Source organism: Garra rufa, chromosome 6, assembly GCF_049309525.1.
Source record: "Garra rufa chromosome 6, GarRuf1.0, whole genome shotgun sequence".
Taxonomy (NCBI): Eukaryota; Metazoa; Chordata; class Actinopteri; order Cypriniformes; family Cyprinidae; genus Garra; species Garra rufa.
The window spans coordinates 53,239,113-53,311,201 of record NC_133366.1 but is presented as its reverse complement, the minus strand read 5'-3'; the positions used below and the strand labels follow the sequence as shown (position 1 = coordinate 53,311,201).

Sequence of the window (72,089 nt, the reverse complement as noted above, 5' to 3'; positions counted from 1 at the left end):
TAACATATAATTAAATAAATATAAAGAAAAAAAAACATAAGTGCATTTAAAAAATAGTTAAAAATAGATAAAAGACTCTATTTTAGACATTGCCCTAAAATACTATTTTGCATGTCCTCACCGACTCTAAACCTTGAGTTTTTCTGATGTTTGTGACAGTAAGGCTTTTCTCTTTGGCATCTTCATCAGGAGCGTTCAGATGTCTGATGAGATCTCTTCATCAGCAGCGTTTGTGTGTCTGAATATCTGCCCGGTGAGGAAATGATAGAGCCAATCAGAGTCAATGTCAGCTTACAGCACTTGAACAAAGTTTGTTTCTGAACTAACAGCAGGAGATCAGGTGATATAAAAGGCTCTTACAGTGTATCTGAGACATACATGGAGTACAACCACAGTTAGCTGTTTGCTAAGGGAAGCAAAACTATTATTATTGCTCATATTTTAATGCTTTTGATATGATCAAAGCCCTAAAACAAAGTATTAAACTTCACTTAAACGTATTGAAAGAGAGTTCTGAGTCATATCTAGACCAAGAAGCACTTGGCAATACCTTAGCAACTGCATAGCAACACCAGCCCATAATATTTAGCTATTCTGACTTTGGCCAGTAAGCACCTAAAAACTTAGAAACATTCTAGGAACTGCTCAAAACACAATAGCAACTGAATATCAATGCTTAGAAAAACCCTATTACCACTTAGAACACCTTAACAACTGCTTAGCAAAGCCACTCTTGGCCACTTGGGGTAGTAAGCAGGTAAAACTTAGTAACACCCTAGCAACCACTCAAAACAAATGAGCAATTTCATAGCAATGCTTAGAAACACCCTAGTTACCATTCAGCAACTGCATAATACATTAGCAACATCATAGCAATGCCATCCCATAATATCATAGATATTTTTATTTTGATAAGTGAGTACCTATTTAAAAAATACACTTAGTAACACCCTAGCCACCACTCGGGACACCTCAGCAACTGCATAACAACACCATCCCATAATATTGTAGCTATTTTGATCTGGACCAGTAAGCACCTATTTAAAAAAAACATATAGTAGCACCCTAGCAACAACTCAGAACACCTTAGCAACAGCATAGAAACGCCACTCCAGAATTATTAGAACAAGAAGACTCAAAACACATTAGAAACTCCATAGCAATGCTTAGAAACACCCTAGTTACCACTCAGCAACTGCATAGCACATTAGCAACTGCATAGCAACGCCATCCCATAATACCATAGCAAATTTGACTTTGGTCAGTAAGCACCTATTTAAAAACACCTGGTAACACCCTAGCAACCACTCAAAACACATTAGAAACTCCATAGCAATGCTTAGAAACACCCTATTTACCACTCAGAGTACCTTAGCAACTGCATAGCAACGCCACCCCAGAATATCATAGCTATTTTGACATGGCCCATGAAAGCACATTTTTTAAAATACTTAGTAACTTTCTGCCAACCACTCAAAACACATTAGAAACTTCATAGCAATGCTTAGAAACACCCTAGTTACCACTCAGTACACCTTAGCAACGGCACAGCAATGGCACCCTAGAATTTCATAGCTAATTTGAGTTGGGTCAGTAAGCACCTATTTAAAAATACTTAGTAACACCCTAGCAACCACTTAAAACACATTAGAAATGCCATAGCAATGCTTAGAATCACCCTAGTTACCGCTCAGAGCACCTTAGCAACTGCATAGCAATGTCACCCGAGAATTTCATAGCTATTTTGGCTTGGGCTAGTAAGCAGCTACTTAAAAAAAAACATTTAGTAACACCCTAGCAACAACTAAAACAAATTAGAAATTTCATAGCAATGCTTAGAAACACTCTAGTTACCACTTAAAACACCTTAGCAACGGCACAGCAACACCACCCCAGAATATCATAGCTAATTTGAGTTGGGTCAGTAAGCACCTATTTAAAAATACTTAATAACACCCTAGCAACCACTCAAAACACATTAGAAACTCCATAGCAATGCTTAGTTACCACTCAGAATGCAACGCAACCCCAGAATTTCATAGCTAATTTGACTTGGGTCAGTAAGAACCTATTTAAAAATACTTAGCAACACCCTAGCAATCACTCAAAACATTAGAAATCCATAGCAATGCATAGGAACTCCCTAGTTACCACTCAGAACATCTTAGCAACTGCACAGCAATGCCACCCCAGAATATCATAGCTAATTTGAGTTAGGTCAGTAAGCACCTATTTAAAAATACTTAGTAACACCCTAGCAACCACTCAAAACACATTAGAAACTCCATAGCAATGCTAAGTTACCACTCAGAATGCAATGCCACCCCAGAATTTCATAGCTAATTTGACTTGGGTCAGTAAACACCTATTTAAAAATACTTAGTAACACCATAGCAACCACTCAAAACACATTAGAAATGCCATAGCAATGCTTAGAAACACCCTAGTTACCACTCAGAACATCTTAGCAACTGCATAGCAACGCCACCCCAGAAAACCATAGCTAATTTGACTTGGGCCAGTAGGCACCTGTTTAAAAATACTTAGTAACACCCTAGCAACCACTTAAAACATATTAGAAAATGCTTTGAAACACTCTAGTTACCACTCAGAACACCTAAGGCTGCCCACCTTTTTTAGGGGCAGCCGTGGCCTAATGGTTAGAGAGTCGGACTTGTAACCCAAAGGTTGCGGGTTCGAGTCTCAGGTCCGGCGGAGATTGTCGGTGGGGAAGGTGAATAACCAGCACTCTCTCCACCCTCAATACCACGACTGAGGTGAGTCCCTTGAGCAAGGCACCGTACCCCCAACTGCTCCCCGGGCGCCACAGCAATGGCTGCTCACTGCTCCGGGTGTGTGTTCACGGTGTGTGTGTGTTCACTACTGTGTGTGTGCACTTGGATGGGTTAAATGCAGAGCACAAAACTTTCCTAAGTAAATTCACAGAATATCGTATCTAATTTGATATGCACCTACTTAAAAAACACCCAAGCAACCACATAGTATCAGTGTGGTTGGTTTTGCATTTGCACACATTTTGTTTTCTAGTTTAATCTAGTTTGTCTATCTTGTGCATACAGGTCATGACTGCTGCGGAGAAATGGAAGCCGTTTCTATGCTCGCTGCCTTTTATCTCGTGCCACTCTTGTAATACGTGCGAGTCAGTGTTCACCTGATAGGCTCATCTGTCTCACTTGAAAAGCATCTTTGTGTGGGACCCGCCGCAGTTCATGTCGTCCTGACCCAGCACTCAAAGCGAGCTGCCGTCTGACGGCCGACTTTCATGTTCACATGGCGCGCTGTGGCCTTTGGTCGGGCAGAGGAGGAACAAAGCCGCTGTTATTGAGGACGCCGCTAATACTTTCCTCTCGTCTATTGTTTTTTTGCAGAGCCTCACGCAGACGGGCCTCTAAAAATGTCATCTTCTAAAGACTGACGTGGATTGGAGCAGGTCACCGTCACCGCTGACTGGAACGACTGGAAGCTCAGTCTCAGACAGATCGGAGGGCGTTTTAGCTGCTCCTCACTCTCTATATTTTTAATTCTCAATAATGCTTCAGATAGTGATTGTACAATAGGTTTGCATTAGGTTTAAATTCTGGGTGTTTTATAAAGTCTAATTGACCCTAAATGGATTCAATACAATTGACCAAAAATCCCACAGTGAAAACCAAAAGCTATTAGCATCTTTTCACACTGAAGACAACTGAAGGAATCAAATGCAACTATTACAGAGGTTTCAAATGCTCACTGATACTTCAGAAGGAAAAACAATGCATTAAGAGCCTGGGGGTGAAAATGTTTGAATTTGAAGATCAGGGTAATTTTAACTTATTTTGTCTTTTGAAAATGTAAGTATCTTCTGTAGCCTCTAAAAGGCAGTAGTGCATGAAAAATATGATATTTAGGCAAAATAAGAAAAAATCTCCATTCTGTGCAAAAGTTTTCACCCCCAGCTCTTAATGCATGATTTTTCCTTCTGGAGCATCACTAAGCGTAATTTTTTTTTTTTTTTCTCAAACTTATGAATATTTTGAATTTAAACCGAATTATAGCTACTGTCCTTTTATATTTTAAACAAAACAAGTATGGAAAAGTACTTATTCAGTGTGGTTTTATAATCATAATCATAATATAAATTTGTTGTATAATAATGCATAATGAGATAAACACATCAGAGGCATGACCTTAAATGAGAAAAAGTCACAGAACTTTAAAAAAAGATCAAAGTTTAACCAGCATTTGCAACAACTCAATAAGGGAGTTTTTGTTTATTTATGTATCTGCTTTCCACTTAAACTCCATTTAAGAAAAGTCGTATCTTAATTTTGCTTTACTTTGTTTTAAAGGTGCTCAGATATTTTTCTTAAATAAAGGTGCTTTATCCTAACTTTTGATTTTCTTAGCAGAGATATGAAGGTAATCCCATAATGCATTGCAACAAGCTGTGAAAATCTAAGATGACAGACAAGGTAAGAGAAGTGTTTACTACAAACTTGTCAATCAATACTGACGACTATCGATTTATATATTCCAGTGCAATTAAAAAAGGACTGTTTTTAGAATACGTTTACTATTTTTAACATACTCTATCCCCAGTTTCACAGATAAGACTTAAGCCTGGTCCTAGACTAAAAGGTAAGTCTGTGCTGTTTCAACTGAATTGAAATTGCACTGATTGGTTTTAAAATATATCAGTGGCTCTGTTTTGTCTCAAGATGCACACCAGTAATGTTTTTTTCTAAGCATGTTTTTAAAAATGACTTAAAAGTCTTAATTGAACTATGGCCTAATCCTGGCTTAGTCTAAGCCCTGTCTGTGAAGCCAGGCCTATGTGTTTTAATTATCTCAGGTCATTAACTTAGCTATATGCAAATCTAGTATTTCTATCCTGAGCACCATTTGTATGTAACCTACTTATATGAGGTTTAATGGCAGTCAGGATGAAAACTTTTGGAGTTGATGTGAATGTAAAACTGTGTGTTAAGTTGGTTGGAGATCATAAATACTCTAAAGTAGATGTTTTTAAATTGTGGTCTAGGGACTAATGTATAAATAAATATATAATAATGAAATTAAAATAAATTAATAATAATAATAATTAAATATAAACTGATAAAAATAAATGTCAAGATTAAAACAAACTATAGGTTGGCTTGAGAAAGCCTAGTTTTAAAGTTTAAAGCAGTTGTAAAAGCTTAAAGTTTTGAACTTTATATAGATAGATTAGATGATTAGCATGTTGCTAACAGGATTAGAATGTAGTTAGCATGATTCTGATTTTTCTAGCATGATTAAAAATATAAAATGATAAAAAGCTTAAGTAGCAGATCAGTAGGTTAGCTTTCTCAAGCCAACCTAATAAATAAATATATATTTTTAACTATTTATATAAATAAATAATACATTTATGATGATATTTGAAAATCTAGAATCTGAGGGTGCCAAAAAATAAAAATAAAAAATCGCCTTTAAAGTTGTCCAAATAATGTTTTTAGCAATGCATATGACTAATCAAAAATTAAGTTTTGATATATTTACAGTAGGAAATGTACAAAATTCACAAAACATGATCTTTACTTAATTATCCTACACTGTAAAAAAAAAAAGTTGATTCAACTTGAAATGTTAAGTTGTACTGCATGAAAATGTGGATATTTGAGTTGAGTTAACTTAACATTTTAAGGCAGCACAAACACTTTTGTTAAGTTGAAACAACTTCCTTTTTTATACAATATCTCACATTATATGTATAGAAAACAAATGTTAAGAAAGTCATAATTATTAATTTAGATATTAAAAACAGTATAATGAAAAATCAGATGAATGCACCATTATGTCTGCAGATCATCTGATTCTGCAAAGGAAATATTGTGTAAAGGCATAAAGGAGTTTTTTTACAACCTTGTTTGATAATTCTATCAAAAGAACAGTGTAAGTCTTTGTGAATTCAGTTACGATCTTTCAAAGTCATTACTGTAACCTTGAGCTGTCGGAGTGTCATGTTCACTTACTGTCGCGCTGTAATGGAAACCGATCTTCAGGAGAGGAAGAGAAAACCTTCTTTCATGGCTTTTTGCGAACATCCGATACAAAGAATTCTGCTTTTAAACTCCATTCTGAGAGCAGATTCATAGATATGCACAGAGAAACAGACGCAAGACAGAAGTTACGGTCGCTGTTCAAGGTCACAAGAGCAAAGTACAGCAGGATCACATCCATCTAGAATCTGAAATTCAGTCTCTGACTCTTATATGACCCTCTACAACTCGCACTTCTCATGAGCTGTGACCTGAAAATGGGTCACAGACACAGAGAAAAAACGAAATAAAATAAATATTACATGAAATAAAATATATAAAAAATTAACTAAAAACTATATAGACATTCAACAGAAATAAAATAATAATGAGAAGAAAGAAACTAATAAAAACGAATAAAAAATTAGTAAAACTTTAACTAAATTTGCTTTGAAACCGTGTAGAAAAATACAATATAAATTAAAAAAATATTACACAAAAGCTAAAATTGCTAAAATAAATCTAGTGTAAATTGTACAATTTAATTTGCTTTATTTATTTTTATACAATACAATCTCATTGTGTAAATAATACAATTTAACTAATTGTGCAAAGTAATTATTGGAGATATTAAACAAAAATAAAATAATAAAAATGATGAAACCACTCAACAAAATTAGTAAAACTTTAACTAAATTTACATTGAAATCATATAGAAAAAATAAACATAATTAAAAAAAATTACACAAAAGCTAAAATGACTAAAATGACTCTAGTGTAAATTATACAATTTTATTTGATTTTATTTTTTTAAATACAATATAATCTCATTGTGTAAATAATAAAATTCAACTAATTAATTCAAAGTTATTATTGGAGACATTAAACAAAACTAAAATAATAATAAAGAAAAGAAAGAAACTAATAAAAATGATGACGCCTCTCAACAAAATTACTAAAACTTTAACTACATTTACATCGAAACCATATAGAAAAATACAATATAATAAAAAAAAAAAACATTACACAAAAGCAAAAAATAACTTGAGTGTAAATTCTAAAATTATATTTGCTTTATTTACTTATTTTTATACAATACAGTGTCATTGTGTAAATAATACAATTCAACTAACTGTGCAAAGTAATTATTGGAGACATTAAACAAAAATAAAATAATAATTGAAAAAAATTAAACCACTCAACAAAATTAGTAAAACGTTAACTAAATTTAGATTGAAACCATATAGAAAAATAAAATATAATTAAAAAAATATTACACAAAAGCTAAAATTACTCAAAAAACTCTAGTGTAAATGATATTTTTTTTTGCTTATTTTTTTTATTTTTTAATACAATAATCATATTGTGTAGATAATAAAATTCAACTAATTTTGCACAGTAATTATTGGCTGCTTAGATATAAATCAGTTGACATATATAAATCATAGAAAACATAAAACATTATTATTATTATTATTATTATTATTAATAATAATAATAATATTTTTTTTATTTTAAGTCATTTTTTTATATAACAAACCATATCACAGTGTTGATCACCACCTTTTGTGAATGTAAAAGCTGAAGCTGAAGTGTTTGAGATTCACTCTTCTGTTGTGTTTTTAGTGCCCTCTATAGACAGCATGCAGAATCCTGACACTGCTTGGCTATTTCAAGGCTGTTTTTACAATTCTAATGCAATTTGCCTCATATTCACATATTTGTGATAGTATAATCAAATGTCAAAATGACAGGTTTAGAGAGATTTCTCTTTTAGTCTTCAAAAGATTTAGACTGAATTTTCACTGCATCTCAAAACATGAAAAATCTCCATCTAAGAACCGAACATCTTAGAAACCAGATAGCAACACCCTGGCAACCACACTCTTGCGTGTGTGAGAAAATCTTTGTGATACAGGTCTGTATATAAAGCCAAACCTGCTGCTCTCACCTCTGCCAACCTCTATTTGAAGTGAAAAACCTGCACGAGCATAAAAATATGAATCCATCTCCCACAGACAGACTAAATGTGATTCTGAAGAGTCTTCAGGACTGACTGAAGTCACTAACACACACACACACACACACACACACACACACACACACACACACACAGAGAGAGGGGGAAAAACTCATTCTATTCCTGCAGCTTCATATTTATATATTCATTATATATAAGCATTTATTATATTTTTTGATGCTGTGCATATATGCACTGAATATCTGAATGACCTGCTACATTTGCCAAAATATGTATTTAACTTTTCAAGAATGTCAGGTCATGTTTCAAACCAAATTTTAAAAGACAGAAATAAGAAATAATATTTTGCATAAAAAAAAATTAAATATTTGTAAAATAAAATATTTTATGCTTTTGATTTAAATAAAAAAATAAAGAGGAAATGCAAAATGAAAAATCATACATCCATATATGCATTGAATATCTGAATGACCTGCTACATTTGCCAAAATATGTATTTAACTTTTCAAGAACATCGGGTCATGTTTCAAACCAAATTTTAGAAGACAGAAATAAGAAATAATATTTTGCATAAAGAAAATATTAAATATTTATAAAATGAAATAGTTTATGCTTTTGATTGAAATAAAAAAATAAAGAGGAAATGCAAAATGAAAAATTGTATATGCATATATGCATTGAATATCTGAATGACCTGCTTCATTTGCCAAAATATGTATTTGACTTTTCAAGAGCTTATCAAGAACTTTTCAAGAACGTCAGGTCATGTTTCAACCCAAATTTTAGAAGACAGAAATACGAAATCATACTTTGCATAAAGAAAATGCTTTTGATTTAAATAAAAAAAATATAAGGAGGAAATGCAAAATGAAAAATCATACATCCATATATGCATTGAATATCTGAATGATCTGCTACATTTGCCAAAATATGTATTTAACTTTTCAAGAACATCAGGTCATGTTTCAAACCAAATTTTAGAAGACAGAAATAAGAAATAATATTTTGCATAAAAAATATAATTTTTTTATAAAATGAAATAGTTTAAGCTTTTGACTGAAATAAAAAATAAAGAGGAAATGCAAAACGAAAAATGGTATATGCATATATGCATTGAATATCTGAATGACCTGCTTCGTTTGCCAAAATATGTATTTAACTTTTCAAGAACCTTTCAAGAACATCAGGTCATGTTTAAACCCAAATTTTAAAAGACAGAAATAAGAAATAACATTTTGCATAAAAAAATATTCAATATTTATAAAATAAAATAGTTATGCTTTTGATTTAACTTAAAAAAAAGAGAAAATGCAAAATAAAAAATCGTAAATCTGATAACCAGTGCAATGCTTCTTAAATATGGCTTCATTTTTTTAGGCAAAATAAAGAATTGTTATTTTTGGGGTGAAATGTGAATCATAGCCTAAATTGTTTAAATTGTACCTTCATTCTGAACACATCCGAGATGTTAGTTTTAGGGAAACTATAAAACTAGCAGCAGAGAAAGTGAATGAAGAGGAACGCTGTAACAACGAGCAGTCAGGAATTTATCAGCCATAGATAACGAGCAATTCATTTCTCTCTTAATGGCATAAATTCACAGTCTTTCTCTCCGTCATGAATACACAAACATACACACACTTCAGCTTCTGCTGAGTTTAATGTGCGCAGATGGCGTGGCAGAGCCTCAAGTAACTAACACACAAAGTGATGTACTTGTCTCGTCCAATGAGAGCGCTCGTTTAGAACTGTCATCCGCTGACAGATGATTTATAGCCTGCTTCTGTGGCTCCACACGGACTCCAGCGCGCCACTGCGCACGTGCAAGAGTAACACAATAATGACAATGACACTAAACACACACCAGTTACCCCTCATTTTATCAGTCAGTACAGTTATGATGGCTATCCCAGCACTGGGCTTTGTGTAGTGTACTAATAACTGCATTTTCCCAAAATGACTTGTTTTACACAAGTAAGCGAAAACAAACTTGCAAGCACAGTCCCATTGTACAAACTTAACATGCTTTAAAGTGGCAGCTGAGTAGGCTATAATGAAATAAGTTCAAAGGATTGTTCAACTTGCCATATTACACAAATATTTGTGTCAAATTGTGAACAGAATTTGTAAACCAATATAGCAATATTTCTTTTAGAAAGCAACACACAGTAGTAATGTTTTATCGCTGAATGAACCAATGTGTAAGAACAAATCGGTTGACTGAATGATTCGATGACTCACATGTGAGTTGTTCCTGAATGAACCCCAGTTTTAAACAAATCGGTTCAATTGTGTTTCAATGTCTCACTCATGAGTTGTTCCTGAATGAACCACAGTTTTGAACGAATCGGTTGAATTAATGATTCTGGGACTCACACATGATTTGTTCCTGAATGGACCACTGTTTTGAATGAATAAGTTGAATGAATGATTCAACGACTCACCTGTGAGTTGTTCCTTAATGAACCACTGTTTTGAACAAATTGGATGAAATAATGATTCAATGACTCACTTATGAGTTGTTTGTGAATGAACCACTGTTTTGAACAAATCAGTTGATTTAATGATTCAATGACTCACTTATGAGTTGTTCCTGAATGAACCACTGTTTTGAACAAATCAGTTGATTTAATGATTCAATGACTCACTTATGAGTTGTTTGTGAATGAACCACTGTTTTGAAAAAATCAGTTGATTTAATGATTCAATGACTCACTTATGAGTTGTTCCTAAGTGAACCTCTGTTTTGAACAAATAGATTAAATGAATGATTCAACGACTCACCTGTGAGTTGTTCCTTAATGAACCACTGTTTTGAACGAATTGGATGAAATAATGATTCAGTGACTCACTTATGAGTTGTTCCTGAATGAACCACTGTTTTGAACAAATTGGTTGAATTAATGACTTAGTGACTTACTCATGAGTTGTTCCTAAGCGAACCTCTGTTTTGAACAAATCGATTAAATTAATGATTCAATGACTCACTTGTGAGTTGTTCCTTAATGAACCACTGTTTTGAACGAATTGGATGAAATAAAGATTCAGTGACTCACTTATGAGTTGTTCCTGAATGAACCACTGTTTTGAACAAATTGGTTGAATTAATGACTTAGTGACTTACTCATGAGTTGTTCCTAAGCGAACCTCTGTTTTGAACAAATCGATTAAATGAATGATTCAATGACTCACTTGTGAGTTGTTCTTGAATGAACCACAGTTTTGAACAAATCGGTTGAATTAATGGTTCAGTGACTCCTTCATGAGTTGTTCCTGAATTAATCAGTGTTTTGGAGGAATTGGTTCAATGAATGATTCATTGACTCTCTCATAAAGGGTCACTTATTGCCACCTACTGGAGTTAGGTATCATCGCACAGCCACTGACATTTGAGTGTAACTGTTGTAAAATATCTGATTATTTAATTTAAAACGTATTGCCACCTCATGTTGTTAGTAGCCACAGTGTCTAGTAGCTTGTTCAGCTACTGTTTCACAGTATTTTCCCCAACACTAGAGTTCATTATTGTGGAAAAAACAAGTGTTTAGTGGTGAAAGGTGTTCCTAGAATGAGGGGGCTCTAGTGTTTCAGCTTGTGAAGAATTACTTTCACCCTCATTTCCTCTCAAGAGCCAATGTGTTTCTTCACATCCTCTTCAGATCGGCAGCCACGCACATCAGATTTCCATGCCGTGAGAGTGTGAGATTGACACCGAGCATGCAAGCGATCTTCACTAATCAATGCTTCTGAGCAGAAGAACGTGAGCGAAAGAGAAGCCTGTCAAGTCTCATCAAGAATCAAACACCAGCCTGTGAGAGCGGCCACAGGAAGGAAGGCTTTGGAGTGTGGAGTGCGATCGATGCTGCCTGAGCGACAGCCAAAATATGGTTTAAAGTAGGTTTTGATTGATGGTATTTAAGGCTTATCTGGACACGGGGCAGGAGCTCCATCATAATCTCTGGAAGCAACAGTCACACTGACCGCAGACAAGAATGCTGACACCTTTCATCTGTTTATGCAGCACACTGACCCTAAACTCTATCCTGATGGTACCATGTGCATCATATGAATGTTTACATTTACTTTTCACGTATATTCTGCATGATCAGGGGAACCTAATGGTAATAGCAAATAGTAGAGATAGGATGGATGAATGGACAGACAGACAGGTAGTCAGATAGACAGACAGATAAATAGAATGATTTTACACAGATGGACGGACAGACAGACAAAGAGACAGATGGATGGGTGGATGGATAGATAGATAGATAGATAGATAGATAGATAGATAGATAGATAGATGATAGATGATAGATAGATAGATAGATAGATAGATAGATAGATAGATAGATAGATAGATAGATAGATAGATAGATAGATAGATAGATAGATAGATGGACGGATAGACGGACGGATAGACGGGTGGACAGAGAGATAGATAGATAGATAGATAGATAGATGGACGGATAGACGGACGGATAGACGGGTGGACAGAGAGATAGATGGACGTTAGACAGAAAGACAGACAGACGGATGGACAGACAGATGGATAGATGGACAAACAGTCAGATGGATGGGACAAATAGACAGAGACAGAGAGTTGGACAGGTAGGGTGACAGACAGATGGATGGATGGACAGACAGACAGATGGACGGATGAACAGATAGACAGATGAATGGACGGATGGATAAATGGACGGATGGATAGAGAGATAGATGGATGGATGATAGATCGAAAGATGGATAGACAGACAGACAGATGGACATACTTACAGGCATACGGTTGGACAGATAGACAGATAGATGGAAAGACAGACAGATGGACAGACAGACAGACACACACACACACACACACACACACACACACATATGGATGGACAGATAGACAGATGAATGGACGGATGGATGGATGGAAAGACAGATGGTCGGACAGATAGACAGATAAATGGACGGATGGATGGATGGATGGATGGATGGATAGATGGACAAACAGACAGACAGATGGACAGATAGACAGCCAGACAGACGGATGCATGGGTGGATGGACAGATAGATAGACATATGTACAAACAGACAGACGGATGGATAGATAGACACAGACAGACAGACATATGTACAAACAGACAGACGGATGGATAGATAGACACAGACAGACAAATGGATGGACACACAGGTGGACAGATAGCTAGAGAGACAGATGGATAGACAGACAGATGGAAGGAAGGATAGACGGACAGACAGAAAGAAACAACAATTAATGTTTTTCAAACATAATGGTCTCTAAATGTATTTTCTAACAGCCGTATTTAAAGTTAATTTACTGCCTCTGTCCTTTCTAACAAGAACTTTGATCCCTTTGAAGAAACGCTGCACTGGAGAGATCAGTGATTTTTGCTAGCCTACAATATTTATTCATACTTTGAGTCATTTATTTTTAATCTCTCCATTTAAACAGTTCTGACTTCCAAACCCTGTAAATGCACCGCATGCAGTGATTATAGAGTACAACAGACTACTCTGATTGAGAAAGCCAATAAATAGCTATTAGTTTGTAAAAGACTGAGATCAGCTGTGCATGTGTTAAAAACCTCTAGTATGTCTAGTACGATGATGAAGCCACACATTATATATTTATATATACTGTATATATAAACAATAAAACCCACTCATGCTTTGGACATCTGTGATTTGATCAGAGCTGCTAACCTCAACAGCTCAGCACACTTCTCAATCTCATGCATCAGATAATCACACACACACACAGCAGCAGTAGCTCCCTCATGTTTGGTGTGGGATGTCATGTAGAGCAGACGTCTCACTGGTGATAATGATTAAAATCACAGCGGCAAAAGAGCTGCTGGACTGCAAAAAAAAAAAAAAACAGTTTGTACTCCTAACATTGTATTGCCTTTGCATGCAGTAATGAACACTTGTCCTTTTATTTAATTAATATCAATATCATGTGAATACAGAGTGTTGTGAATTTGACTCATTTGTTGTTGTGTTTTTTTTCTTATTTTTCCCTTACTTTTATTTGTACTACATTACCCACAATTCCTAGTAAACTACGATTAGGATGAACCCATATCTGGTGCACTACATTACCCATAATCCCCCTGGTTGAGGTCTATAAATAGACCTCACTTCCTTCCTTTGTCCCTTTTTTGCCTTGGTGAGGTGTGGGTGTTTGAATGGGCACCCAACCATGTCCTTTGAGTCCTTTCCTTAGGATGTGTTAAGTAAGTTTGTTTGCTCATTGTATAGTTTGAATTTGTTTATTTGAATTGTTTGGATATTCAATCCTTGTTTGAATTGAGTACAATATTGATGTTTATTGATGAGTTGTTTGTATGAGTTTGATTCTCTTTTTATATTGTTTGTAGTGACTTAAAACCATCCTGTTGTGTATCCTGTGCATCCTGTCATCATGTCCATCATGGTAGTCCTGCTCCATGTGAACTACGTGTCATGTTAATTGTTAAAGATCTATGATTCTTCACTTCAGTGGAATAAAAGAGAGCAAAGGACTGGTATCTTTCAGTGTTTTAATCAGACACACCACCAAGTTTCTACAGTTTTAAAGAACTTTGGATATTATAACAACACATATTCAACATATGGTCCTTCGAGCCGGAGGTAGAAATTTGGTGGGATGAATTATACAAGACCTGCAGCCCGGCGTAGTGTAAGAATGAGAAGACCTCCTGCCCGTTTTCCAGACTGTATGGTACGAGAACATGCTTATCCTCCACCTCCTTCCTCACCAACATTAGTTGTAGGTGACAGTCAACAAACAGACAATGAAAATTCATGTTCTTTGGGACCTGCCACTTGCTCATCTGCTCAAGATGAACAGTATCAGCCTGACTTGCTCGATATGGATGTTAAACAAGAAATACTTGGACTTAAGAGTATGCTTGGAGAGATTATGTCTAGAATGTCACGGTTAGTAGTTTCTTCCAAACATTCTGATTTATCTGAGTCGTTTGATGATGATGACAATGCTTCTGATGATGATAATGCTGTTGATAAACCACCTATTGTTCAAGAATTGTGTGCATGTATTAAGAAAGCTGAACAGAAATCTACATGTAAGCAAGGTAATTCATCGGCTGCTCCATCACCACTTCCATTGTGTAGGCCTAGTTCTCTGCCCCTTCCACCTTCTTCATTGTTACGTAGTCCACCTCAACATATACATACATCTGACACATTACAACTACAAGCAGGTATTATGACCCAATCTCCTGTAGTTCCAGTAGTTGCTGACCCTGTTAATTCCCCTCAAATCCAAGCACCGCAAGTGTTTGTACAACCAGCTGGTTTAACACAGGCAGGCGGTTATTTACCAAGTAATTCCTTCTCCTCTTTGGTTAATACTCAGTTGCCTTCACAGATCAGACCAGAACAGTTACCCTCTCAGCCTCAACCGACTCCTCATGTATCCTCAGCTAATGTAGGTTACTATACGCAGCCACATTCTGTAGGTTACTCAGGGAATCTTGTTGTACAACAACATCCTCCATTTGTCCAACCGATTGTTTCCACTACCCAGGCATCTGGAATTCCATATTTTCATTCTCATCCATACTCCCAGCCATATGCTTCACAACAAGCCATTTCCTATCCTATTTCTCGTGTGCAGGGACCTTCCTTTCCTTTTCTGGTGAATGATGATCCTCAAGAATTTGCAATGTTGCAGTTAGCTCTGACAAACCTGTTGTCACCTTATGAGTCAGAACATTACAAATACCATATCTTGTTGGATCATTTAAAATTTCCTCTTGCTCGCAATTTAGCTCTAGCTTATGCTAATGATCCTAGACCATACAGTATGGCTCTTTTTGCACTTCAACAGAAATATGGGCAACCCCATCAGCTAGTTTTGAGAGAAATCAAAGCCATTCTAGCTCTTCCTAAGGTGAGACCAGGTGACAGCAGAGCGTTTAGTAGTTTCGCACTGAAGGTTCGAGCTTTGGTTGGCATGCTCCAATCTTTGGGCCAAGATCAAGCTAAATCGGAACTAACCTGTGCCTCTCATGTACAACAACTGCTTAGTAAATTGCCTACAGAATATGTGACCAACTTTGCCCGTTATGCTCGTGCTAGCGTAAATGGTCAAAATTACAACTTGGTTAACTTTTCTGTCTGGCTCCAAGAAGAAGCTGAATGTCAAGCAATGGCTGATCAAGTTAGTGACTTCCCAAAACCATTCCTAAATAAACCTCAAGCAAAGACTCACTCGAACACTCGGACAGTCTTGTATGGAGCTAATGGTAATTATGTTGCATCAAGATCCAGTAATAAGCAACCCCAGAACCCGAGAAATCCAGAGCAGTGTTCCAAGTATTCATGTGCATATTGTTCCAGTAGACAGCATTTCATTGGCCTGTGTCCTTCCTTTAGATCTCTAGAAGACAACAAAAAGGGTGATTGGATTAGAGAAAACAAAAAATGTTGGAGATGTGGGCTCAACCATCTAGCTGTTGACTGTGACTTGAAAAAACCCTGTCCAGAGTGCAATGGCCGACATCTTGGTATCCTTCATGGAGTTAATAGTCGTGATCAGGATAATGGTACGTTCTATCTTAGTCGACTTGGAGGTTCCGGAAAGGTGCTCCTGAAAGTTGTTGAAGTACTTCTCCATCATGAAGGTCGATTCCTCCAAACGTATGCCATCCTTGATGATGGATCAGAACGTACCATGTTGCTATCTCAAGCGTCTGATTATTTAGGCCTCAAGGGGAAAGCAGAGTCCCTAATTGTTAGGACTGTACGCCAAGATACTATTGCACTTGAAGGCTCCTCTGTAACCTTTGAAATATCCTCAACTGCCAAACCAGAAAGGAAGTATACCATTTCCAATGCCTTTTCTGCTGCCAGATTGGGATTGGCAGAACAGACATATCCTGTTGAGACTTTAAAGAGACGTTTCAGACATCTTCAAGATTTACCACTTCCAGAATTCTCTAAAGTTCAACCACTTATCCTTATTGGGGCAGACTATCCACACCTGATAAATCCAATTGACCAGGTGTATTTCGGACCTCCTAAATCTCCAGCTGCAATCCAGACCCAGTTGGGTTGGGTACTGCAAGGCCCAACTCCAATTCCCAACACTAATGAGATGCAATGTCTTTTCACCAGCCTCAATCCACTTGAGGATCTTCGTCATGATGTAGAGAAACTATGGCAACTGGATATCCTTCCGTTCAGGAATGAAAAGGTCATTACTAGATCCAAGCAGGACCAAGAAGCTTTGGATTTGTTAGCCTCTAAGACCAAAAGAGTGGACATTGATGGTGTGCAAAGATATGCCACTCCTTTGTTGCATGCTGCTTCTGCTGTTCAGTTACGAGCCTCACCAAATTCAGTTATGTCCTCCCTCAGAAGTATTGAGCGCCGCCTACAAAGAAATCCTGAATCTGCTGCTGTCTATGATCAAGAAATTGCCAAGTTGGAGAAGTCTGGTTATATTTCCAAGGTAGAACTTCCTCATGACTCATCAAAAGAATCATGGTATATCCCTCATCATCTTGTAGAGCATAATGGGAAACCACGAATAGTTTTCAATTGTTCCTATCAATGTAAAGGTACGTCACTGAACAACCAACTTCTGCCTGGTCCACAATTAGGCCCCTCCTTGCTTGGTGTATTACTTCGATTCCGCCAGTATCCCGTAGCCATTAGTGGAGACATAAAATCTATGTTTCACCAAATTAGGCTACTACCAGAAGATCGTCCCCTCTTACGTTTCTTGTGGCGCAACATGCAGAGATCAAACTCACCTGATATCTACGAATGGCAAGTTTTGCCATTCGGCACAGTATGTAGTCCATGTTGCGCAACCTATGCCTTACAGAGGCATGTATGTGACCACCAAGAAGGATATGAAGATGTAGTGAATTCTGTACTTCAATCGTTCTATGTAGATAACTGTTTGGAGAGTTTCCCACATGCACAAGTCGCAAAGAAGCACCTTGACCGCACACGTTCCTTACTGATGAGTGGGGGATTTGAAATTAGACAGTGGGCAAGTAACCAGCCTGATGTTGTGAGACATCTTCCTCCTGAAGCCAGGTCTGAGAGTGCTGAACTTTGGATCAGTCAAGATCATTTGGATCCAAAGGAAGGAGCTTTGGGTCTGAGTTGGCACTGTCCCTCCGATTCATTGGGGTATCGATCTCGAACTGTGGAGTACAATGTAACAACAATGCGCAATATCTATAAAGTTCTCGCTAGTCAATATGACCCCTTGGGTTATATTACCCCCTTTACAACGCGAGCTAAGGTCATTGTACAGCAATGCTGGATGAAGTCACGGGGTTGGGACGACCCCCTTGTGCCAAGTCCTATCCAACAGGCCTGGAAGGCTTGGGAAACTGAGCTACCTGACTTGCCATTGATGCAGCTTCCCCGCTGTTACTTAAATTTACCTCCCGAGCAAATTCTGTCTAGAGAGTTGCATATTTTTTGCGACGCTTCGGAGAACGCATATGGGTCAGTAGCCTATCTGCGTATGGAAACTGACAAGGGCATGGTACATACTTCCTTCATCATGGCAAGATCTCGAGTTGCCCCAAAAAGGCAAATTTCCATCCCTCGCCTCGAACTTTGCGCTGCTTTAACAGGTGCACAGCTTTCAAAACTTTTGCAAAAGGAACTGACTCTTTCCTTGACAAATACAGTCTTATGGTCAGATTCAACAACTGTTTTGTCTTGGCTGCATTCCTCTTCCTGCCGTTACAAAGTTTTCGTAGCCAATCGAGTTACCGAAATCTTGGAACTCACTGATCTCTCTTTTTGGAGATATATTCCTTCTGCACAGAATCCAGCAGATGACATCACTAGAGGCAAAACGCTTGTTGAGCTGGCCAAACCTGATCATAGATGGCGACAAGGTCCATCATTTTTAAAATTTCCTTCACATCAGTGGCCTCAAAATCTAGTGTCCCGATCTGCTAATCCTGACCCTGAGCTCCGAAAACCACTTTTTTGTGGATTAACACTATTAGATGATTTTGTACTTCCAGACCCTTCCTGTTTCCAGTCATGGTCAGAGTTAAAGTCTGCCACAACTGAGTTAATGCGACAACATAGTCCTGATTCTTGTGAACCCTCAGTTGTTCAAACCCTTCTTTTAAGACAAGCCCAGCAACAAAGTTTCCCTTCTGAGTACCAGTCTCTAAAGAGAGGAAAGTCCATTGAATCTCAAAGTCGTCTCCTTACACTTTCCCCTGAATTCAGAGAAGAAACGGGACTTATTGTAGTGGGTGGCAGGCTCAGACAAGTAGAGGATATGGAACCTGGAATGGTTCATCCAGTCATTCTTGACTCTAAACATCCACTATCTAGTTTAATCATCAAAGACTGTGACGAGAAACTTTTCCATCCTGGTCCAGAGAGAGTTTTCTCAGAACTTCGACGTAATTATTGGATAATTAGAGGAAGACAAGCGATAAAAAAACATCAGTTGGCTTGCTTGGAATGTAGAAAGTGGAAAGCTAAGCCATCAATCCCTAAAATGTCAGATCTTCCACTCTCTAAGCTCCGGTTGTTCAAACCTCCTTTTTGGTCAACCGGGATGGACTGTTTTGGCCCTTTCCATGTCAAGACTGGTCGTAGAACAGAAAAGAGATGGGGCATTCTGTTTAAGTGCCAGACTACTCGATGTCTGCATCTCGATTTGTTAACCAGTTTAGACGTGGACCGCTTTCTAATGGCCCTGCGCCGTTTTATATCCAGGAGAGGTCAGCCATATGAGATTCTTTGTGACCAAGGAAGTAATTTCCGTGGAGCTGCGAGAGAATTGAAAGAAGCTTTCCAGAACCTTACCACTGAGTTACAAGTTAAATTGGAAAATCAGCAGATCAAATTCAAATTTAATCCACCCCAAGCACCTCATTTCGGAGGCTCATGGGAACGAGAGGTTCGTTCCGTTAAAACAGCTCTACGTGTGGTACTTGGCAGCCAAAGAGTATCAGAAGAAATCCTACGGACAGTTCTGACAGAAGTTGAAGGAGTGTTAAATTCGAAGCCACTTGGTTACGCCTCCTCCAATATTGCAGATCTCGATCCCATCACCCCAAATCTCCTCCTAATGGGGCGGCGGGATTCTTCTCTACCCCAGGTTATTTATGCCAACACTGAGCTCCTTGGCCGCAGATCTTGGCGCCATAGCCAGGTCCTTGTTGACCAGTTTTGGACGGCCTTTATTCGTCATTATTTACCAGATCAGCAGCTCCGTCAAAAATGGAATAGAGAAAATCCTAATCTAAATGATTCTGCTGTTGTGTTAGTTATTGATTCCCAGCTTCCAAGAGCATCATGGCCCATTGGTAGGGTAGTGCGTCTTTTACCTAGTCAGGATAGACGGGTCAGAGTAGCCGAGATTTCTATTAATGGGAAAACTTACGTACGTCCGGTTGCTAAATTGATTCTGTTACCTCAAATTGATGAATAGCAAATACATGACTGTATTTGGGGGCGGCTGTTGTGAATTTGACTCATTTGTTGTTGTGTTTTTTTTCTTATTTTTCCCTTACTTTTATTTGTACTACATTACCCACAATTCCTAGTAAACTACGATTAGGATGAACCCATATCTGGTGCACTACATTACCCATAATCCCCCTGGTTGAGGTCTATAAATAGACCTCACTTCCTTCCTTTGTCCCTTTTTTGCCTTGGTGAGGTGTGGGTGTTTGAATGGGCACCCAACCATGTCCTTTGAGTCCTTTCCTTAGGATGTGTTAAGTAAGTTTGTTTGCTCATTGTATAGTTTGAATTTGTTTATTTGAATTGTTTGGATATTCAATCCTTGTTTGAATTGAGTACAATATTGATGTTTATTGATGAGTTGTTTGTATGAGTTTGATTCTCTTTTTATATTGTTTGTAGTGACTTAAAACCATCCTGTTGTGTATCCTGTGCATCCTGTCATCATGTCCATCATGGTAGTCCTGCTCCATGTGAACTACGTGTCATGTTAATTGTTAAAGATCTATGATTCTTCACTTCAGTGGAATAAAAGAGAGCAAAGGACTGGTATCTTTCAGTGTTTTAATCAGACACACCACCAAGTTTCTACAGTTTTAAAGAACTTTGGATATTATAACAACACATATTCAACACAGAGACAATTAGTCAGCACAAGAGGCTAAATTGTTTCTTATTGGCCCAAATAAAAGAAACTCAGTCCTCTATGAATCTCCATAATACTGCTATGCAGTTGCTAGGGTGTTTTGAGTGGCTGCTAGTGTGTTGGGATCATTTTGGGTGGTTTCTATACAGGTGCTAGGGTTTTTTGTGGGTGTTTTGGGCCATTACTATGGGTTTATTGCATGCTTGCTAGGGTATTGCTAAGCAGTCACTATGATGTTTTGCATGGTTGCTAGGGCGTTGCTATGCATTAGGGTGTTTTGGATGGTTGCTATGATATTGCTATGTCATCGCTGGAGTGTTTTGGGCAGTTGCTATGCAGTTGCAAGTTTATTTTGAATGCTTTTAAGGGTATTGCTATCCAGTCACTATGACGTTTTGAGTGGTTGCTAGGGCATTGATAAGTATTTGTTAGGGTGTTTTGGGTGTTTGCTAGGCCATTGTTGGACCATTTTAAGCCATCCCTATGCAGTTGCAAGGTTTTTGTTGTAGTTTTGCTATTTGTTAAGTAGTCACTATGATGTTTTGAGTGGTTGCTAGGGTGTTGCTATGCATTTGTTAGGCTGTTTTGGATGGTTGCTAGGATATTGCTAGGTCCTCGCTGGAGTGTTTTGGGCAGTTGCAAGTTTTTTAAAGGTGCTTGCTAGTGCATTGTTAAGCAGTCACTATAACATTTTTAGTGGTTGCTAGGGCATTGCTATGCATTTGCTAGGGTGTTTTGAATTGTTGCTAGGATTTTGCTAAGCCATTTCTGGAGTGTTTTGGGCCATTGCTATGCAGTTGCTAGTTTTTTTTTTTGTTTTTTGTTTTTTTGTTTTTTTTGGCCTGCTTGCTAGGGCATTGCAAAGCAGTTACTATGATGTTTTTAAAGGTTGCTATGGCGTTGCTATGCATTTGTTAGGGTGTTTTGGATGGTTGCATATTTCTATGCAATAGCTGGAGTGTTTTGGGCCATTGCTATGCAGTTGTTAGGGTGTGTGTGTGTGTGTGTGTGTGTGTGTGTGTGTGTGTGTGTGTGTGTGTGTGTGTGTGTGTGTGTGTGTGTGTGTGTGTGTTTGCTAGGGTATTGCTAAACAGTCACTATGATGTTTGAGTGGTTGCTGGGGTGTTGCTATGCATTTTTAAGGATGCTTTGGATGGTCGTTAAGATACTGCAATGCCATAGCTGGAGTGCTTTGGGTCAGTGCTATGCAGTTGCTACTGTTTTTTTGCATGCTTGCTAGAGGATTGCTAAGCAGTCACTGAGATTTTTTTGTGGTAGCTAGGGTGTTGCTATGCCATTGCTGGAGTGCTTTGGATGGGTGGTTTTAGTGATTGCTAGGGCGTTGCTATGTTGTTGCTGTACTTTTTTTTGTTGACATGTTTGTACCTCATTTTCAATTTGTATTCAATGACTATGTGCCTGTTCTTTTGTTCAATTAATTCAATATTGTGCACACAAACCCACAAACCACCAACAGTCTGCTCACTGGCCATCTATTAGCTTAATTCACTAGATCCAATCTGATTGGTTGGCACAAACCAACTTCCAAGTCGGCAGTTCTCATCTGCAATCTGGACCAGGCTTATGGTGATAGCCAGTCTGGCTACATGACATTTGGGGCCCCTTATTTTGGCTTAAATATTTGCTATATTTTTATCTCTCCAAAGCAACCTAAAAAGTATAAAAGCTGAGTATAAAACTCTACAGAAGTGCATTCACACTCATGTGGAGGTGGCGTTCTGATGGCTCTCCTGAGGGAAGCCGTGGTGAACCTGTTGTGAAAGCCGCACAGGTGTTGATTTATGGAGTGAGCCAGCCAGTGTTAATTACAGCTAGAGGGGGAAAAGAGCAAATATCCAGCCAGCCTACCTTTCCTTCTGTCGCCCGCTCTGTCTCTGGCTTCCCCTCCATCTCAATTACTTCCCTTTACAGTGTTTTTGAACGTTCTTGGCCTTCATACCACTCCATTGCCAGAAAGTCATCTATACATTTGCTTCACAGCGAAAAAGTCTTCATTTCTTTCTTCTTCTCTTTTTTGATTCATCTCTCTCACTCTCTCTCCTCGGGCCCTGGAGTCGTACCCATGGGCCATTAATTTCATTTCCACAATGCTCCGAAGGAGAGGAGGGTCACCAATCTCAAATTTAAATGTAATTTTCCTCTGGGTCCTTGAAGGTGAGATACCAATCTTGCTCTCTTTCTCTTCAGAGCTGAAGCCAATGTCACCGCTTCACAGAGAGACGCGGCACTCACTGATTCACATCTGAAGGGTGCGGCGAGTCCGAGCCCAGAGACTGAAAACTGACTGACATTTCACTAACCTCTGAATAGACTTATTCCCACGTTAAACATCCAGAGACTGACACCAAAAAAAGAGCTCTGACTGGTCAAGAAGCTTCTTGTTCCACAGAGTACAAATCTACAGGGAACTAAGCTGCTGAAGCCAGAAAAACGGGTGGTTGATATGCAGCTTCGAGGGTGTTTTGGATGGTTGCTAAGGCATTACTCTGCAGTTGCTATGGTGTTTCAGGTGGTTGCTATGGCTTTGGTATGCAGTCGCTAGGGTGTTTTTCTTGGTTGCTAGGTGGCTGGGATGTTAATCTACAGTTGCTATAATGTTTTGGGTGGTTGTTAGGATGTTGCTATGCAGTTGTTAGAGTGTTCTGGGTGGTTGCTAAGGCATTGCTTAACAGTTGCTAGTGTGTTTTGGATTTGCTGTGTAGTTACTAGGGTGTTTTAGCTTGTTGCTGGGGCATTACTGTGCATTTTTTGAATGGTTGCTAGGCTGTTGCTATACAGTTTAGCAGGTGTTAAGACCGTTTGAGTGGATGCTAGGGCAAACTAGGTCTTTGCTATGCATTTGTTAGGGTGTTTTGGGTGGTTGTTAGGATGTTGCTATGCAGTTGTTAAACTGTTTTTAGGGATGGCCAAGGAGTTGTTTAATGGTTGCTAGTATGTTTGCAGTGGCATTGCTGTGTAGTTGCTAGGGTGTCACTAGGGTGTTTTGTGTGGTTGGTAGGATGTTGCTATGCAACCGCTAGAGTTGTCTGGGTGGTTACTTGTGTTGATTTTTTTCAAACCTTTTGAGTGCTCACTAGTGCATACTAGATCATTGCTATGCAGTTGCGAGGGTGTTTTGGGTGGTTGCTAAGGTGTTACTATGCAGTTTCTAGGGTGTTTTGGTCTTTTGTTAGGGCATTGCTATGTAGTTGCTAGGGTATTTTGGTATTGGGGTGTTTTGGTTGCTGAGGTGTTACTATGCAGTTCTTTTGTTTGTTTGTTTTTTGTTAGGGCATTGCTATGCATTTGCTAGGGTGGTTGGGTGGTTGCTAGAGCATTGCTATGGTTGCTAGGATATTAATCTACAAGTTCTAGAATGTTTTGGGTGGTTGTTATGGCATTGCTATGCAGTTGTTAAAGTGTTCTGGGTGGTTGCTAAGGTGTTTCTGAATAGTTCCTAGGGGGTTTCTTTTTGTTAGGGCATTGCTATGCAGTTGCTAGGATGTTTAAGTGGTTGTTATGATGTTGCTATGTATTTTCTGTGGTGTTTTTGGTGGTTGCTAGTGTGTTGCTATGCAATTTTGCAGGTGCTAAGACATTTTAAGTGCCCATTAGGGCACACTAGGTTATTGCTATGCAGTTGCTAGGGCATTTTAGGTGGTTGCCAGGGCATTGCTGTGCAGTTAGTAGGCTGCTTTGAATAGTTGCTAAGTTAATCTACAGTGTCTAGAATGTTTTGGGTGGTTGTTAGGGTGTTGTTAAATGGACAAATTAGGTCCCTAAGAAGGGAATGTAGAAGATGTGAACGGAAATGGAAGAAAGATAAGCTGCAAATCTCTTATGAAATGTTGAAAGATTCGTTGTCTAAATTTTCAACGGGCTGTGAAATCTGCTAGGACGAGCTTTTTCGCAAATGTTATTGAGAAAAATCGCCAAAATCCGAGAGTTCTTTTTTTCAACAATTGATTCTGTTTTGAATCCCAAATTAGAGGCACCTGCTGTTTTATCTATTGATTTATGTGAAAGTTTTTTACACTTCTTTGTCGATCGCATATCAGAGGTTCGGAATAATATACAGCAGTGTACATATGTGCCTTTGAATGCACTAGAAATCACTGCTAATTTATCGCAACTTGAGCCTATCTCTATTTCCACTTTTAACGACATTGTCTTTAAGCTGAGGTCTACATCTGCTCCTCAAGACATTGTCCCGACACCTCTGTTAAAGCAAATCATTGAATCAGTTGGCCCATATATGATTTCTATAATAAATAAAAGCTTACTTTCAGGGATTGTAAACATGCTGTAGTTCAGCCCTTGTTGAAAAAAGAAAATCTGGATAAGAGCGTTCTTTGCAATTATAGACCAATCTCAAAACTTCCATTTCTGGCAAAGATCTTAGAGAAATATGTTCTGATTCAACTGGAGTCATTTATTGATGGAAATTATATCGGTGAAGTACTTCAGTCGGGTTTTAAGAAGTACCATAGCACAGAAACAGTGTTATTGAAGGTTTTTAATAGTGGTGGGCCGTTATCGGCGTTAACGTGCTGCGTTAACGTGAGACTCTTATCGGGCGATAAAAAAAATATCGCCGTTAATCTATTTTCAAAGTTGGGTTGGGAGCTGGGTCTAAACTACGCAAGCTATGATGACTTTTACCTTGATATTTTAGCGCGGATGACGTATACCTAGTCGAATTGCACTGTAGGGGGCGAGAACGAGTCTTCAACTTCTTTGAAATTACCACATCAAATGAAACGTGCAGACATGGATGCAGCTATGAAGCCGCTTCAGGGCAGGTGCGTTGCTAGACCCTTTTTACTGGGGCACGTGAGTTATCATTAACTTTGATAATCCCGAAATAAAGACATTAAACTATATGCAACAACTGAATTGACGCTTCTAAAAGCAACGCAGTTTAATCGAAGACTATGCACGCATATAGGCTATCCATGCCCGTGCGCGTCTGTGTATTTACCGGCAACGCGCACGTCGTGCAGCCTTTTGCGCAGAAGTACTTGGTTACACAAGTTTGTATAGGTAATTATGTTGTAAATGCAATTGTCAAGCAGTTTGTGATGCATTTTGGAAACAGGAGTTGAGCGCCTGATCTAATGCGCCACCTGGCCCGTTCTCGAAGACTTACTTTTAGTCATTATTTGGGTAGCACACATATTCTGAATGCCTTCAGCAGAATTCAAATTAGCCATTTTAATCTAGATTAATCTAGATTAATTCCAAGATTTAATCTAGATTAATCTAGATTAAAAAAATTAATCTATGCCCACCCCTACTGTAGTTTTTAATGACATCTTTTTGGCAACTGATCAAGGGAATGTGACTGTTCTTTTGCTGTTGGATCTCACAGCAGCGTTCGACACGGTTGACCACCATATTCTTATTTCACGGCTTGAAACATGTGTAGGCATCTCTGGAAATGCCTTAAATTGGTTTAAGTCCTATCTCTTAAATAGACGTTTCTCTGTATGGGTGAGTGCACATCAGTTTCATCACCTTTATCATGTGGCATTCCACAAGGGTCCGTTTTAGCACCACTTCTCTTTTCTTTTTATATGCTCCCTTTGGGTTCAAATACAGTGTGTCATTTCACTGCTACGCAGATGATACACAGCTGTATATACCACTTAAGTCAAATGACTCCACTGCCATAGAAAGATTGTTGGCATGTCTTAATGAAGTTAAGGCATGGATGTCTGTAAATTTTTTGAGCCTTAATGAATCGAAAACAGAATTGATTCTTTTTGGTCCCTCCGAACTTGACAACACAGTTGAAACTAAGCTGGGTCCCCTGAGCCACTTTATAAAACATCATGTAAAAAATCTGGGGATGATTTGTGATAGTGCACTTAAATTTGACACGCAGATAAATGAAATCATTAGAACGAGCTTTTTTAAATTGAGGATGATTTCTAAAATTAAGCCTTTTTTTATCCCAGAAAGATCTGGAAAAATTAATTCATGCATTTATCATTTCGAGATTAGACTATTGCAACTTGTTATATTATGGTGCTCAAATTAAAGTTTTAGATAGACTGCAGATGGTCCAGAATGCGGCTGCGAGATTGCTTACAAGCACTTGCAAATTCGATCATATTACTCCGTTGTTAAAATCATTGCATTGGTTGCCTGTTACTTTTAGGATTCATTTTAAAATTTAATTATTTGTATTTAAATCCCTACATGGTTTAGCCCCATCTTATATTGCTGATCTAATCCAGGAACAAAAGTCAATGAGATCATTACGATCTCAATCACAGAAACTTTCTTGTTGTTCCTCGGTCTAAGATGAAGTCTAGAGGGGATCGCGCTTTTGCGGTCGCCGCCCCTAAATTATGGAACAGTTCACCTTTATATATTAGGGACCTTCCTACGCTTGGCCAGTTTAAAAGCCATTTGAAAACATATTTTTTTATGATAGCGTTCGATCAAGATAAGTGCGAAGGGTGCTAGTGTCATTTATTTCTTTTTTATGAAAGATGTTTTTATTATTTTTATATTACTTATTTAGATATATGAGTATGCATTTTCTTTTACTTGTTTTCTCTGCTCTTTGTGTTACTGCTTGTACAGCACTATGGTCAACATTGTTGTTTTATTCAGTGCTTTAGAAATAAATTTGAATTTGAACATTTGAACTTTGCTATGCAGTTGTGAGTTGAGTGTCATGGGTGGGCATTGCTATGCTGTTGCTATGGTGTTTTGGGTGGTTGTTAAGGTGTTGCTATACAGGTGCTAAAATACTTTGTGTGGTTGCTGGGGCATACTAGATCACTGCTAAGCAGTTGTTAGGGTGTTTTTGGAGGTGGCTAGGGCATTGATATGCAATTGTCTTGGGTGTTCTGCCCAGTTTATAGGGTGTTACTATGCAATTTCTAGGGTGTCTTGGTTGGTTGCTGAGGCATTGCTTTAGAGCAGCACACCTCAGAAACGCACATGATTGGAGGAATCGCTCATGTCTGGAACATGTTGACATACACATTGAATGTTAATACTCAAACCAGAAATACACTTCACAGAAGTATGCAAACATGTGCACAAATGCTTCACCAATTTCACAGTCAACAGATTATTAAAATTTCCATTCGGTGATATCCTCATGTTTTTTTTTACACATTTTACCGCATGGAAAAATAACAGTGAAATTGGCAGAGCATGAAACGATGTGCCATTTTCCAGGTTTCCCACAGATGATGGTCACAGCATGCAGCCAGTGCCACTTTCCTGGCAGCGGTGAGGAAACCGGCTGCCATGCTAGTGCATGCTTATCTCTGATCTGAGGACAGTTTTAAAGTTTCTGCTATAATGGCTTAGAGAAAACTTTGAGATGGGAGAGCAGGTCCTAAATCAGGAGGAGCTGGTACATTACACTCACCGTTGACAAACTCCATGTACTGAGCACAGTGTTCGGCTCATTAGTTTCAGCACTGAGAGGATGTGGTGAGCGGCCGAGTGACAAACTGAGTGAGTCTGATGGGGTGCGAGGAGTCTTGGAGGGTGGCTGGACTCAGATGACAAAAAATTCATGAGGCCTAGTGACCAAGAATCATTCGGAGCACAACTCAAAAAATATATTGGTCAACACTAGAAACATTTGCAGGCACTGGAGAGTGAGGGCAGCTATAGTATGCACACTACACTGTGAAATATGTCAAATAATCTAAAAAAAAAAAAGAAGAAAGAAATACATCTAAGTATGATGATTTAATATGATCAAAGCAATGCAAATACAGTACTGTTAAAAAGCTGGATTATTAGCATCATTATTCCAGTCTTCAGTGTCACATGATCCTTCAGAAATTATTCTAATATGCTCACTTGCTGCTCAAGAAACATTTCTGATTATTATCAATGTTGAACACAGTTGTGCTGCCCAATATTTCTGTGGAAACCGTGATACATTTTAATTTTTTAAAAAGATTTTTTAATAAATAGAAAGTTCAAAAGAGCATTTTCATTTGAAATAGGAGTATTTCCCAACATCATAAATGTCTTTATTTACATTTTTGATCAATTTAAATGAATTTAATGCATCCTTGCTGAATGAAAGTACTACTTTCTTTCCAAATTGTGCTTGATATATATTTACACTGCTGCTCCAAAGTTCAGTAGTGATCAAGTAAGATTTTTAATGTTTTTTCTTATGCTCATCAAGGCTGCATTTATTTGATAATAAATACAGACAAAAACTGCAATATTGTGAAATATTATTTCAATTTAAGCTAACAGTTTTCTATGTGAATATATTTTAAAATGTAATTTATTCCTGTGATACAAAGCTTACATTTTCAGCATCTAATATTGAAAACACCCTTGTTGAAATCTGAATTTTTTTTTCACCCCCAGAATTCTTCAATGAATAAAAAGTTAAAAAGAACAGCATTTATTTAAAATAGAAATATTTTGTAACAATATAGCCTAAACTACCATCTAAAATAAGTTTGGGGTCAGTACATTTTTATTCTTTCTTTTTTTGTTTTTGATAGAAATGAATACTTTTATTTATCAAGGATGTGTTAAACTGATAAAAAGTGATAGCAAAGACTGTTAGAAAAGATTTATATTGTGACAAATGCTGATCTTTTTAACCTTTTACTCATCAATAATCCTGACAAAAAGAATCACAGGTTCAAAAAAATATTGAGCAACTGAAGTAATGTCTGATAAAAATTCAGTTTTGCATCACAGGAATAAATTATACATTAAAATGTATTAATATAGAACACCATTATTTTAAACAGTAATAATATTTCACAATATTACTTTTTTTCTGTATTTTTAATTAAATAAATGCAGCCTTTATAAATAAAAATCTTAACATTAAAAGTCGGCAGTGTGTATGTGTGGCTTATACAGAAGTGGCAGGAATAAAAAATCTCTTTGTTGAAAAACTCTTTGCTCGAAGGATGTGAGAGACTCAACAATACAGATGAAGATTTTACAGTCAAATCCGATTAAAACGTGAATAATGTCCTCAATAATTAGTGCTACATCCAATATAAACGTAACTGAAGCATGATAGTGATCGAGATGTGGATTTGCTCCTCTATAGGACAAAAGAACTCATCAAAAGATTGGAAATGTGCAGCTAAAGTACAAAAAGATCCAGGAATATGAGATTCAGTCCTCAAGAACATTCAGTTCAGCTTCAAACAAACCCATGACGTAAAACACACCACAAAGGTGTGGGCAGAATCCCTAAATTAACTCGGTAAGCGCCAAATGCGAGTAAAAACTGCTGTGATGAGTAAATAAAACCAGCAGGAGGAAAACATTTTTAGAAACGTAATAAATGCTCACCAACGTCTGACGTAAGTGAATCAAATCAAAAAGATGCAAATGGTGCACAAAAAAAAAATGAAGTTGTTATGATAGCGGTTTCACAGACACAGTTGGCCGCAATTATGCATCAGGATAAGCAACTAAATCAAAACATATTGATTTTTAAATGAAAATAATGCAAAATACTAGTTTCTAGGTGAGTAATAAATATGTATGGCTATATTTCTGCCACCGGCTGTTCATTCTGGACCCCGAGTCTGTAAAAAAAAAGCAAATGTTGAATATGGTAAATTGAGTTAGTCAAAGCCTAAACCTAATCCACTCGAGCAGCTGCGGAATGACAGATATTACTATTCATAATGGAGCTTGATGAAGCTTCGGCAGTTTTGCCTGCGAGCAGAACAAAAACTCCACTTTCAAATGCATTAACTCTGGAGGTAAATGTCACTTTGCTTTTGACTTCACAGAATATTTGCTGTTGATGGGAAGCAAAAACGCTCAATTAAATACATTACGCTTCTACATGGCAATGAAATATGAAAAAGGGGTCGCATGCTTTCTCTGGCACCGCCCGCAGAGAATAAATCATCCTGCTGGCTTTGCGTTCGCTTATACATTTCCAGCACTATTTGTACCTCTGAGGTCAAATACGCTAATAAATAATGTGTGAAATGTTGCGGTTAATTAGTATTCTGCAGACATTTTTAGCCAAAGCCGCTTATAGTTGGCTAATGAGAGGAACAGACTCTCTCCGATGTCTCGGGGTGAAACGTCGGTCATAAGGCCACGATGGTGACAGTTACTACACAATTAATGCATCTGAGCTATTTACCACTGCCCTTACATGAAATACCATGGTAACTGCTGTTTGCATGTTATGTAAAATCATTAGATATTAATGTGGTGGATCTGAGAAAGCAGCTTGTTTAAATACAAAGGTACAGCAGTTTTGCTGCAGCAAGTTTAGCGACTATTGCGTTTTGGCTGTAACTATTTTTACTATAGTAAAGGTACGTAAGGGTGTTATTAAAAGTTATTAAAAGGTGCTTTTGTTAATTGTAATTATGGAGGACGAAAAATGACTGAATAAATACATAAATGCAGAAATAAATAAATGTAGAAATACATAAATAAATAAATGAATGAATGAATAAATAAATGTTGAAATTCATAAATAAATACATAAATGAATAAATAAATAAATGTGGAAATACATAAATAAAGTAATGAATAAATGCATGAAGAAATATAAATAAATAAATGCTGAAATAAATAAATAAATGCAGATATGCATAAATTAATGAATTCTGTCAAAAGTGTAATTTTTATTTTTAGTATTCCAATTTTTATATTTTACCTGAGCCTAATTTCAGTTACCAAAGTTTATAGTATAGTTTAATTTTGATGATTTTAGTGATTATATTTGTCAAAACAACTTGTCTAATTTTCATTTTACATCAAGTTTTTGTTGTAGTTAGTTTAAGGGCTTTTAATTTAATATTTATATTACGTTTTAGCTTTATTTCATATGGAGGACAAAAAATGACTTGAGTATAAATAAGTAAATATAGAAATACAAAAGTAAATAAATGAATAAATACATAAATGCATAAATAAATAAATAAATAAATAAATAAATAAATAAATAAATGTGGAAATACATACAGTGCACAGCATAAATGAGTACACCCCCTCTTAATATATATATATAAAAGATGTATTTTCTTAATGATCACTAATATAATTTGTGGAAAGATGGCAATATTTAAATGTATTAAACATATACTTAATAAAAACAACAAAATATATGCCAATATTTCGTGTAATATAAGTAAATTAGCCAATTTTGTTTAAATAATGGATTGCAGAAATGAGTACACCCTATATGTAAATCAGCAAATGTATAATATTCTAGTACTTAATATGTCCTCCAGAACATTAAGTATACTGGTCTGACCCTTCTTGGCACTGAGTGCACAAGTCCATGGCAAATTTTCACATCTGTCCTGTTTAACTCCTGGAGGACGACCTCTTTAAATGCCCTGGTCTTTAATGGGGAGTTTTGCTCAGCTCGTCTCTACAGAATCCCCCACATCTGCTCAAGAGTGTTAATACTGAGTGAAATACATGTCCACTGAAGGATTTTTACCTATAAATATATAGAATAAATATCCTCATTGCCATGCTGAAAAAATGCCCAATAATGCAGGGAATGAGGGGAGGGTAGCATCTGCAGTATCAGTTTTTTGTATTACATCACACAGTAGTGTGTGAATTGATGACAGCACTGATAAAGCACAGCTCCCTCACACCTTCAGCACTCATACATCTCTGTAGAAGAGCTTTACTAGCACTGAACGTCTCTGTACACTGTAAACAATACCTGTAGAAATTACAGTATTACTGGCAGCTGGTTGCCAGTAACTTACTGTAGATTTAAATTTATGCTATTTACTGGAAACAGTTTGTTCAAAGTTAATTGAACATTAAACATTAACAAGTCTTTATCTTTACAGAATAAAACTAAAATAACAGCCTCATGCAAAGCATTCTGGGAACCAAAATCTGAAGGAAAAAAACAGAAAAAGGTTGATGAAGGTTTCTGGTTCCCAGAATGCTTTGCAGTAGGTTGTTACTTTATAGTTTTATTCTGTAAAGACTTCTAGTTTTAAGCTGATTGAACTTAAAAACTTAAGGCAGCTGCTGAACTTAGGTTTTTAAGTTGAATCTGGTGGAAACTTTTTACAGTGTAGTATTTCTCCGCCTCATTTTGTAGCAAAAATTCACTCATCATTAAATGAAAACTTAAAGTGAAGAAAAGTGGTTATTTCAGGAGCCTTGTCACAAGTCCATTGTTTTTGAATGTCAGTGCTACTTCTGCTATATTTTCACACTTAAAACAATAATTTGGTATTCCTCTTGTACCACTGTCCTCTTTTCTGCTAAGAAATAAGTCACCTGGCAGTTCTCTCCTAAGTGGTTTCATTGTTGACAGCATTAAGTCTGTGTATGATTCAGTAGGCTATAAAACGCCTTTAACTGTCAGGAAATTACTTGTCTTTAAAAGTTTTGGTTCAGTATACTTACCGGTTGATCAAAAAAAGCTTTAAACCTACACTTTTGTTTTCTTTTTTTTAGTTTTATTTAGTAACTTTCAGGAGGGAGTGCTCATTTTTGCAACACAACATTTTATCACTTTGATAGGAAAATCTTAATTTGCTAAACAATTTTGACATTCTTCTTTGGTAATTGATCAAGCAGGCCTGTTGGAACATTATATCTCCAAAGAATCCTAATATGTCTTTCAAGTGAAGAGTAATTGCTCAATTTGTTAAGTTTTAGAGGGGGTGTATACTCATTTATGCTGTGCACTGTAAATAAATGAACGAATAAATAAATGTAGAAATACATAAATAAATGAATGAATAAAAACATGAATAAATAAATAAATAAATGTGGAAATACATCAATAAAAACAAATGAATAAATAAATGTAGAAATACATAAATGAATAAGAACATAAATGCATGAATAAATAAATAAATAAATGTGGAAATACAGTGGTATTTTTTAATCTTTAAAAGTAATATCCCCTTTTTAAGAGGATTCTCAGCTTCTTGTGGGTGTGGCGACACATAGAGGCCCCTCCCACGATAGTTGATTGACATGAGTGCCTTACTTTAGACCCGCCCTCACCGAGCTGAAACAGTCCGACTCTGATCGCCATAGTGCAGAGGAAGACAAGGATATCTCTGATTGAGCGATTGAGGTGTTCTGTTGTTGGATGTAATATTGTACATAGCAGTCGTCATTTACTCCTGACATCTGAGCCGCTGAAGACACAGAGGATAACGTTACTTTCGGTTTTAAAAAGGAAAGCGCCGATCCGATCTACATATGCGTCTAGGTTTGTGTGAATCATTCCTGATGCAGCTTCACCCACAGCAGAAGAGAGTATATAAGTTTTTTAATGCATCTTTGCAAACGGCCTTTCTTAACAATGTCCTTGTTGGCAAGTTTAGCTAAATGTGGGTAGATGTGGCTAAAGTAAACATTACGTCTCATAATCCCACAGCAGAGAGGGGCGGGGCGAGCAGAGCTCATTTGCATTTAAAAGAACATGCAATAAAATGAGCTGTTTTTTGCGGAGCTGATTTTAACAAGGTAAAAGAGTGTTTTTTTTACACTACTACTGAGAATTTTTAACCAAAGTATATTATAGACTTTTCATTAAGACCAGTGTTGTTTTTGACAACCATCTTAGATTTAGTCTTAGTCTTAGTCTTTTGGACTAAAATGCTTCTTAGTTTTAGTCCAATTTTAGTCACTTCTATATGTGATAGTTTTAGTCCAATTTTAGTCGACGAAAAGTCAAAAAGGTTTTACTCTAGTTTTAGTCGACGAAAAGTCAAAAAGGTTTTAGTCTAGTTTTAGTCAAAAAAAAGGGAAAAAAGTAGTCTTTTAACAAATTAATGTAGGTCAGTAAGTATTTTGCTGTTGGGTAGTGTCACTTATAAGTTCTGAAAATAGCAGATCTATAGTTCAACACAATGTGAGCTTCCGGATCGACTATTTTCACCAATAATTACAATAATGAAGGAATGTTTTAGAACATAAAAGACAAACAAGGATGGAATGCTAAAACGGCTTGCCATACTAGTATAGCAAAGAGTATTTAATGCTAAAACGGCTTGCCATAGCGGCAGATACTTTTTAAGTTTTAATTGGCATGCACAATAAGCGGAAATGTCATGCATTTTAAACGTCTGATGGACCACCCACTAACATTTTCGTCTATTCTCGTCTCGTCAACAAAAACTCACACACGTCTCGTTATGTTTTAGTCATCAACGAGCCATTTCTATCTCGTCATCGTCTCGTTATCGTCATGAAAAAAAGTGGCGTCAACGAAATGATTTCGTCATCGTCATCGTTGACGAAAACAACACTGATTAAGACCCTAAAGAATCACATGCATAAGTGGAAATTGCGCATCCGATGACCATTTACTCTCATTGCTTTTTTATGAGAAATATGATATCTAAAGACCGTTTTTGTAGGGGCCCAGTTTATCAACATGGAAAGTTGAAGGCATGTAAAGGGTAAATCTATTTTCAGTGTTGAAGTGAGATAACAGACATTTGACCTTCCTTACACTCTCCCAACATTCCCCACGAGACGCACACAAACGCCGACCTACAATTCATTCAATCATTTCTATTATCTCTATGTGGTGCCGGTCGGGTCATATCAGTCTGCGAGGCGGCGGCTTCGGGGAAAACGAGAGGAGAGGTTTGCCCGTCTAACGGGAATACGGTCGGCGGGCTCAGTTAGCTCAGACTCTCTCGAAATTGAACCTGCAAGGCCTCGGTTCAGATCGTATCCCGGGCCGTGATGATAAAGGTCGTATAGGTCTTTGAAAGCGGCCCGCTGTGAGACAGCAGGTCCTCAAAACACAGATGGATGAATTGAGGATCGCCTCGTTGGCATCGGCGTGAGCAGGGATGTTTCCCGCCTCAGGGAAATGGAGGAAGTGTCTGCGTGTGTTGGAAATGCACTTCTGTTACTTTGGGTCGATTCACAAGCGCTTCAATATGAGATACAGCGCTGAGAGAAAAGAGATGCACTGAGCATCTCAAAAGAGACCAGTGACCACAAATGGAGTCAAATAAGTCAAAACCGAGGAAAAAGAGAAGCATTAAATGAGAAAAATGGTTTGCTTGATTCACTAAAATCAGCCTAAATACATGAAATCAAAATTGATGGTCTTATTCTGAACACTTTTGTATTAATCTCTCTTCGAAAAGAAACTGACACCATAAAACCTTCTTATTTCATATAGAGACAATATTCATCATGGATAAAATAAACAAACAAATAAATAAATAAAAGCCCTTTATTTTTTTTTCTTGAATATCCTTTTATAATCTAAAAAAAAAATATGAAAGTGAAATGGTTTGTGAATGCTTCATATTAACTTAAACAGAATGTACACTTGAACATATCACATTTAGAAATATTCATATTTACAGAATTCAACTTGGAAGTTAAATGGTTCAGATGTCATTTTGTGTCTCTTTGCTGTGTTTATTATATTTTGTTTAGATCTGTATATATATATTAATATCAGTCAACATAAACTAAAGATTCTTAAAGCAATTCTTATTATGAACAATTCTTCAAAATCTCTCTTTAAAATGAAATAAAATCCAGTTTTCATTTTATGCTGAAGTCCAGCTCTACATTTTTTTCATTGAATGTCCTATTTTAATTAGAAAAACAAGGAACGGAAAATGGTTTGTGAACACCATATACAATATAAATATTATTACATTCATTGACTTTAAGTTGTTTAAATATCATTTTTTTTCTTTGCTGTTTAATATATTCAGTTTAAATTTTTATATATGAATTAAACTTAATTTAAAGTCAACATGAAGTATTTTTTCTGCTTTTATTGTCAATGGTTCTTCATAATCTCTCTTAAAAAATTAAATAAATAAATAAATAAAATCCGGTTAGCAAAGCGATTTTCATTTTCCATTTAATTCACCATGGAAAAAGTATTATTCATATTTACATACTTAGACTTAGAAGTTTAAGTGGTTCAAATGTAACTCCATGTCTCACCAGATTCAACTTAGGTTTTTAAGTTCAGCAGCTGCCTTAAGTTTTTAAGTTAAATCAGCTTAAAACTACAAGTCATTTTAACTTATTACAATAAAAATGAGTTGATTTAACTTAAGATTTTAAGCCAGATGTTAAACTTAAGTTTTTAAGTAGAAACTGGTGAAAACTTTTTACAGTGTATGTTTGTTATAGTTTGTTTAGATTTGTATACATTAACATCAGTCTAAAAACAGGACTTATTTTGAACAATTCTTTCAAATATTTCTTTAAAATGAAATAAAATCCAGTTACTGAACAAGACAACAACACAAAAACAACTAGAAATACACTAGCTGACTAGGAGATCTCAAGCTGAAGAGCTGAAGATCATCGCAGATCAGTGTATATTTATCTGCATTTACCTAATTGGTGTGTTTCTATTTCTAAATGTTATTTTATAGCACTTAAGCTGTCCATCATGCATTAACAGCAGTGCATAATTACAGTAATTATTACATGTTTTCCAGACTGTTCTCTTGACCTTGACCCGGGTCTGTCTCTCGACAGATATTGGCAGATGTTATCGGCAGACACAGCGCTGCTGGATTTCATCTGTAAAGCTTTATTTCATGCCTCTGTTACTATGGCACCGACACATGCACAATACTTCTAAACAGATTTAAGCACACCTGAGATGATGAAGAAAATATGAGCATGTGCAAAACTCAATATCACCATGCAACAGTGTTTTGGGTGGTTGGACGTTCATAGGTGAATTATTGTAGTCTAATTATTAGGCATTGCTAAAAGAGTTGATGAAAGTCTGAAGACATCATTATAAGAGCTGTGAGAACAAAAGACGTAAGTGGTTTGAGCAGCGTCTACTGTCTGGTTTACATTCTGAACACGCTCAGGGTCGAGCCGCCGCTGCATTGATCTCAGTTTGTTTCTTATTCTATATGACAGCACAAAACACACACAACTCCAGCTCATTTCCATTATTACTGACATCCGTCATTGACTCCACTGAGCAAACCTCATTATTAACATTTTGGGAATGTGTTTGAAAGATTGTGAATTCTGGCTATAAACTCCTCCATCTGTGCAGTGAGCTGGCAAATGCACTTTCTTTCTTTCTTTCTTTTTCTTTACTTTTCTTTCTTTACTTTTGAAGAAAACATAAGTGGTACTTGCAAAATGCAAATATCACTTTGGGAAAGTGTTGGAGCTTGTAAGGTGTTCTTCATCTGTTTTATGGTCCAGCAGGTGAAAATGGTGCTTCTGATCATTTCAGTGAACCTATTATTTACATACTTTCGCAGTATTTATTGATACTTTAAATTTTATTTTATTTTCTGTTTTCATTTTAATTCCAGTTTAAGTTTTAGTATGTTTGCTATGTGCTTTTGCCAGTTTTATTACTTCTCATTATATATATATATATATATATATATATATATATATATATATATATATGTATGTATGTATAATATAATGACATTTATTTTAAATTATATTTTAGGATTTTATTACATTTTTTATTTTCATTATATATTTTATTTTATTTTCATTTTAGTTATTTTAGCACTTCAGCTTATTAATTAAATCAATCAAATTTGCTTTAATCATGTTTATGATTTTATGGTATTAATACTTTTATAGTATTTATTAATACTTTAAATTTATTGTTTTATTTATTAACACTTTTATAGTATTTATTAATACTTTAAATGTATTATTTTTAGGGCCGGGACTTTAACGCGTTAATTTAGATTAATTAATTACACAAAAATAACGCGTTAAATTTTTTTAACGCATTTTAATCGCACTAAGTTTTGCACCGCGGAACGTTTCTCACTTGATGAGATTCGGCGGACCGATTATACTGGAGCACCAACTAGAGTTCAGACAAGTTGCGTCCGTCCCAGTCTATGGTCCGTCCTAAATAGTATTGTACAGTATGTCCCAAATCGTAGTATGTTTAAAAAAGTATTCCAAAGATTCCCGGATGGTCTACTACTTAACGATCAATGCACACTCTTAACGGCTAATATTGCCCGCAACACACTGCGCCGTGAACGAGGATTCGATTAGAACTACAAACACGCATAAAAAGTGTTAAAAAACTACAAACATGGAGGATATGCGCGACCAACGGACAGGTAGAGAAAGGAGTTTGAGTGATAAATAATCAGTGTGTAACCTGATAAAAAAATATTTTTTAAATGTTATCCGTGTTATATTCCATGTGCAGCAACATTTATAATGATAGGTTTGGTCATTAACGTTTAAATGCATAATTAAGCAAACACAAGAGCAGAGTTCTCGGCATGAAAGACTCGTTAAAGAACGTGCCTCTTGCTACACTTAATGGCAATATTGCACTGGTCTGTTGGACTTGGTTGAACAAAAATAAACAATATTTTGTTGCTTAAGCTTATGTATTCAGTCATTATTCAATGGTATACTAAAAATCCATTTAAAAAATCTTATTTCTCACTGTTCTCAGGTCAAATATTTATATGCGATTAAAATGCGATTAATTTCGATTAATTAATTACAAAGCCTCTAATTAATTAGATTAAATTTTTTAATCGAGTCCCGGCCCTAATTATTTTATTTATTAATACTTTTATAGTATTTATTAAAACTTTAAATTAGATTTTATTTTCTGTTTTCATTTCAATTCCAGTTTAAGTTTTAGTAAGTTTGCTATGTGCTTTTGCCAGTTTTATTACTTTTCATTTTATACATATGTATAATATAAATATATTTATTTTTTAAATTATTTTATTTTCATTATATTTATTTTCATTTTCATTTTAATTATTTTAGTACTTCAGCTCATTAATTAAATTAATCTAATTTGCTAAAATCATGTTTATGATTTTATATGGTATTAATACTATAATGTCACTTATGAGCTCCAAGTGTTTTGAGTAGTTTTACATAGGGATGGGGCCGATCCGATCCAGTATCGGTATCGGGTTCCGATACCAGCTTAATTAATGGATCGGAAATTTCCGATCCAACCTAGAGAAATTTCCGATCCAGAGTTATGTCTACGTACAGTGCTGTCTGCTGAAATGACTTCACAAGTGATCCCGGGCTAGGTGACGTGTCTGTGCTCCAATGAGACACTGAGAGAGATGAGATGCCTCCTTTCAGGAAATCTTCAGTTTGCAGGTAGCAGTTTAGCATTGAGCGTCATACATGTCCGCTGTGTGGAAATACTTTACGGTCGGAAACGCCGCAAAGACAGCAACGTGCAATGTTTGCAAAGCCGTTGTTCCGAGAGGTGGCACCTCGTGGATTTATTTAGTAGATTAACTGTTAAATATTACCCATCATAGAGTAAAAGTTTATAATTTGTAGACTTCGTGCGTGTTATTTTCTGTTTTTAACGTTGCCGCACACACCTGAAGCGAGCACGCGCACAGAGAGAGAGAGAGAGAGAGAGAGAGAGAGAGAGAGAGAGAGAGAGAGAGACGTGATTCAAACTGCGCGATTCACAGACTGATTACTCTTTAACGTCTCTTGAACAGAAACATTCATACAAAGTTATGTTTAAATACCCGTTGTTTTATTCTGGTAACACCGTCGGTTATGTCTTCAGTGAACCGAAACAGCTGAGAAGGAGATGCGTGCCAGTATTACGTGCGTTAGGCTTTAAAGAGACAGCATCCTATAAATACCTGCAGTGAGAAGCACTAGTTATTTATCAATGAATTATTAAATTTCTGCACCTGAATACTAGTATTATTGATTTTATTAGTAACTTTATGTTGTATTCATCTACACTTGTAATTTGTGTTAGTGTTCTTGTTTTGTTACTTATTATATTAGTTCAGCTAGTTTTTGCTGTGGATTAGAAGTACTTAAAGTAAGCATTCAGTAATTAATAAACAACAAACTTTTTTTGTTTTGTTTGTTTTTTGCTGATCCGAAAAGTGCACTTATTGCACTTTTATTCAAAATGTTTAACATTTGAAAACCTTATTTTGTTGCTGCTACACAAGCAAGAATTTACTGAATTTATGTTGATCAGATGCACATTGTTCTATTTATAGTGTGAATATTTATTTTTTATTTCAAATATTTGAAAACCTTTATGTTTTATGCAACAAGAGTGTATATTGCACTAGTATCTAGTAACCCTGTCTTGAAATTTAAATAAATATCAATTTAAACCCTTAAAGTTGCATATTTGTTTTCAGGATGGGATTTCTGCCATTTTCTAACCTCATACTTACCTCAAGTTGCTTTTTGGGAGATACTTAGACTTGCTTGTAGAGAAGTTTGTTACAGCCTCATAAAATCAACAATAATGATAATAGTCATAGTGATATAAAAGCAAATAGAGCTCTGGTATCGGAATAGTATCGGTATCGGCAGATATCCAAATTCAGGTATCGGAATCGGATCGGAAGTGAAAAAATGTGGATCGGTGCATCCCTAGTTTTACATAGATTTTACATACTTTTATAGTATTTATTAATACTTTCAGTTTCATTTGAATTCCAGTTTAAGTTTTAGTAAGTTTGCTATGTGCTTTTGCCAGTTTTATTACTTTTCATTATATATCATTATATATCATTATATTTATTTTAAATTACATTTTAGGATTTTATTACATTATTATTTTCATTTTAGTTATTTTAGTACTTCAGCTTATTAATTAAATTAATCTAATTTGCTAAAATCATGTTTATAATTTTATGGTATTAATAATATAATGTCACTTAGCCAAAGTGTTGGAGCTCATAAGGTGTTTTGAGTAGTTTTACATAGATTTTACATACTTTTATAGTATTTATTAATACTTTAAATTAGATTATATTTTATTTTCAGTTTCATTTTAATGGAATAAGTAATATGATTTTATGATTTTAAAATGTGGCAACATTTCCCTTTTTATTTCATTTTCAGTTTTGTATTTGAGCCTAGTTTCAACTAACAAAAGCCATTCTGAAACATTTTAAGGTTTTGTTTAAAGTCATTTTATTTCTGGTTATAATTTCTTGGTTTGTTTGTTTTTGTTTTCAAGTAATTTGAGTCATTTTACTTGTCAAACAATATTTCTAATTTTAATTTTTCATCAATTTTTGTTGTTGTTTGTGGTTTTTAATCTAATATTTCTACCTTGTTTCAGATTTATTTCAATTAACAAAAGCCAATTTAAATGATTTTAGATTTAAAGTGTCCAGGTTTACCATTAGGAACATTAGCTGGTCAGGCTGGGAGACTAAATCCAGCTAAAACCAGCTAAGACCAGCCAACCCTCCTAAGCTGGTTTTAGCTGGGTTTTTTTTTAGCAGGGTAGGGAAGTCCATGCCACAGCTACAACAAAAATGACAAAGAATCGTTAGAATCACTTTCAGAATGTTCCATCCTACAAAAACACTATTGAATAATTTAATCTTACATATTATACATTTTGTGTGATTCCGAACATAGAAACCTTTACGATCATATTGGCTGACAAACTAATTGCAAAAACCTGTTAAAATGGCTGAAATCCATTGAATATCATGCAAGCCCTGCTAAAAATAACAGCCTGAGGTGTTTAGCCAGTACACCGGCCGGACCAAGCTGTTATATCTGCTCTGTTTTGATGGTTTTAGACGGTTTTGGGACACTTGTCGTCTTTCTCCACCTTAGGCTGTTCTTTCAGCAGGGAGTAAACATTTCCAGCGAGCCTCGTTCAGGCCTCAAATGTAAATGTGTGAGTTCCACCATGAATACATTCCGAAATAAACCAAAACATACTCATTTGAGGGCATCGTTAAGAACTTTTCATAATACGTGAAATAAATATAGATCATTTTACGTCATCACAAGCAATCCAATTGACCATATGCATGGATTACTTCCTTTTTACTGTGCCGTAATAGGAGTGTACTTTGCTCATTTTCTCAGTCAAAGAAATGTTATGTTTGTCTAAGAGGACAAACGCGAGTTTAAAAATATGTATGAGTATATCAGCTAAATATGCGCAAGTCATTGCTGTGATTGACAGTAATAACTGGAAACATTGGACAAGCTGATGTCAAAAAAGAGCTGTGCATTAAACGATTCAGACTAAATTCAGAATAACAAAACTACAGCGGTAACAGGTTTGTGTTAAATATAGGTTATTTAATAGCTTTTACAGTTCAAGATAAAGCTTAAAACATGTAGTTATTAAATTATATCAAATATTTCAAAATCATATTGAGTGCATTATTTAATTCTTATACCATTAGTATTTAACATATTTAATTTGTAGTGAACTATATATAAGTATTTCAATAATTCACCCTTATAGGCTGTTTGTGTCTGAGCTTATTTACTTATTTTAACGACTTTCTGCACTTGCAATACTATACTTCAGTGCGGTAAAAGTACTACAATTTATTATACTGGTAATTTTATAGCAAATCAAAAAGCAAGATGTCTTGAAAAATTAGTGAGTTAAAATGGCAACCAATGATTGATCCTCTGCTGCCATCTTCTGGTTATATGTGTCATTTAATGTAATTTTTAGCTTAAAAAAAGACGTTTTCATGAATTTTTTTTCCATGCCATCTTTATAAATGAAAAGTGAATATTTGAAGTGAGTTTTATTTGCACAGCTGTAGAGTTGAAAAATAATGAAGATTTTAAAATATTCCAAGATACTGATTATCAAGAATACGATTAAGATGTCTTTTACGAGAAGTATACATTATGCTTGTTTTAAACCATCAGCGTTTAAATGTCTTCTGGGATTATCAGGTTTGACATTTAAATTATATGTTGTTAAATAATATGAAACTGAATGTTCAAGCCACTATCATTATATACAATGTAGCAATTATTATTTTTCTCAGTTTCTGATAATAAAGAGGCAGTAGAGGTGTCTCAAGAGTGTCCGCCTATACAGTATATAGCACATATAAAATCAGCTTCAGTGGAAGTTTAGGAGCTGGTTTATCATTATGCTAAGACTTCCCTCTACTGGTGAAAACAGGCGATGGAGCAAGGTCACACACAAGCCTATTGAGATGCGCTGCCACAATCTGTCATGAAATGATGGATGCTCTGAGGCCGAATCAGCTGTATTACAAATCTCTACACACACACACGCCGTCGTAGCGCTCCTGACGAGTCGTCTTATTCTGGCGGCGTGACAGAAGGGTAAGCAGTGCAGATTTAGGCCGGCGAAGACGGTTTGTGTGTGGGCCGTCGACTCAAAAGAGAGAAAATGCATACGCACTCCAGTTCATTCAAGTAAAAGACTTGAAGTCTTTTCTGCATTCAATCCTCATGAGCCAAAGTATGTGCACTGCAAACAACAGCTCTTCGAAAAACTGTCAAGAGTAAACATTTAGAGATGTTTGGTGGAAAATACACTTATATTCAACACAGATTCTCTGAGTCTTAATGTGAGGCGAATGAGAGCGTACCTGGACATATATGCACTCCTAAACACTTTTTTTTTAAATTTAGGAATGTAATTTAAAATAAAGTTATTACATACAATCTAAATCAATATTGGGTCATATGCAATCCTATTTTTTATAGTCTTTTTATGATATGTAATACAATATAGCTTTATCTCTGCCTGTATCTATTAGGGAGGAAAGCTGATTAAATGGTTTCTCAAGTCTCAGAATAGACTTTACTTCATTCACAAGGAACTGTGAAGACAATGTTCATTACTTGAAAAGACTTTGGAGCACATGATAATCATTAATCGTTAACAATAATGCATGCAAGACAATCCATAAAAATCTCAAATTAAACTGTAAAAAATATTTTTTCAAAGTTGTAGAAATTTTTTTTTTTAATTTAATATTTATTCAAAAATTATAATAAAAAAAGTCTAATTTGAAAAAATAAAAATACAAAAAATTATATTTTATATATTTAAAAAGTTGTAAGATATTTAAATTTAATATTTATAAAATATATTATTATACATATTTACATATTTTAAATCACTTTAACATCTCAAATATTTCTCTTAGAAATTAGCAATTAATCTGTAAAAATAAATGATCAAAGCTGTAAAAAATATATATATATTTTAAAATGTAAAAAATATATATTTTTGAAATAATTTTTCAAATAAAAAAATACAAAAAATATATTTTATACATTATTAATAGTGGTAAAATATTTAGCCTAAATGTAATATTTGTACAATATATTAATATAATATATATTTTAAAAAATTAAAATAAAAACAAAAAGAACTGTGAAAACAATGTTCACTTCTGGAAACAATTTTGAAGCACAATGAAGACAATTCATAAAATTTATCTTAGAAATGACCAATTAAACATATATATATATATATATATATATATATATATATATATATATATAATTTTTTTTTTTTAAGATGTAAAAAACAACAACAATACCACAAATTTTATATAAATACAATTTAAAACAAACGTATTCCATAAAATCAAAGTCGCCATTGAATAAAAACAATTTCAGAAATATATTATAAGTAAATAAATAAATAAATAAAATGTTTGTTTTTCAAAGTTTCTTAATTATTAAGGAAATAATGCACACAGAATATAGGCTTAATTGTCTTTCTTCTTTTTTTTTTTCTTTTTCAATTCTGGGGTCAAAATGAGCAATGCATATTAATGACAGACTTTGTGAGATTCACACATAATTTGGCAATTTTCTATTTTGTATTTTATTTTATTTTTTTGTTAAAAGACAATATACTTAATGTAAAAATGATTACTAAAGCAATTACTAAAGATCTAAAACAAACTTGTTTGTTTTGTGTGTGTGTGTGTGTGTGTGTGTGTGTGTGTGTGTGTGTGTGTGTGTGTGTGTGTGTGGCAAAGGCAAACATACGTTTTTCCTCTCTCAGTACATCACTACTCGCGTTAAAGTCTGTTGTTCAGATTATTCAAACACGTCTGTCTCTCTGCGTTTGTCTGTTTGTGCGGGTGGAAGCGTGTATGTGACACTTCAGTGCGTCGCTACACTCCAAAACAAATGCACAATAAAGGACTTACAATGTAATACATCACTGAGAACTCATACTTTCATCCTCCGTCAACATCTGTTCCTGCACGTCAAACATTTCATACAAGTGTTTATGCCTCCTTTTATCTTTAGTTGGAGACGTGGGAAACATTTACTGACTAAGCTAAGCTTATTTTTATGCTGATTTTTTTAAAGAATTTGTCAAACACAAACTCACAATACTAATCTCTTTTCATCTCTTATATATTCTTTGTGTTCAAAACCATATTTGTGACCCTGGACCACAAAACTAGTCTTAATAGCATGGGTATATTTAAAGCAATAGCCAAAAACGCATTGTATTGGTCAAATTATTCATATTATTTTTCTTTTATGCCAAAAATCAAAACTACGAAGATATTTTGTCAGTTTTCTTACCATAAATATATAAAAATTACATTTTTGCTTATTAATATGCATTGCTAATAACTTTTTTTGGACAACTTTAAAGGCAATTTTCTTAATATTTAGATTTTTTGAATTTTTGAATATTTTGATTTATTTTATTTTTTTTACACCCTCAGATTCCTGATCTTCAAAAAGTTTTATCTCAGACAAATACTGTCCTATCCTAACAAATGTATTTCTATACATCAATGGAAAGCTTATTTATTCAGCTTTCAGATGATGTATAAATCACAATTAGAAAACAAAAAATGACCCTTATGACTGGTTTTGAGGTCTAGGGTCACATATAAACCCCAGAATATAAGATACTTACAGAATACAAGATACTTTCTTTATAAAAACACTCTACAAAAGTCTTCTTCTGAATAACTTGCATATTCTAAACATTTCCTTATTGCTTAATATCGCTTTATCTCTGCTTGAATCGATCAGAAACAAACCTCTCAGACAAACAAAGTCTCAGAATAGACTTGACTTCCTTCAAAACAATACACGGAACTGTGAAGACAATTTGCACTTCTGGAAAAGACTTAATCAATTTTTCTTTTATGCCAAAAATCATTAGGATATTAAGTAAAGATCATATGTAAATATACATTGTAAATATACCAAAACTTAATTTTTGCTTATTAATATACATTGCTAAGAACTTCATTTGGACAACTTTAAAGGGCAATTTTCTCAACATTATTTTTTTTATTTTTTTTTATTTTTGCACCCTCAGATTCCTGATTTTCAAATGGTTGTATCTCGGCCAAATATTGGCCTATCCTAACAAATGTATTTCCATGCATCAATGGAAAGCTTATTTATTCAGTATAAATTACAAAAAGACCCTTATGACTGTTTTTTTTTTTTTTTTTTTTTTTTTTTTTGTCCAGGGTCACATATAAAGACCTTCTTTGTGAAACAAAAAGGTTCTTCAGATGTTAAAGGTTATTTATAGAACCATTTAGACAAAAAAGGTTTTTCTGGCATCGTGAAGCACCTTTATACACTTTTTAAGAGTATTCAGTGGACTCTTTATAAAAACACCCTATAAAAACACCATGACGGTAACTTCTGAATAACTTGCATATTCTAAACAGTTCCTTATTGCTTAATATCGCTTTATCTCTCTGCCTGAATCTGTCAGGGAAAAACAAACAAACAGATTAAATGTTTTCTCAAGTCTCAGAATAGACTTGACTTCCTTCAAAACAATACACAAAACTGTAAAAACAATTTGCACTTCTGGAAAAGACTCTGAAACACTTGATAATTATTAGTTGTTAACAATAATGCAAGATGATCCATAAATATCCACACAAGAACACTTTAAAATCTTGATTTTTTTTCTGGCTTAAAAATTAAACTGTTAAGTTGTAAATAAAACAAAGATTAGTGGAGTATGCAATTTTTAGTTTTTCTACTTTAAATTTTCACATTTAAGTGAACTTTAAAAAATAAATAAATAAACAAATAAATCAAGGAATAGATCAACCAAAAATGGAAGAAGAAAAAAAGGTTGGTAAAAGTTCAGTTATCAACATTCTTCAAATTATCTTCTTTTGTGTTAAACAGAAATAAATGTAACTCACACAGGTTGATTTTTTAGGTGAACTATCCCTTTCATTGTGAAATTTACTAGCAATTTCTAAGTGGAAGTTGTTTTTACACCAATTTTTAAGAGTAGGAGAGCAAATTTTGACTTTTGCTGAAAATAAAGTTTTTGCATAAAATCAAAAAACAATATTGGGTCATATGCAATCCCCTATTTTTTAAATAATATATAATATAATTATAAATATATATTGTAAGTTGTAAAACATCTAAATGCAAAAAAATATTTAAAAAAAATTAATAAATAAAAATTTAAATTTGAAAAAAAAAATACAAAAAATTATATTTTAAATATTTAAAAAACTTCACATTTAAGTAAACATTTCACTTACGTAAATAAATAAAGGAATAGCTCACCCAAAAATGGAATAAAAACATTTTTTTCATTTATTTTTGGTTAAAGTTTGGTTATCAACATTCTTCAAAGTATCTTCTTTTGTGTTCATCAGAAAAAAATAAAATCATACAGCTTGATTTTTGGGTGAACTATCCCTTTTATTGTAAAATTTACTATCATTTCTAGGTAGAATTTGTTTTTACACCAGTTTTTTAGTGCAGGAGTGCAAATTTTGACTTTTGCTGAAAATAAAGTTTTGCATAAAATCAAAAATCAATATTGGGTCATATGCAATCCTCTATTTTTTGTTATTATATCATATCATTATATATATATATATATATATGTATGTAAGTTGTAAAATATTTAAATGTAATATTTATTTTTTTTAAATCTAATTTAAAAAAAAACTATACAAAACTTTTTATTTTATATATTTAAAAAAGTATTTATATTTAAAAAAAAAAAAAAGAAGAAGCTCATTCAGGTTGACTTTTTGGGTGAACTATCCCTTTTATTGTGAAATTTACTAGCAATTTCTAAGTTGTTTTTACACCAATTTTTTTCAGTGTAGGAGAGCAAATTTTGACTTGTTAAAGTCTCATAATTCTCTTGCTTGACTCCTCTACACTCTTAAAAATAAAGGCGCTTTAAAAGGTTTTTCACAGCAATGCCACAGAAGAACTATTTTTGGTTTCACAAAGAACCGTTCAGTCAAAGGTTCTTTAAAGAGCCATCTCTTACCTTTATATAATCTGAAGAATCGCCACAAAGAAGCTTTTGTGAAACAGAAAGGTTCTTCAGATGTTAAAGGTTCTTTATGGAACCATTTAGACAAAAAAGGTTCTTCCATGGCATCGTGAGACACCTTTATTCCTAAGTGTGTAGAGTTTTGGATCTCAATAATGTCTTAAACTGTGCTCAGATTTGTCAAGATTTACCAAAACCAAAGACTTTAACTTGAGCTCAAATATTTCTTGTCAAATTCACATTCGTTTTAGAGCTTACTCATTTTCTCCTGAGGAACTGTAAATCAAAACTTAATTTAGAGCAACTTCTAAGCAATGCTTTTTTCCTCTGGTAAGTGAAATGAGAACATCTCTGTGCAATAAAATGATTTAGGTCATGAATGCACCGACTTTAATATAATTTGAAGTGGGTCGTATGTCAGAACACCAGGATCAAAGAGTGGATGTTTTATCAGTGCCTAAGAGACAAAAGCAGATGAAAAGGAAGAGATAGAGAGAGAGAGAGGACTTCAGGTGTACATCAACCTCTGAACCAGGTTATTATCTGAGTCTCCGGGTTATTAAAAGCGACTCCAGAGAGCATAAGAATCTTGTTGCGTGAGGTGAGTCAGACAGACAGGATAAGTCATTCTCACAGCCCTGAAGAATCTATCGATCCTTTTTTCTCCGAACAGAAACGATCACAGGTAGCGTTTAACGTGTTGTTACTGTGCTCTGCGGGATCATTCAGACATGCCTGTGAAACAAATTGTTTGTTAGAAATGCTTGTGGTGTTTGATAAGCCACAACAAATTACTTTTTAAAGTGTTTTTCCATATTTTCTTTTCACAGGATGCTCAGGGTCTTACTGCTCCTTTTGGTCGTGGCTGGTGAGATTTATCTGTTTCTTATCTCATTTACTGACATTATAATTATATTTTTGAATATTCTAGCTGATTTTTAACTATTTAAAACAATATATGATATGTCCTTGGATTATAAAATGTTACCATGGTCATCAAATTATAAGTATATATATATAGTTTTGTTAATATGGGAAGTTTGAAGAATATTTCTGTATTTTCTCTTGTTTATTGACATTCTAATACCTTTTTATAATTATCTGGCTTATTTCAAATATTATTGCTTATTGCTTGTAATTACAATGGGTGTGTTGATAAAGGAAAAGCAATATTTACACTGCAAAAAAAATGCTTTTCTTAGATAATTTCTCGTTTCCACAAAATACCATATACTATATTTACCCTATTGTTACTATAATAAAATTGTGGTAAATGTAAAGAAGCCATTAAAATGTGATCAAAAAAGTTTGAAAGTAAATCCATATTAATTTATTATGATTTTACAGTAATAATATATATTTTAAACTGATTACCATACTAAAAATTACACTGCAAATAATGCTTTTCTTAGATTTTTTTGTCTTGTTTCCAGCCAAAACATCTAACAATTCTTCAATCAAAAGGGATTTTCTAGACAAGTAAAAAAAGATGGTCTTGTTTTCAGAAAAAAGAAGTTAAAATTAAGTGTGTTTTTGCTTGAAACAAGCTAAATAATCTGCCAAATAATCAAATTTTCTGCTTGAAATAATATTATTTTGCGTACCCCACTGGCAGATTATTTTGCTTGTTTAAAACTTTTCTGAGAACAAGACATAAATTTTTACTTGTAGAAAATCCTTCTTGATTTAAACATTTGTAGATATTTTGGCTGGAAACAAGACAAGCAATCTAAGTAAGAAAAACATTCTTTGCAGTGTAGTAGGGATCTTATATATATATATTTTAGAATGGCAATCAGTTAAAAAAAATATATTATTACTGTAAAATCATAATAAATTAATAAGGATTTACTTTCAAACTGTTTTATACTGTTTTGATCACATTATAATGGCTTCTTACATTTTTATTTTAGGGTAAATGTAGTATATGGTATATTCTGGAAACTGGTTACTATCATAAAGGTTTGTGTTTTTCTCATTAGTTCAAGGTTTGGGAACAAATGTTCTTTTGAACTTTAAACTTTGCTTGATAAAATGTGATTACCTGTTCAACAGCTAAGATAGAGACAAGTCATAAATGAGCTTTTATGGCTTGTTAAGTTGGGGTGTGCTATTAGGTTATCTGGATAACTTAAATAAGTTTAACTTCATAACTTAAATGTGATCCTGGACCACAAAACCAGTCAGGGTTATTTGTAGCAATAGCCAAAAATACAATGTACACTCTTAAAAATAAAGGTGCTTCACGATGCTATAGAAGAACGTTTTTTTGTCTAAATGGTTCCATAAAGAACCTTTAACATCTGAAGAACCTTTCTGTTTTACAAAAGGTTATTTGTGGTGAAAGATAAGAAAGGGAAGGTTCTTTAAAGATCTTTTGACTGAATGGTTCTTTGATGAAGCAAAAATAGTTCTTCTATGGCATCGCTGTGAAGACCCTTTAAAAGCACCTTTATTTTTAAGAGTGTATGGGTCAAAATTATCGATTTTATTCCCAAAATCATTAGGATGTTATGTAAAGATCATTTTCCATGAGGACAAAACTCATTTTTTGATTAGTAATATGCATCGCTAAGAGCTTCATTTGGACAACTTTAAATATTGTCCTGTCCTAACAAACCATACATCAATGGAAAGCTTATTTATTCAGCTTTTTAGATGGTGTACAAATCTCAATTTCACAAAAATGGACCCTTATGACCCTTATGTGTTCTAGGATCACAAATAAGATTTTTATTAGCACGTTTAATGTATAAGATATAAGCTGCAGGTTTGATGTTCATAATGTGTTTGCAGGTCTCCATGCAAGACCACTGCACCGATTCCCAAATGCTAAAGTAAAACATATCGGGCCACAAATGGTCCAAAATGACCACAGGCATAACTCGGTTCTGAAGCATCTGAATGCAGATCTCAATCCCAAGAAGCAAGTACCAGTTCCTGTTGAGATCCGCAGGCAGGGAACAGAACCGTCCAGACGCTTCCTGATGGACCTGAACACTGGGATGCTCAAGGAGGAACTCAGTGAGATGAACAGAAGAGTTTCCGGCTGTAAGTCTGCAAAATAATTTGCATTATTGATTTTAGTGGCAAATAAGTAACGTCAACATGGACAAACATCGCTCATGCTGTTCTGAAGTGAACAATGACATTGAATAGAGCAGATTCTGGCTGCCTTCAGTTGTTTGTTATTTTCTCCACAGTCTACAACCCTCAACCTGATGAGATGAGGAAGGGAACCCAGAATTCTCACGCCACTCTGGTGGATCCCAGAACTGGACAACCACTGGGTTCACAAACAGAGCTGCAGAGGAGCACAGGACCATGCGAGTGCTTCAAAAATATGTTTTCAAGACTTTAGGATGTTATTAGAGATTACTCAAAAAGATCAATTCTCATATCATTTTGTACTGTCTTAAATTGGATTTCCAGTGGATGAGTTCAGACAAGGCACTGAGTACCAGCCGCATGTCCTACAGGAGCTCAGATTGAAGATGATGCACAAACAAGGCAGTGAACCTTCTGGAAACCTTCTGATGGACTTAAATGCTGGTCTTCTCAAAGAACACAGGAATGAGATGCACATTAGAGCAGGCTGTAAGTTTCACTTTCTAATGGAGATCGTCTATTGATTGTCCAGCTGCAGTACACTCTTAAAAATAAAGGTACTTTAAAAGGTTCTTCATAGCAATGCCATAGAAGAACCATTTTTGTTTCCACAAAGAAAAAATCAGTCAAAGGTTCTTTAAAGAATCATCTCTTTCTTACCTTTTTAGAATTTGAAGAACCTTCTTTCGCCACAACCTTTTGTGAAACAGAAAGGTTCTTCAGATGTTTAAGGTTCTTAACCAATTAGACAAAAAAGGTTCTTCTATGGCATCGTGAAGCACCTTTAGTTTTAAGAGTGAAGCATCAAACCAACATAAACCACAAAAATCTAAGTTTAAACTGGTAATTTACCAAGGATTTAGCTTTCAAAGCAGTCCTTTACTAGTCTAGACTAATGTTTTCTTTCACCTTCATTGGCAGCTAAATGGGAAGTGGTTTCTGATTATGAGGATGTAAGAAGCCAAGACTCTTCTGAACATGAGAAGAACCACAAAGCAGCTCCTGATGAGATCCACAGGCAGGGAACAGAACCTTCCAGACGCGTCCTAATTGACATGGACACTGGGATGCCCAAGGAGGAACTCAGCGAAATGAACAGAAGAGATTCTGGCTGTATGTCTGCAAGTCGTTTTTTGAAATATCAATGCACCAAGTAGCTTTTGGGCATATTTAACTAGCATTCTTTTTTCTCTACAGTCTACAATCCTCCAGCTTATGAGATGAGGAAGGGAACCCAGAATTCTCACGCCACTCTGGTGGATCCCAGAACTGGACAACCGCTGGCGTCACTAACAGAGTTGCAGAGAAGCACAGGACCATGTAAGTGCATTTTATATCTTGCAATTATTACACTACCCTTTTAAAAATAAAGGTGCCTTAAAAGGTTCTTCAGAGCGATGCCATAGAAAAAACATTCAGTCAAAAGTTTTAATCTGAAAAACCTTCTTTTGCCACAAAGAACCTTTTGTGAAACAGAAAGGTTCTTCAGATGTTAACGTTTTTTTTTATGAAAACATTTAGACAAAAAAGGTTGTAGTTTGTATTTTATTTTTTTATTATTTTGTATTTTAAATTTTACAAAATAGTTTTTTCTTCTGTTTTTACCTTTACAGTGGATGAGTTCAGACAAGGCACTGAGTACCAGCCGCACGTCCTACAGGAGCTTAGATTGAATATGATGCACAAACAAGGCACAGAGCCTTCCAGAAACCTTCTGATGGACCTTAACTCTGGTCTACTCAAAGAACACCAAAATAACATGGACAGGAGAGAAGGATGTAAATCCCTACTTCAAATATCTGAGATCAAGGCATTTATGCTTTTGAATCAGTCATTGTCTGATGATGTTGCAGATGTTTTTCCAATACTTCAGAAATCAAATCTCAGTGGTTTCCAGTCTGGACTCATATTTTCTTCCATCTTCATTGGCAGCTAAATGGGAAGTGGTTTCTGAGCATGCAGATGTAAGAAGCCAAGACTCTTCTGAACATAAGGAGAACCACAAAGCAGCTCCTGTTGAGATACGCAGGCAGGGAACAGAAGCTTCCAGACGCGTCCTGATCGACATGGACACTGGGATGCCCAAAGAGGAACTCAGCGAAATGAACCGAAGAGTTTCCGGCTGTAAGTCGGCAAAATAATTTGACTTATTGGGTTTAGTGGTGCTTTGCTTTTTCAAGTAAGGTCAACATAAAAGCAAAATTATATGGACAAACGCTACTAATGCTATTCTAACGAGAAATCTATATAACAATAACATCGAATAGAGCTGATGCTGTGTACCTTCCATTGTTTGTTATGTTCTCCACAGACTACAATCCTCCAGCTTATGAGATGAGGAAGGGAACCCAGAATTCTCACGCCACTCTGGTGGATCCCAGAACTGGACAACCGCTGGCGTCACTAACAGAGCTGCAGAGGAGCACAGGACCATGTGAGTGCTTCAAAACATAATATCAACCATGGTTTAAGACTTGAAATTATTGAGCTTTGGGATTTTATAGAGATTCCTCAAAAAGATGAATTCTCACATTAGTTTGTTCTTCTCTTGTCCTGTTTTTTTCCTTTATAGTGGATGAGTTCAGACAAGGCACTGAGTACCAGCCGCACATCCTACAGGAGCTCAGATTGAATATGATGCACAAACAAGGCACTGAACCTCCCAGAAACCTTCTGATTTACCTAAACGCTGGTCTACTCAAAGAACACCAAAATAAGATGGACAGGAAACAAAGCTGTAAGTCTCAACTTCAAAGCATGTGTCCTTTTCAGTCATTGTCTGCTAGTGTTGAATATGTTTGATCAATACTTCAAAAATTCTAGTGCTTTGTAGAAAAATCTCATTGGTTGCCAGTCCGGACTTATATTATCGTCCACCTTCATTGACAGCTAAACTGGAAGTGGTTGCTGAGCATGAGGGTGAAAAAAGTGAAGACACTTCTGAACATAAGGAGAACCACAAAGCAGCTCCTGTTGAGATTCGCAGGCAGGGAACAGAAGCTTCCCATCGCCTTCTGATAGACACAGACACTGGGATGCCCAAAGAAGAACTCAGTGAAATGAACCGAAGAGTTTCTGGCTGTATGTCTGCAAGTCATTTTTTTTAAAATATCAATGCACCTAGATTTTAGGCATATTTAACTAGTGTTCCTTTTTCTCCACAGTCTACAATCCTCAACCTTATGAGATGAGGAAGGGAACCCAGAATTCTCACGCCACTCTGGTGGATCCCAGAACTGGACAACCGCTGGCGTCACTAACAGAGTTGCAGAGGAGCACAGGACCATGTGAGTGCTTCAAAACATGATATCAACCATGTTTTAAAACTGCCTCCCATTCTGGAAATTCTGGTTCGAATCTAGCTCCGAGCGAGTAGAATTGGGTTACAATTACACTTTATTCAAAAATGTTAATTCTGTCTTCATTTCTTATCGTACTCTTAAAAATAAAGGTTCCAAAAGGAGGTTTTCGCAGCACTGCCATAAAAAACTTTTTTTGAGTACCCAAAAACTTTTAAGTAAACAGTTCTGAAATATTAAAAAAAAAAATTTTAGTGTTAAGAACATCTAAATAATTTTTTTTCACTATAAAGAACATTTTGTGCAATGAAAAGAATCCTGGATGTTCTTCATTGAACCATCAATGCCAAAGTGCATTTTATATGTTAAATTTTTTTCTTCTGTGCAGCACAAAAGTTATTTAGCAGAACTTTCAATTCAAGCATTGACGAAATGCAATTTTTTGAATGAACTATCCTCATAAATAGTGTGCTTTTCTGTGTTTTTACAGTGGATGAGTTCAGACAAGGCACTGAGTACCAGCCACACACCCTACAGAAGTTAAGAATCCAGAGCATTATGAAACATGCAGTACAGCCCTTACAACGTTTATAAAAGTCACAGACTCTGCAGAGAATTGGTGAGCTTTTCCCTAACAATGAACATTATCTTTGCTGGCTAATAAGACATAATTAACTTCCATAACTGTTGTTATCATTCGGAACACCTTTGAATTTTGTAATGCTTCTAAAATGTAACTGAAGATCAGTCAATGGTATATTGGGCCAAAAGCAAAAGATGCTTGCACCATGCATGAAATGCTAAAAGCAAAGTGTTATTTTGGTAATTTTTCCAGATGAGAGCTGATGGACGTTAAGCTGTGATTGTACCCTATGACCACATAAAGACCATCTCAAGATCTTTGTGTTTTACTAAAGCTGTTAAATCATATCTAGTTGACTTTACTATTGTTTTAGAGGTTCGTGCAATAAAAGTGACCTCACATGTTATATCTGCAAAATAAAAGCATTAACAAAATATTTTCTTGGCTTTTTGTAAGTAATATAATCTTAGATCATAACCTACACTCTTAAAAATAAAGATGCTTTTAAAGGTTCTTCACAGCCATGCCACAGAAGAACCATTTTTAGTTCCACAAAGAGCAATTCAGTCAAAGGTTCTTTAATAGAACCATCTCTTTCTTACCTTTTTATAATCTGAAAAACCTTCTTTCGCCACAAAGAACCTTTTGTGAAACAGAAACTTTCTTCAGATGTTAAAGGTTAAACAAAAAAGGTTCCTCTATAACATCGCAAAGCACCTTTATTTTTAAGAGTGTAGATGTGCTGTATGTTTTACAGAAACCAGACTAAAACCAGATGAATACATTATTTTAAATGAGTTTACCCCCCAAGATTACTGTTATGAACATGAGCTGCGTCCAGAAGATAAAGGGGGAGATGTAGCTACAGCTACAGTTTATATTAATATTTTCAGTATTTTTCAAAGGTCTGGCTTCAAGTATAATCCGTTTAAAGTAATGGTGCTTCATGTAACATTCTCTAGAGTAATGAGTGTTAATGATAAATCCCTAACGATGTACTTTCTACTCTATACAGGCCACTAGAACACCATATAGACTTTATCTATGGTATATAAGAATTGATGACTGGCATTGAAATTCCACAGCAGAGATAATTTCTAGTCTTGTGTATACACTCAATTTCTTGTTACAAATATGGTAGAACCATCACTTCTTCAACAAAAAAACGGCTTTGTAAATTATCTTTCTCAATTCCTTAGCGTATCCAATAGCTGAGAAAAACTTAACAGTAAACTAACGTAAACTATGGTTCTTTATGCTTAACGAAGATTATGGAAAACAATCACCGTCCCACTCGCGCACACTCACGTCCTAAAGAGAGCAGCCCGGAAAATGGGACGCAGCTAGGAGAAAATAAAACTAGATGTATTTCGTATTGCATGGAGGAAAAGGATTTCCTCCTATAGAAAAGCATTAAAAATGGCTAAATCTCGTTACTTTTTTGCCTCTTTTAGAAGAAAACGAACACAACCCCAGGTATTTATTGAATACAGTGGCTAAATTAATTAAAAAATAATAAAACATAAACTGGAGTTTCATTTCCCAACAGCCCAACAGTAATGACTTTATGAACTTCTTTACTTCAAAAATCTATACTAGAGAGAAGTATAACCACTCAGTTGCCAGCTACAGTATTGCATCAGACAGCACATTATAGATCCCCTGAGGAACAATTTCACTCGTTCTCTGTTGACAGGAAGAATTGTATAAACTTGTTAAATCATCTAAACCAACAAAATGTATGTTAGGCCCCACTATCTCAGCTTCTAAAAGAGGTGCTTCCAGAAGTCATAGATCCCGTCACTGTCATTAGGATGTCTTAAAAACTTTCAAATTGGCTGTTATTAAGCCTCTCATTTAAAAGAATACAACTTAATGCTAGAGAATTAGTTAATTGCAGACCGATCTCTAAACTTCCTTTTCTAGCAAAGATATAGAAAAAGCTGTATCCACACACACTATGTTCCTTTTTAGATAAAATTTGTATCTGTAAAGATTTCCAGTCAGGTTTTTAGACCATATCATACTACTAAGACTGCTCTCATCAGAGTTATAAATAACCTGCTCTTAACATCCGTATCACACTATTAGTGCTGCTGGATCGACATTCTTTTGAATAGACTAGAAAATTGTGTTGGCATTAGTGAAAATGCATTGGTGTGGTTCAAATCATACTTATCTGACCGTCATCAATTCAGCAGTGAATGTAGAGATGTCATATCGATCACAAGTGCAGTATGGTGTACCTCAAGGCTCAATTCTAGGACCGTTACTTTTCACACTTTACATGTTACCCTTGGAAGATATCATGAGGAAACATTGTGTGAGCTTTCACTGTTATGCTGACAACTATATATTTCTTTGCAGGCAAAATGAACAGAATGCATTAATGGTTTTATGAAGAACTTTGAAAACATGACATCTTTTAAATGCAGAATAGATTCTTTATAGTCAAAAAAGGTTCTTTAGAACCTTTCGTCAAAATGGTTATTTTAGAAACTGTTCACTAAAACAGGGAACCAATCTTCTATGGCATCACTGCAAAAACACCCTTTTGGAACCTTTATTTTTAAGAGTGTACCGCTAAATAATAATAATAATAAAACAACAGAGGTGTTAGTTATCGGACAAAAAAATCTATTCAAACTGTCCAACACTTTATGGCTGCTTGGTCAATTTGTCGTCATCATTTTGAAATCTGGGAGTGCAATTTGATAGAAATCTTTCCTTTGAAAGATTGCTGGAAGCAACTTTAGATATAGCCATCTAAATTATGACCTAGGGATTGTAGGTGGGAGGAGTGAATGTACAGCACTCTCTGTCACTCTCAATACCACGACTGAGGTGAGTCCCTTGAGCAAGGCACTGAATAGCAATATGGCTGCCCACTGCTCCATTTGTGTGTGTGTGTGTGTGTGTGTGTGTGTGTGTGTGTGTGTGTGTGTGTGTGTGTGTGTGTGTGTGTGTGTGTGTGTGTGTGTGTGTGTGTGTGTGTATGTGTGTATCTGGTATTCATCACATTGTGGGGACCAAATGTCCCCACAAGGATAGGAATACCAGTAGATTTTGACCTTGTGGGGACATTTCTTAGGTCCCCATGAGGAAACAGGCTTATAAATCATGCACAATGAGTTTTTTTGAGGAAGTAAAAGTATGCACAATCTCCTGTGAGGGCTAGGTTTAGGTGTAGGGTAGGTGTAGGGCGATAGAAAGTACGGTTTGTACAGTATAAAAACCATTACGCCTATGGAATGTCCCCATAAAACATGTAAACCCAACATGTGTGTGTGTGTGTGTGTGTGTGTGTGTGTGTGTGTGTGTTCACTACTGTGTGTGTACACTTGGATGGGTTAAATGCAGAGCACAAATTCCGAGTATGGGTCACCATACTTGGCCTCATGTCACCTCCTTTCCTAATGTCAAATGCAGAAATGTTGATTCATGAGTTCATGACTTCAAGGATACATTATTGTAATGCTTAATAAACAAACTTCAGCTGGTCCAAAATGCAGCAGCTTGAGTTCTTACTAGAAAGTATGATCATATTAGCCGGGTTTTGTAAACACTGCACTGGCTCCCTATTAAAAAGCATATACATTTTAAAATAGCTTGCTAATCACTTATAAATACCTACATATTTAGCTCCTCAGTATGTAGACACTATATCTGTTTATCTGAATTGTATAAAGCGATATATAAATAAAAGTGACTTCCCTGGTGAAAAAAACAGCTAAAACCAGCCTAGGCTGGTTGGCTGGTTTTAGCTGGTAAACCAGTCTGGTTTTAGCTGGTCATGGTCAATAGGCTGGTTTTAGAGGGGTTTTGGCTCGTATTAGCTGTTTTTTTCAGCAGGGTTGACTTGTGACGAGACATATCCCTTGTTATTTATTCATCTTGCAAGTTGTTTGGAAAAAACTGTTGCTATGCAGCTTGCAGATAAGACGTCAACATTCAAAGACTGTTCAGTTGTATTATATATAACAAGGATATGATAATGACATGATAAACATCCTGTTATGACCAGGAAAGCTGTGAATACACTGCAACCGAACCGAGAGGTTGATTGATTCTAGGTTTTTAACCCTAAAGCCTACTGTATCATATTGATTTATGAATTTCTAAATGGACAACATTATCTAAACTTTGTTGAAGAAACTGTTGCACACATTACTACACCCCTTCTATCATCTAACAGTTTTTAAGTAAAATGCCTTTAAGTATTATTGTACAAACGTCCACCTTCAGCTTATGCTTAACTTGTCTTTTTGATCATCCTTACTGATTTTTAAAAAAAAATAAACATAAGAACTTTTATATTGTTAGGAATATTTCAAGATGGACTCTTACTGGACTGAAGCTATTAGATTTAGGCCTACTTGATTATAATTTACCAGAATTTCATCTTACTTTTTGGTCATATAAAAACAATATCTGCTTTAGAGGGTTAATCGAAAATAACTTAAGCAAGGCATGTGCCATTTCAGAAAAAAAAAAGATAAAAATATATTTCACGTTGATTTACTATTATTTTACAGCAGATAATATTGTAGTTTATTATTATTTAATGAGGAACTATGTTTACCAAAGCTGCTAGAGTTATTTTGGTTGTATTTTCTATTAGTATTTTGACATTTCGAATTTGCCGCCTTCGCGCCACTGTGGTGACCACAGGAAGAAGCCGCTGCTGCTGAGGTATTCTGGGATACTGGCGGACCCAACAGCACTCCTACTGTGATGGCGACCAATATCGAGCAGATTTTCAGGGATTTTGTAATGAATAAGATTAAAGAAATCGAAGGTGAAACTCAAGAAAACAGGTAATATGTCCGCTCTTTTGCTTGTACCTTACGACATCGCGTTATATCAGTATATCGGTTATAGTTTTGTTTGTTTTAGCCGGTTAGCCCAACATTAGCTCCAATGATGAGTGTTTACAAACTGTACTGCACTGACATGTTTTTGTGATTATAAATACTGTATTTTTTTAAATTAGCTGTCAATATTTGTTGACGTGGTAGTTGCTATGCAGAAAATGCTGCAAGTACTTCAGCACAGCAACAGTATAAGATAATAATATCATATTTTGTCATACTATGTTGCTATATTAGATGCTATCCTGTAAATGCAACTGTCAGCAGATGTACTCATAGTGTTTTTGATAAATTTACTTTTTGTGACACATCAGTTGACGATATTGAACGTTTATTTTTCTGTTGCCCTTTTTCTATTTCATTGGGTTGACTTCAGAGAAAAAAAAAGCTTTTAATTTAGAACCTTATGATATTTTACTTTAGATTTTTGGTTAAGACACTAAATCAATTTAAAATATTTCGAAAATTGTAAGTGTGTTTACGTTTTTTAATAAGCTTAAAGTTCACTAGGAAATTCTTTTAGATAAACATCAAGTCTGATGTTTTTTTTTGGTATTTCTGAGAATAAGAGATTCCTTTGAATTTTGTTTAATTGTACATTGTAGATGACAGATGTATGGTATGAATCATGAAATCATGTTTTGAATGACTAATACATTGTTATTATTCAGTGTGACAGATGAGCCACAATCTGAACCTGTGATAGAGACAAGAGAAGATGGACTAAAAGAAGAAAAAGTTAACAAACCATCAGGTTAGTCATCAATACATCTACCTCTTTGTGTTTTCTCACATCTATTCTGTCATTAAGGGGAAACACTGCAGGCAAAAATGCAGTTTTTTTTCATGCACCTGTCAAATTTGAGATTTTGGGATTTTTAATAGTGTTTTTTCAGACTAGTGGTAAGAACCCAAAAGACACTGTTAAGTGTTTCTTTTATAGCACTGTATCTATTTGTGTCAATAGATTTCAATTGCAATACATATTTTTAAAGGCCGTTTTCTCAAAATGAGGTTTTTTTTCTATTACACCGAACCATAAATCTCCACTTCAGTAGCACTTACACACACCAAACAAACATTTTTATTCCTGTCTGTATTCTGAAGGGTTTTACAGAGGGGTTTGTTCATATACAATTAGCTTGATTTTATACAACATTTTACTCCCCCAAAAATTGTAAAAAAATAAAATAAAAATACATGGTTTTGGAGTGACAAAATGAGATACCCAAAATCCCCTCTGGAAAAACATTGGACTCTAATATGTGACCCTGGACCACAAAACCAGTCTTAAGTCGCTGGGGTATATTTGTAGCAATAGCCAAAAATACATTACATGGGTCAAAATTATTGATTTTTCTTTTATGTCAAAAATCATTAGGAAATTAAGTAAAGATCATGTTCCATGAAAATTTTTTGTAAAATTCCTACTGTAAACCTATCAAAATGTAATTTTTGATTAGTAATTTGCATTGCTAAGAACTTAATTTGGACAACTTTAAAGGTGTTTTTCTCAGTATTTTGATTTTTTGCACCCTCAGATTCCAGATTTTCAAATAGATGTATCTCGGCCAAATATTGTCCTATCCTAACAAACTATACATCAATAGAAAGCTTATTTATTGAGCTTTCATATGATGTATATATGATGTATATATCTCAGTTTTGTAAAATTTAACCTTATGACTGGTTTTGTGGTCCAGGGTCACATATGTCAAAAAAAATTAAACATCAATTTAAAAACTCACTTGATCCAGTGTTTAGATTTTTTGTACTAAAAAAAGGTATGCAAATGAGTGCATATTTCATTAAATAATGCCTCATTTGCATATTTAAACCTAACATTTTAGAAAACTTGTAATACAAAAAATGTTTGCCTAATAAGTCTTTGTTTTCATTGCAGATAAAGTCTCACATACTGACCTCCAAGATAACCATGGTAAAGAGGACAGCAGCACAAAACACAGAAAGAGTAAAAAGCACAAAAAACACAAAAGCAAAAAGAAGAGAAAGAAACGCAAAGAAGGAAAAGACAGCAGCTCAGACTCGGAGTCCGACAAAGAGACTCAAGAAAGGCAAGTTCTTTGTCCTTATAAACTACAAATAATGTTAGTGTGATCACCTTGAATGATGATATTTGGGTTTTAAAAGTTATATTTACAAAATGTGACAATCTATTTGCATACTTAAAGGGTTTGTTCACTTCCTGAACCAAAATGTACAGATAATTTACTCAGCCCTTTGTCATCCAAGATGTTCATCTCTTTCTTTGTTCAGTTATAAAGAAATAGTTTTTTGGGGAAAACATTTCAGGAATGTTCTATACAGTGAACTTCAACATTGCCTTTGAGTTTGAACTTCCAAAATGCAGCTTCAAAGGGCTCTAAACGAGCCCAGCCAAGACATAAGGGTCTTATCTAGTGAAACCATTTGTCATTTTCTTAAATAAATAATATTTATATACTTTTAACCTTGAATGTGCATGCATACTCTGTGCGCTCCGGTTCAATACAGTTAGGGTAAAAAATGTGAAGACTCCCATCTAATTTTCTCCTTCAACTTCAAAATTGCTCTACAAAATCGCTGCAGAAGCACCAACCAAGTGTTTACAAAGTGAACATGCAAAGATCAACCACCCTTTACAAAAGAAGATAAAACAGCAATGAAAGGTGATTTTGAAGAGATTTGTATTGCAGAGCTCGACAAGATGAGCATTTAAGGTTTAGAAAATGTATAAATATTAATTTATTTAAGAAAATGACGGATCGTTTTGCTAGATAAGTCCCTTATTCCTCGGCTGGGATCGTTTAGAACCCTCTGAAGCTGCATTTTGGAACTTGCCTATAAACTTTTTATACAGTTGGATCAAATAACACTCAAATGGTGGGGTTTTTTCAAATGAATTAAAAAGTAAGCTTAATAGAATGCTAATGTGATAATTTTGTTCTGGGTTTTTTAAAGTGGGAAGAAAAAGAAAAGAAAGAAAAAGAAAAAAAGCAAAGATGCAGAAAAGGCGAAGAGGTCTGGCTCTCGGTCCAAAAGCTCTTCAGCATCTGGTTCTGAATCTGAGTCAGAATCGAAACCTTCTAGTGAAACTACGAAGTCCTCTTCAACAGGTAAGAAGTCGAAGTCTGAGCTCAAAGACTCATCTAGTGTTGGTAAGCCTCAGGAGTTGCCTGACATTATTCCCAAGATAGAAAATTCGGTCCACAAAAGCACAGAAAATGAAAGGCCCAAGGAGAAGAAAAGAAGATCTAAAAGTAAAGAGAGCTCCAGGGGAAGACGAAGCAGATCAAGATCGCCCAAACGGAAGTCAGAACGCAGATCGAGATCTCCAAAACGACAGCGGCGGTCAAAGTCGACCTCCCGCTCTAGAAATAGCTCCAAAAAGAGGTCACATCAACAGAAAGAGAGAAGTAGATCCAGGTCAAAGAGATGCAGTCGTTCCAGGTCTCATTCTGTCAGAAGAGGCAAACGTTCAAGATCCAGGTCACGCTCCAGAAGAACTAGATCAAGGTCTGTTGTAATCTCAAGGAGGAACAGAAGGTCCACGTCAAAATCTAGGTCTCGCTCGCCACGGCGTCGACGCCGTTCCAGGAGTAAATCTCAAAGCAGAACAAAACGTTCAAAATCAAGGTCCGTTTCGAAATCAAGGTCTGAGGTGAAAGTGGAAACTGAATTAGTTCAGAATAATACAGAACCAGAAGTGGAAAAGAGTAAAAGTTCTGACGTGCAAAACACAACTGAGAATGGAAGTCCAACAGTGGCTGTGACCTCTGACACAAAGCTTTCTGAAACGCCATCCAGCGTCTCGAATTTTGGTTTCAATGCTGGATCTTGGCGGCCAGTTCCTTTCTTGGCAGAGACATCCGAGACCAAGTCTTCCCAAAAGTGCATTACACCCGAGGTGCCTTTGGAAGTGACCAATGTATCTGAAGAACCTTCAACGTTCTCAACCGCTACGCCAATAGACTTGGAGTGTGCTGTCAGCCCTGAAAAGATAGAAACCGACGCAAATCCAACTTTAACGTCAGTCGAGCACAACTCGACATCACCACCCAAATCTCCCAGTCAAAAAACATCCTCAAGATCCAAAGCGGCTGCACGATCCAGATCAAAGTCGCCATCGAAGAAGAGAAAATCCAGATCTCGATCGCCTTCTGAAAGAAAGTCGCACAAGAATAGGACGAGGAGCAAGCGCTCAAAATCCAGGTCGCCAAAAAAGAAAAGGTCGAGATCTCGTTCGCAAGGCCGTCGGAGGAAATCGCGAACTCCGGACAGAAGCAGACGCTCCAAATCCAGAAAGAAGTCGAGGTCACGTTCCAGGAGGAGATCCCGATCTGGCTCAAGATGGAGAAGGGGTTTCGGGAGCCGGCCGCTAAATCAGAGGGACAGATGGAAACGGGAACCTAGTCGTTCTCCGGTTCTCATTCTTCGTAAGAAAAGATCGACGTCCAGAACTCGACGTAGTACCAGCAAGACGCCTCCACGTCTTACAGAACTTGGTATGGAGAAATTAATTTTAATTCACTTGATAGACATCAGATCTGCTCACCAAGATCTGTGAAATTGTGAAATATTATTACAGTTTCAAATAGCTGTTTTCTATGTGAATATCTGTTAAAATGTAATTTATTTCTATGATCAAAGCTGATTTTTCAGCATCGCTACTCCAGTCTTCAGTGTGAGATAATCCTTCAGAAATCATTCTAATATGCTGATTTGTTAATCTGATTTGTTAATTTATTTAGGCAAAATAGTATAAAGTTGTAATATATTCCTTTAGACATGAATTTTGTATTACATTTGATTACATTTTATTTATTGAGGCAAAATAGTATAGAATTTTAATGCTTTCCATTAAACACAAAATTTATTTCAAATTGTTAGGTTGGGCGGTACTTAAAAAAAATAACTAACTAAATAAATAGATAAATAGTAATAATAATAATAATTTAATAGTATTGTCGGTATTGGAGTAGGCTTTTACTTTTTTCAATTTGTATTATTTTTATATTTAGATAAAATAGTATTGTAATGCATTGCATGTCAAATTATGCAGCTTGTTCATTTTTTTAACTATTTGATTACTTTTTGAGTTTTTATTTATTTAGACAAATTTGTTTAATATTATAACAGTTTCAAATAGCTGTTTTATATGTGAATGTATTGCAAAATGTAATTTATTGCTCTGATCAAAGCTGAAATTTTATCATCATTACTCCAGTCTTCAGTGTCACATGTTCCTTCAGAAATCGTTCATGCTGATTTGTGAATCTTTTTTTTATTTATTTAGACAAAATAGTATAAAATTGTAATATATTCCTCTAGACATGAATTTAGTCAAATTATGCAGCTTTTTGGAGTGGGCTTTTACTTTTGTATGCTTTTCTCTTTTAGAATTTATATTTATTTGATTAAATTTTTTGTTTATTGAGATAAAATAGTATAGAATTTTAATGTTTTCTATTAAATGAGAAGTGTATCCCAAATTGTTTGGCTGGGATGTGCTTAAAAAAAAAATAATAATAATAATAACAATAATAAAAATAATTTAATAGTATTTTCGATATTGGCTTTTACTTTTCTATGTTTTTTATTTTTTTAGACAAAATAGTATTGTAATGCATTTTTTGTCAAATTATGCAGCTTGTTGATTAAAAAAAATCACATTTATAACTATTTGATAATTTTTTAATGTTATTTATTAATTATTTATGAAATATTCTTACAGTTTCAAATGGCTGTTTTCTATGTGAATATCTGTTAAAATGTAATTAATTGCTGTGATCAAATCCGAATTATCAGCATCATTACTCCAGTCTTCAGTGTCACAAGATCCTTCAGAAATCATTCTAATGCTGATTTGCTGCTCAAGAAACATTTTTAATTATAAACATTTTTGATGTGCTGCCCAATATCTTTGTGGAAACTGAAACATTTTATTTTTTCAAGATTCTTTCTCGATTCTCGTTTATATGAAATATAATTTGTTTAGTAAAATTATAAATGCCTTTACTGTCACTTTTGATCAATTTCATGCACATTTGTTAAATAAAAGTATTAATTTCGTTTAGAAAAAATAATAAAAGGCTGATTTGCTGCTCAAAAAACAGTGGTTGCTGTTTAATATTACTGTAAAAAGAAAAAGAAAGAAAATAAATTACTCAAAAGTGACACATTTATAATGTTACAAAATGTTTCAATGTTTCAAATAAATGCTGTTCTGTTGAACTTTATATTTGTCTTCTATTTGAACTTTATATTTGTTTTTTAGTGTTTTATTTATTTTATATTTATTTAGACAAAATAGTTTATAATTCTTCTAACTAATTTTGTGTCAGATTTCATTTAATCTAATCTAGAATTTGCTTTAATTTCAACTTTTATTTTATTTTTGTAGGGTTTTATTTATTTAGATCAAATGTAGAATTTGAATCGAACAGCGTTTATATGACAGAATTTTTAGTCAGTTTAATGCACATTTGTTTAATAATAGTATTAATTTCTTTCAGAAAAAAAAAATTAAGGCTGATTTACTGCTCAAAAACATTTTTTTTGCTGTTTAATATTATTGTAAGAAAAAAAAAGAAATTGATCAAAAGTGACACATTTATAATGTTTAAAATATATGCTGTTCTATTGAACTTTCTATGTGTCTGGGAATTTTAAAAGATAAAATGTATCACAGTTTCCACAAATATATCAGCATATGTGACCCTGGAGCACAAAACCAGTCTTAAGTCGCTGGGGTATATTTGTAGCAATAGCCAAAAATACATTGCATGGATCAAAATTTTTGATTTTTCTTTTATGCCAAAAATCATTGAGAAATTAAGTAAAGTTCATGTTCCATGAAGATTTTTTGTAAAATTCCTACTATAAACATATCAAAATGTAATTTTTGATTAGTAATATGCATTGTTAAGAACCTAATTTGGACAACTTTAAAGGTGTTTTTCTCAGTCTTTTTGATTTTTTTGCATCCTCAGATTTCTGATTTCAAATAGATGTATCTCAGTCAAATATTGTCCGATCCTAACAAACCATACACCAATAGAAAGCTTATTTATTGAGCTTTCATATGATGTATAAATCTCAGTTTTGTCAAATTTAACCTTATGACTGGTTTTGTGGTCCAGGGTCACATATTTGAATGATTTCTGAAGGTTCGTGTGACACTGAAATTGAAGTAACAGGAATCACAGGAATAAATTACATTTTGCTATATGTTCACATTGAAAACAGTTATTTTAAATTGTAAAAATATTTCACAATTTTTACATTATTATTGATCAAATAAATACAGCCTTGGTGAGCAGAAAAGACTTCAAAACGGCAAAATTATTGCAGACATTTGCTTAGTAGTGTATATATTGCATTGCTCTTCTCTTAATCTTGTTTTTGCCTCTTCCTAGATAAGGAGCAGTTGTTGGAAATAGCAAAGGCTAATGCTGCAGCTATGTGTGCCAAGGCCGGTGTGCCGATCCCAGAGAGTCTCAGACCCAAATCTATTCTTCAGCTGCCCTTGCCAAACCCAAACTCCACATCCTTGTCTTTACAATTGCCAGTGATGTCAAACATGGCTATGAACGCTGCTATGGCTAGTATGACTGCTGCAACCATGACCGCTGCTCTGTCCAGCATGGGTGCCTTGGCTTCCTTGCCACAGATGGCCCCATTGCCGACAATCGTCAACAAGCCGCCGTCTTCGGCCGCACCCAATCTCGCCAGTATTGAAGAAGCCAAAAAGAAAGTAGCAAAACAGGCCAACAGCTTCAGCATTAAAGAGCTAACAGAGGTAAGCGTTGTGCATGTGCTTGCACTCCGGTGTTCCTTGATCTGCATTGAATCAACACTTTATTTAATCCTTCAGAGATGCAAGAAGATCGCCGAGAGTAAGGAAGAGATGGCCATCGCAAAACCACACGTGTCAGACGACGAAGAGGATGAAAAGCTGGTTGGAGCTTCCCTTAAGGAGAATAAGGGCATCGCGTTCAGTCTTGGTGTAAGTCAGTTTAGGGGTTTGCTTAAATGTGACCCTGGACCACAAAACCAGTCTTAAGTCGCTGGGGTATATTTGTAGCAATAGCCAAAAATACATTGTATGGGTCAAAATTATTGATTTTTCTTTTATGTCAAAAATCATTAGGAAATTAAGTAAAGATCATGTTACATTAACATTTTTTGTAAAATTCCTACTGTAAACCTATCAAAATGTAATTTTTGATTAGTAATATGCATTGTTAAGAACCTAATTTGGACAACTTTAAAGGTGATTTTCTCAGTATTTTGATTTTTTTGCACCCTCAGATTCCAGATTCTCAAATAGATGTATCTCAGCCAAATATTGTCCTATCCTAACAAACTATACACCAATAGAAAGCTTATTTATTGAGCTTTCATATGATGTATACATCTCAGTTTTGTAAAATTTAACCTTATGACTGGTTTTGTGGTCCAGGGTCACAAATCATATTACAATTCAGAGCGTATTAATCTTGGCATACGCTGTTTATGTTGTAAATATGAATTTTACCTTGAGTTTTGCAGCTTGTTGAGGTGGCCTTTTACTTTTTTAAGCTTAAATATTGCATTTTTAACTGCTCATGCTCTTTACTCTCAAAACAAACATTTAATATATTTAATAATATATTAATTTGACCAAAATTTCACTAAAAACTCTACAATTAAATTAGCATTTTATTTATTTATGTATTTATTTAGACAAAATATATAGAATTGTAATATTTCTTTAGCTATTAATTTTTGCACAATTATGCAAGTTGTTAAGGTGGGCTTTTACTTTTGTAAGTTTCATTTTTTTAAACTGATTTGCATTTATATCTATTTAATAGATTTTTTTATTTGATTTTTTATTTATTGAAGCAAAATAGTATAGAATTTTAATGTTTTCCCTGAAACATGAATTTTATTATTTTATCATTTTAATTCATTTTGCTTTTCAAAGTGTGTGTGTGTGTGTGTGTGTGTATATATATATAATTTTTTGTTATTTATATTTATAGACAAAATAGTATACAATCTAAAATTATTAACATATATAACCGATTTAATCTTTAGTGTGTAATTTGTTTATTTAGATAAAATATTTAATTTTAAATTTTAATATTAATACATTTTTTTATTTTTAATATTTTTTCAAATATCAATTATGTTGCTTGTTAGGGTGGGCTTTTACTTTTTATTTCAAATTTTTATTTTATTGTTTAACTTTTTTCTTTTGAAAAAAAAAAAAAGTGTATACAATTTTAGTAGTTTCTATTGAACATTCATTTTAGCTCAGATTTTTAAAAACTTATCGGCTGATATAAGATATTTAATTGTACCTTTGCCGTAATCTGACACTCATTCAAAGTAAGTCTTTAAAAATACTTAATAACAGCAGCAAATTATAAATGAGTATCTGTTTAGCTTACTGTATGTTATAGTGCTGTGAAGCCTAAATTCATATGTAGCATTTAATTAATTATAATTAATTATTTAATTTGGGTTTTGTGTTTTCAAAAAGTGTTTTATCAGAATTGGTTAATATGGAAATGTAGTTAGGCATGCTGTTTTTTGCCTTTAAAAAAAAATAAAGACCGTCTTTGCTCATCTAAATGAATCAAATATTAGAATAACACACAATATTAAAATTATTAAATTGATAAGTTATTTACACATATATATATATATAGAGAGAGAGAGAGAGAGAGAGAGAGAGAATATAGTATAGAATTTTAATATTTGTGTCCCTTACTTTACAGTAACCGTGTTCCCGTGCGCCCTCTTTTTCCTTCAGAACACCTCATTAAAGCCGGCCGTCCGAACCGAAGCAGTTTTTGCTAAGGAGTTCCCGGTGTCCTCCGGCTCCCAGCACAGAAAGAAGGAGGCAGATGGTGCGTATGGAGAATGGGTGCCGGTCGAAAAGAAAACAGAAAAGCCATCTACATCGGATTCTTCTGGGACTGAGGAAACCAGCAAGGAAAATGATAGTGTCTTTCCTGAAGCACCTTCTCAGGTAAGTGTTCAACTTCTCAAATCCATCAGATTGGTCTCAAAATAGTCTTGTGTTGAGCTTGTCTAAGCTCTTGTTTTCGTTTCTAGCCTGTGGACATCACGTTGGCCGTCAGTGAGAGAGCAGTCGCCCAGAAGAGACTGGCGGAAAACCCTTTCGATATCAATGCCATGTGTATGCTGAATCGGGCTCAGGAGCAAGTACGGTTCCTCTCTTGGACAATGGGATTGAGAGATTTAACGAAACTATCTTACATATTTTGTATCTTAGTATTTTGCTGCTATTGGGCAGCTACTAGCATAAGCCTAGAGGTGCTTTTATTGTTAACTAAAATTATTAAAAAACTGTTTTTGGTAAATGAAATAAAGCTGAAATAAAATAAAAGGGTAAATAATAGATAAAAAATTTAACTTAAACTAAAGTTTGTTGAAGTGCTAAACATAACTACAACTATAACTGAGATAAAAATAAAGCTATATAAAAATATATTTAAAATAAAAAATAAAATGACAACTAAATGTAACTAAATTACAAAAAAAAATCATAAATATAATAGTATTTAAATAACTTAAAATGTGAATATTAGGAGAAATACTAAGATGAAATTTAGAAATTTAATATGTTTGTTAAAGTACTGGATATTACTAAAACGGAAATGAAAATTAAAACTGAAAATCTAAAATAAAAGCTAATTCTAAATATGAAATACTATAATAGTATTTAAATGTAAACAGTGCTTTGCTATCTATATAACAGTATTTTACAGGTTAAAAAAACTTAATTAGAAAATTTGCCTTGGCAACTAAATGAAGGACTACAATTTCTACAACTGAAATAAAAATAAAGATAGAAATAAATAATATTTAGAAATAAACGGTTAAATATGAATAAATGGTATAATAATATTTACAATACAATAAATCTAAGATGGAAAACTTACATGAAATTTACAATTGTTGCCTTGACTATACTAAATAAGCTTGATTGTTCAAGAACAAAAATTACTAAAGCTAAAACTGGAATAAAAATATA

The 72,089-nt window shown here is 34.9% G+C and overlaps 2 protein-coding genes across 2 annotated transcripts; both read left to right on the top strand.

Annotated features, from left to right (window-relative positions):
* Window positions 1–49,769: 49,769 nt before the first annotated feature.
* LOC141337281 (uncharacterized) lies at window positions 49,770–56,601 on the top strand. The gene is made up of 15 exons (XM_073843071.1): window positions 49,770–49,860; window positions 50,006–50,043; window positions 51,972–52,226; window positions 52,379–52,501; window positions 52,608–52,772; window positions 53,205–53,396; window positions 53,481–53,603; window positions 53,897–54,061; window positions 54,216–54,407; window positions 54,595–54,717; window positions 54,856–55,020; window positions 55,173–55,364; window positions 55,448–55,570; window positions 56,073–56,201; window positions 56,418–56,601. Exons 2-14 carry the CDS (start codon window positions 50,007–50,009, stop codon window positions 56,174–56,176), a joined length of 1,959 nt encoding a protein of 652 aa, XP_073699172.1. The 5' UTR covers window positions 49,770–49,860; window position 50,006; the 3' UTR covers window positions 56,177–56,201; window positions 56,418–56,601.
* Window positions 56,602–60,878: 4,277 nt separating this feature from the next.
* On the top strand, window positions 60,879–71,360 carry sonb (SON DNA and RNA binding protein b). The gene is made up of 9 exons (XM_073842699.1): window positions 60,879–60,982; window positions 61,708–61,790; window positions 62,940–63,111; window positions 63,998–65,541; window positions 68,455–68,837; window positions 68,913–69,044; window positions 70,842–71,060; window positions 71,147–71,257; window positions 71,328–71,360. The coding sequence occupies exons 1-9, from the start codon at window positions 60,900–60,902 to the stop codon at window positions 71,358–71,360; spliced, it is 2,760 nt and encodes a 919-aa protein (XP_073698800.1). The 5' UTR covers window positions 60,879–60,899.
* The last annotated feature ends 729 nt before the right edge of the window (window positions 71,361–72,089 follow it).

Bases quoted from the DNA above. Each gene is read 5' to 3' on its own strand.
- LOC141337281 (XM_073843071.1), top strand. From the start codon at position 50,007: ATGCTCAGGGTCTTACTGCTCCTTTTGGTCGTGGCTG. The intron at 52,773-53,204 runs GTAAGTTTCACT...CTTCATTGGCAG, and splicing joins GATGCACATTAGAGCAGGCT to CTAAATGGGAAGTGGTTTCT. The intron at 53,397-53,480 runs GTATGTCTGCAA...TTTTCTCTACAG, and splicing joins GAACAGAAGAGATTCTGGCT to TCTACAATCCTCCAGCTTAT.
- sonb (XM_073842699.1), top strand. From the start codon at position 60,900: ATGGCGACCAATATCGAGCAGATTTTCAGGGATTTTGTAATGAATAAG. The intron at 69,045-70,841 runs GTAAGTCAGTTT...TTTTTCCTTCAG, and splicing joins GCATCGCGTTCAGTCTTGGT to AACACCTCATTAAAGCCGGC. The intron at 71,258-71,327 runs GTACGGTTCCTC...TTTGTATCTTAG, and splicing joins TGAATCGGGCTCAGGAGCAA to TATTTTGCTGCTATTGGGCA.